This window comes from Gossypium hirsutum, chromosome A05, assembly GCF_007990345.1.
Source record: "Gossypium hirsutum isolate 1008001.06 chromosome A05, Gossypium_hirsutum_v2.1, whole genome shotgun sequence".
Taxonomy (NCBI): Eukaryota; Viridiplantae; Streptophyta; class Magnoliopsida; order Malvales; family Malvaceae; genus Gossypium; species Gossypium hirsutum.
The window spans coordinates 100858602-100910229 of NC_053428.1; the positions used below are offsets into that span (position 1 = coordinate 100858602).

General features: G+C 34.1%; 2 protein-coding genes and 1 pseudogene across 2 annotated transcripts; 2 read left to right on the forward strand and 1 right to left on the reverse strand.

The window, feature by feature from the left end:
* The first annotated feature begins 8275 nt into the window (after positions 1 to 8275).
* LOC107960967 (polyvinylalcohol dehydrogenase-like) lies at positions 8276 to 11042 on the forward strand (annotated as a pseudogene).
* A 16809-nt stretch (positions 11043 to 27851) lies between these two features.
* On the forward strand, positions 27852 to 31131 carry LOC107960968 (polyvinylalcohol dehydrogenase). Its single transcript, XM_016897214.2, has 3 exons — positions 27852 to 28083; positions 28232 to 28689; positions 29318 to 31131. The coding sequence occupies exons 1-3, from the start codon at positions 28021 to 28023 to the stop codon at positions 29955 to 29957; spliced, it is 1161 nt and encodes a 386-aa protein (XP_016752703.2). The 5' UTR covers positions 27852 to 28020; the 3' UTR covers positions 29958 to 31131.
* Positions 31132 to 31943: 812 nt separating this feature from the next.
* On the reverse strand, positions 31944 to 32714 carry LOC121229588 (uncharacterized). The gene is made up of 2 exons (XM_041114281.1): positions 32455 to 32714; positions 31944 to 32379 (listed from the first exon to the last, which is right to left on the reverse strand). The coding sequence occupies exons 1-2, from the start codon at positions 32545 to 32547 to the stop codon at positions 32077 to 32079; spliced, it is 396 nt and encodes a 131-aa protein (XP_040970215.1). The 5' UTR covers positions 32548 to 32714; the 3' UTR covers positions 31944 to 32076.
* Positions 32715 to 51628: the final 18914 nt, after the last annotated feature.

The following is a 51628-nucleotide window of genomic DNA, read 5'->3' on the forward strand; positions in this document are numbered from 1 at the left end:
CACCCATACGGTCAGGCACACGGCCGTGTGGCGTTGACAGAATTATTTTTTGACTTTCACCAAAGCTCGATTTTCTACGCTTTGGTTACACATCTGGAACCGTTTTGATGCGAAATCACTCCCGATCCAACCAACACCTAAAATCAACACAGTAAAACTTCCAAAATCAGTCTAAACTCATAGATAAACTGAACTAATGAAACCAAAAACGGTGAAAACTTGAGTGCTCAACGCTTACCCAATATCCTGAACGACTCTAACTATGATTCCTCGAGAGGAGAGTCCCGTTCTTCACTATTCGCTACTGCCAAAAATAAAATTTCACTACCAACTAAAAAAACATTATTCTAAATAGATTTAAAGGAAAAACTCTCTAACCCGGGCAAAGCATTCTATCACCACTTACCAAACACGCAAGGAGACCAAAAAGTCGAAATATCGAGATTAAATAATTAAATTGACAGAAATTAGAGAGCAAGGAAAAAGAATTTCCAATTTCCAGAAAAATGCAAAGAAAGGAAAACCAACGTCAGAATTTTTTAGGGAGACAGAGAGCCGAATTTTTTTAAAACAAAATAAAAATAAAATAATGGTTTAATTACCATTTATTAAACATATTAATGGTGCCCATAATTGTCCACTACTTAAATTAATGGTTTAATTACCATTTAAAGCCACTCATGATTAAATTTCATAGCAATTTAACACCTTTTTCTAATAGAACTTATGTTTTACAGTTTACGCGATTTAGTCCTTTTTATCAAATTAAGCATGCAAACGATAAAATTTCTTCACGAAATTTTTCTACGATGCTACTATCATGTTGTAAACCTTAAAATAATAATATAATAAATTTTTTGACATCGAATTTTTGGTCTCAAAACTACTATTCCGATTTCACTAAAAATGGGTTGTTACATAGACTATAGCCATGTGGAAATTACAAAATTAACTCACAGGAGGGACACGACTGTGTGGCAGGTCGTGTGGAAGGTTCTTAGGTGTGTAAGATTCAAAATAGTCTAGGGTTTGCAAGGCACATAGTCGTGTAGGGGGTTGTGTGGTCCACCCGTGTAGGTGACTACATGATCCTAATCTTAAACACGATTTGCCTCGATTCACTTGTAAAAGACCACACACCTTTCACTGCATTAACTATCGATGATCCTCACGATCAAATCTGATCTAATTCACCTAAATTAGATCATTCAAATGAAATTTACACATGAATTAACGGTTGATTTCAAGATTTGTGAATGTTATCAAAAATTTTGCCAAAAATCGTAAAAGATTGAGTAATTGAATTGAAAGATTATCACCAGATAGACATACTATGAAAATTTGGAATCTAAACTTCAAGAACGAGATGTTTTTACCGATTCTTAGCAAGAAAATAGATGTTATTGATGACAATTACAAAATCGATAGAAAGAACAATTGAATGAAGGATTATTTGATTTGGGAAAACAAAATAATTATCAACAATTAGGATGAAAATATGGTTTAAAGAAAAAGCAAAAAAATAAAAATAAAAAGGAGAATAAATAGAAAGATAGATAGCAAATTCTATTAGGATTTGAATAGGGGAAATATGAAAATCTAATTAGGAAAAGAAGAGAAAAAGATGGTGAAATTCTAATTCTATTGGAATTTTGAGGAAGAGCAAGATATGAACTCTAATTAGGAAAGAATTGGATCAATTTTTAGGCTTTGTAAACGCTAGGAGCATCACTTGAGATTTACCTGAAGTGGCCTGAATTTTAAAAGAAAATGGAAGGGAAGAGAGTAATTCGAACCTAGGAACACAAGGGAAGAAGCTTAGCTTATAGTCATTGGGATATTACCCATTTCTTGTCTAGTTTTTAATCCCAACAATATATATTTTGTGTTTGTCGAAATCCCTTAACAGTATTTATTTTAGTTTAGATTTTATCCTAGGTTGTTGAAAATAAAATGAAGAGAAATGGGAGAAATGAAGTTCAAATCTAGGACTTTTAAGAAAGATCCTAACATCTAACCATTCAGCCTTATATATTTTCTTGGTTAATTATTTTAGTTAGCCCTTTATTTTTCGAGGTGTGACAATTCTCCCTTCCTTAAACTTGAAATTTTCCTATTGATACATTAATTGCTTAATCCAAAATTTTGTTATTCCTCTTTTCAAAACAACTGCCACACTTTCACTGCGCAACTATAATTCCTATGCAGTTCCATACAATACTTCTCTTTAAACGTCCTATGGCCTTACCACGATAATATCGGTAGTGATTCTCTCTATTCTGCCATCTAACTTATCAGACGTATTATGAACAACTTATGGATGGGTGGGTCCTATGTCTATTAAGGTAAAATACCTATGATGGCATCATATGGATCTCTATTATCACAACCTCTAACAACATAAACATGGGTGGGCTATCTAGCCTCAGTTTAGTTCGCATCAGTTGCTACGGTATTTGTGACCCTATTTTGACCTTGACCTATTGGAAGTAACTAACTTGATTTTTGGTTTTGGTCTTGATTTTGTGTTGGAGGTTGCGTTTTCTCAACCCAATGAGGGCAATCTTTAAACCTATGCTCCATCAACCTACATTTTAGACAAGCACCCAATTTCTTCTAACACTCGCCCCAATGGTGCTTTTTGTAGTACAAACAAGGGGAAATCCAACCCTTAGAGTTAGTTATAGTAAACCTCTTGTTATGGTCTACCTTCTTTGGTTCATTTCGAGGGACAAGAATTTGACCCATTAGAACTGGAGTCTTTTTTAGTAGGGACCTTACCTATCTCCCATTTTTCTTATTCCACCTATTTAATGCCTTCAACGATTTTGGTTTTCTCCACTAGGGTCTCAAACACTCATTCATGGTGTAAAGCAACCTATATTTTGATATTGTAATGCAGCCCATTTTCAAACCTCAGACACTTATCCTACTCTGTGGCAACCATTTCTTAGGCATAACAGCTAAGCCTAAAAATTCAACCTCGTATTCTGACACAATCTTATCTCTCTACTTTAATTTGATAAACTAAAGTCTGCCACCAATGATAAGTGTGTGAGGTCATATGTTCAGCCTGGATACCCCTTACAATAGATTGCCACCAACGCTAGGCCTTTTCTCTTAACAAGGATATAGTGTCATTCAATTATTGTTCTGGAGTACAATTTAGATCCTTTATAATCCTCTTCTTTAACTCCAACTAGTATTCGGCCACACTAGGCGTTATTCTAGCAACATCTTTAAATATTTTCACCTCATTCAAATGGAACCTCTTCGTAACAAACCCACGACTCATTGATCTAGTTTGGGCTCCAACAGCCCTTTGCAAAACCTTAAGCATCACTTACTTCACTACATTGTCTCCATTCTCATAGCGTCTGCCACTAGTGGTAGTAGAATTTTCTACATACTCCTCCTAAGGGATTGGGTTTTCTACCTAAATAGTGGATGCTCTATAGGTGCAGCCCTACACGGCCTACCCTTACCATGTCTGCCTCGAGTGTTCATAGTGTACTTTCAAAAATCTAAGATCTAAAGTGTATCTACAGTTTTGAAATAAAAAGTTCAAGTATTAGCTATTTCTTGAATATTTATAGTCTAACGATCATGGTTTATAGTTTATCTAAAATTTTGAGAGTTAGAGTAACTAAAGTAGGACCGACATCGAAGTCTCGAATTTTAGTAGGATTTGAAAATGGGAAATATGAAAATCTAATTAGGAAGAGAAGAGAAAAAGATGATGGAATTTTAATTCTATTGGAGTTTGAGGAAGGGCAATATATGAATTCTAATTGGGAAAGAATTGAATCATTTCTTAGGGTTTGTAAACCTTAAGGGCATCACTTGCAATTTCTCCAAAGCTAACTGAATTTCGAAAGAAAATGGAAGGGAAGTGTGTGATTTGAACCTAGGAACATAATGAAGGAAGGTTAACTCTTAACTATTAGGCTATTGTCCATTTCTTATTTAGTTTTTAATCTCAACCGTATATATATTGTGTTGGTTGAAATCTTAAAATTAAAAGAGCATAAGGGACTTGAACAAAAGAACTCCAAAAAGGGTTCTAGCATGCTAACCATTAGACCTAAGCTTATTTCTTGTTCAATGTTTACCCTTAACAATATTTATTTTAGTGTAGTTTTTATCCTAGGTTGCTGAAAATAAAATGAAGAGAAATGGGAGAAATGAGTTCAAACTTAGGACTTTTAAGAAAGATCCTAGACATCTAATTATTCAGCCTTATGTATTTCTTGGTTAATTATTTTAGCTAACCCTCTATTTTCCGAGGCATGACAAATTCTTGTAGAACATCCAAGTCGCACTATAAAAGGGGACCATCTCCAAGCTATTCAACACATTTTACAAGTTCAAGAAGTCCAAAAATTCTCTACAAAAATCTTTGAAGAAACTGAAGAACTTGAAGAAAATTTGTCAAATACCAAATTAGTTTTGAAGAAAAGTTGTCTTCCGGTCTAGTTTAATGAGATCTATAAAAGAGGAAGTTAAAAGTCATCTTTAGATCCGATTCAACAAAAGAAAAGAGATCTAAACTCATTTTCAAAATCAAGTCTTGATGACCTTTGAAGCGGGCATTATTGATTTAAGATCAAGTCTAGGCGACCCTTGAGTCCAAATCAAATCAAATTCTTAAGCAAGTATCCTTCCAAACTTATTTCAAGAGCAAGTCATCGCAACACTTGAAGCAAACCGCATCCTTCTAAAATCAAATCTAGATGACCCTTTCTTTTTAAAATATATTTAATGGTTTGGCGAAGGATTGGACTACTCGAGTTACTAACTTGGAAGAAAAAATAGTTTAGATATCACTTTTGACAAAAAAAATTAGATGCCAAAAAAAAATTGCGTATAATTCAAGCGCCAATTTGTTAGTTAATATTAATTTCTTTACCAATTCAAAGAAAAAGAAAAGGTTAATTATCCATTTATCTTTAATTGTTGCTATTTATAACCATTTATACCAAACAAACCTCACTTAAAAGCCTCAAAATCATAGGGGTAAATTATAAAAATTGTGACTCAATTATTAGCGTGTTACTATTTTGGTTACTAATGTTTAAATTTTTTTATTTTAGTCACTAATTTTATTGAATTTTGATATTTTGATCACTCTCCTATTAAATTGCTAACACTAGCTTTTTTATTGACATAATAACAAATTTAATCATTTAACGTTTATAGATTCTATCAACTTAGTCCTAACTCTAAAAAATTTAAAAATTTAGCCATCAACTTTATACATTTTGTCAATTTAATTTTACTTCTTAAAAATAAAAAAAATATTTAAAAATTCATTTTTTGATAAAATGCATAAGATTTTATGAAAATATATGCAAAATTATAAATAAGTTAATACTCAATTTTCTTTTTTTTCTGACATGGAATTTATTTATTAAAGTAATACTTTTATAAATAAAATATATTCTTAAACCCCCACCCCTCAAACAAGACTTAAATCAGAGTGAGTTTGGATAGGTAGTGCGTTTAGCAGCGGTTAGTATAAAAACAATAATGACAGTGAGATTAAATATTATAGCGTGAGAAAAAAAAGTAAGCTAAACGTATCACACCGTACCCCACCGCCCATCCAAACTCTCCCTCAAACTTTTCATTTTTTTATTTAATAATTAATAAAATTTATTATATGTCTAGCTTTGCTCCTTAGTCCTCATTAAATTTGCAAATCATTGGGCCCACCAAGACCTCATCCCCACCTATATATTCCTAATTATGTCCGCCCTCAAGGAAACCTCAAACACGACAAACCCGCTCTAAGCAACAATCTAAAGACATCGATTCTCACCCTTTTTGGCATTAGGTTGTAGTTTTTGACCCAACCTGAACATGATGGTTGTTAATGTTAAAAAAATGCAAAAATTGAATCTACATAAGTCTTATTCATGATTTTTCCCCCTTAAATTGTTTTATTTATAAGATTATTGTTTTATTTATAAAAATATTATTTTAATAATTAAATTTCATGTTAAAAATGATAATAATGTACATACATTTATTTATAAATAATTTTATAATTTTGTATGTATATATTTTTTAAAGTCTTATGTATTTTTATTGAAAAATAAACTTTTAAATAATTTTTGAATCTTTTAATTTTTTTTAAATTTTTAATAATCAAGACTAAATTGATAGAATGTGTAAAGTTGAGCGCCAAGTTTATTGAATTTTTAAGATTTAGGACTAAGCTGATGAAATCTATATTCTAGGACTAAATTTGTTATATTGCTGATAAAAAAAAGCCATTGCTAGTAATTTAACAGATGAGTGATCAAAATATTAAATTTCGATAACGTTAGTGACTAAAATAAAGAATAAAAATAAATCTAAGTAGCGGTGAGCGTTCGATCGAATCGGATGAAAAATTTTCAAATTAATCAAATTCTCGAATCAATTCAAGTGAAATGGAATTTGAATCGAATATATTTGTTCCAGTTAAATTTAAAGAGATGACTTTGGATCCTTGTAACCACTGTCACCCACCGTAATCAAATTTGCTATTAACTTTTATCTCCTTATAATTTATTTATTAATATTTTATATACGAGTTAGCTTCTTTGTTTGCTTAGTTGCTTCAATTATATTCTGATTTTTGCTACTATGTATTTTGAAATTAAAAAATATTAAATATAAAAAAAGTGATTTTTTAATAAAAATTATCTTAAAGATAAAATGTGAAATTGATACCAACATACAATTTTAACACAAATATTTTATGGCATCATCAATAAATCAAGTTTAACAAAAATTTATAAATATTTAATATGATTAAACAATTCAATAATATAAATAGTACAAAATGTGAAATTTAATTTAATAATATAAATAGTAGATAAAAATAAAATTATTACTATTTAGATTTAGAGATTTTTTTGGATGATTTTTTATTTGGGGGTAAATGGTGTAAAGAAAAAATTTAGGGGAAAAATAAAAAGTTTTGAGGATTGGAGGAGTAAATTTTTAGGGAGAAAGTAAATGGGGAGAAAATATTCAAAAAAAAAATTAGGGGAAAAATGGGTTTGAGGTAGATGGGATGGGTGGGGATTAAAAGAATTGGAGAAAAGTAAAAATGTTTGAGGGTTTGGGATAAAAAAGTAAAATATTATAGTTTGGTATTTAATTTATTCGAGTTATTTGAATTCGAAAATTAAACTCGATTCAAATTCGAAATTTAAAAAAATTGAGTTGACTCGAATAACTTAATTCATTTGACTCGAAATTCAAAATATTTTTCGATTTTTTGAGTTAAATCAAATTTTACTCACCCTTAAATCTAAGCGACTAAAACTGAAATACACTAATAGTTAAATAACTATTTTTACAATTATCCCAAATCACAGCCCACCATTTTGAATTAAAATATTAGAGAAAAACTTTCGTTGACTTGCGGAATTAAGCACGAGGCCAAATAATTAAATCTCCAATAAGATGGTCCACTTTTAATTAAATTGATTTAATTAATGTTCCTATTCAAATATCTAAAGTCAAAATTCAACATTTCCTTATGAATTATGTCGAGTAATTATTATTTTGTGACAGAAGTATTGACCATCCGGTAGTTAGTCGGATCTTTAAGTAATGGTCAGTGTTATTCTCGAGAGGTTTTATCTTTTGCTTTCATCGAGAATCAACATGCTGTGAGCAATTTGACTGACAGAGGGAGAACATTTTGAAGAATTGGGCCATACCTGGATGTTAGTGGGCGAGACACTCATGTACCCTTAGTGGGTGGCCTTATGTCCACGTATAACTTGATTTCTCAAGGTGCTGTCTTTATATTAACCAAATCACTCATGGTACATTGATTCATGATAATAAAATTTAAATTCAACCCGAAAGTAATATCAATCATTATTGGGGCCTAATTGACTACTCAAGAAACAATACTTTGAAAACTTCTTTAAAAGGAATACCAAATTCAACAAAATCTATAATTGTTTGCAAGGCCAGATAAATAAAGTTATATAAAGGTCCATGACAAAAATAACAGTTACATGATTTAGAGAAATTAACACAATAGTTCAACGTGAATGGAACTAGTTCTCTCCTTATGCCTTCTATCTCTACTGGCCTCCACTACTGGAGCTTCAAATGTAGGTCTCTTCCTCATTTTTGTATAAAACAAACAAGCTCATGTACATGTAAAGTATTTTTTACATTCTATGATGCATCCATTATTCGTTTTTATAAGAAAATCCGTATCTGATTCATTTTCATATACAAGTATATATAGATATACATGAAATATTTATGTCGGATACAATATTCCTATCTTATGTTAACACTTGAGTTCGACAAATATAAATAGTGAAATACTTATGTTAGAGGTAACAATGATGATGTTCAGGATTGGCTAAACCATGGTGGAAATCTGCAAAACAGGAGATTTGCAGACAAGGAAACCATGATAAGCCCTGAAACAGCTTCAAGACTACGATTGAAGTGGAAATTTAATGCAGGTCAAGATATTTCTGCAACACCTGCAATATTTGATGGAACCGTTTATTTCCCAAGCTGGGATGGATACATTTATGCTGTCAAAGCATCTAATGGAGGTCTTGTTTGGAAGAAAAAATTGCAACAGCTCACTGGCCTTAATTCAACAAGGGCTGTATCCAATATAGATCCGAATATAACAGTGTCAAGAACAACTCCAGTGATTGCACATGATTTGCTCATCTTTGGAATGAGTGGACCAGCTTATGTTGTTGCAGTTAAACGATCCAATGGGGAACTTGTCTGGTTAACCCAGCTCGATAAACACCCCAAAGCTATTATCACCATGTCAGGAACTTATTACAATGGGTCAGTCTTTTTCTGCTATATATCATCTTCTTATGCTCCTCAACTAACTGAAGGTTTCAACTTGATTCATTTTTAGTTTTTTTTTATTTTTTTGGGAAATTATTTTTTCATTAAAATTTCAGGGTCTGGTCAGGATTATACTCATTAAAATACTCAACTTTTTATTTTATAACTATTTTATATATTTTAATTAAAATATCTTAATTTTTATTGGATTTTATAATATGATTTTGCTTTTAATCTTGTAAAATTTCTAAGCGTAGAAAAATCATTTTTCTCGAGGTCAGATTGCGCTTTAAAAGTATTTAATAAAATCAAGTTGGAAGCTTATTCAAGCATACATACATAAAAATCAAGTTGAAGTCGAGACAAACCAAAAAAACCCTTGCGCTGCCCTATGACTGCAATCACTAGTTGAAAGCTATGGTAGATGTCAGATACATAGGTTTGGTTTTTGAAAGAAAATAGTTAGGCAACTAAAATAATAAAATTTATAGCAATTTAATAGAAACAAAATTAACCATTTGTCGTTTGAGCACTGTATAACTAGATTCTGTCATGTAATAGGCAATATGGCAGACTGATTGGTTTCAATTCAAATGACTCAGGCATTTCTATGTTGGCACATCTTCAAGCGAGGTGACTGTCAGCATTGAACAATGTTGTATCTTCCGAGGGAGCTTTGTCAAACTAAATGCCCGAACTGGAAAAATCTTGTGGCGAACCTATATGTTGCCTGACAATTCGGCCAGCGTGGGGAGTACGCTGGAGCATCTATTTGGGGAAGTAGCCCGTCAATCGATATCCGCCGGAACCATGTATATATTGGCACAGGGAACCTCTACTCTGCACCTAAAAATGTAAGAGACTGTCAGGAAAGACAAAACAATCGAACAGATAGGCCTTCAACTGATGAATGTGTGGAGCCTGAAAACCACTCAGTTTCGATTCTAGCTCTTGATTTGGACACCGGAAAGATCAAGTGGTTCAATCAGTTAGGGGGCTATGACGTTTGGTTTTTTGCATGCAACAATGTGCCCAACCCAAAGTGCCCTCCTGGTCCCAACCTCGATGCCGATTTTGTAGCAGCCCCAATGATGTTAACAACATATGTCAATGGAGTTAAGAGAGATCTTGTAGCTGCTGTTCAGAAAAGTGGAATTGCTTGGGCTTTGGACCGTGACAATGGCAACCTTATATGGTCCACTGTAAGATATCTTCAATTTTCATATTATGAAAACAATTAATTGATTATCTTTACATTGTAAAAACCGAATTTCGAGACGTCTCTCTCAAGATACCAAGATCGGAAGTATTGTTCCTCGAAGTATCAATCGGTTTAGTTAGATGAAAAAGCCTTGAAGGGGTATAGTATAGGTAGGGGGAGACGTCTTGAAACTTTTTTCTTACATAACATCATGCTTAACTGGTAATTTGGAATGTAGGAAGCTGGACCTGGTGGCCTCGCAGGAGGAGGAACATGGGGAGCTGCCACTGATGAAAAGAGGGTCTACACCAACATTGCAAACTCTGATCGCAAGAATTTCACCTTGCAGCCATCCTCAAAGGTCACCACTGCTGGCGGATGGGTGGCTATGGATTCTAAAAATGGCCGCATCCTTTGGTCAACAGCCGACCCTAATAATGGTACAGCCAGTGGTCCTGTGACCGTGGCTAACGGAGTCCTAATTGGTGGCTCGACATTTAGACAAGGACCAATATATGCCATGAATGCCAAAAGTGGAGAAATCTTGTGGTCTTATGAAACAGGGGCCACCATATATGGTGGCGCGTCAGTTAGCAATGGATGCATCTACATAGGCCATGGATACAAGGTTACTCTTGGACTCTTCAATCCAGAATACACTGCTGGGAACTCACTCTTTGCCTTTTGCGTTGCTTGATCCACCTCGGCAAGATAAATTGCAATAATATAAGGCATTTAATCTTCAATAAAGCTACTATTTCCTTATATATATATTTTTTAAATTTTCCGGTGAAATAATGGACATCTCTCTACTCCGTTCTCTTGATAAAATAATTAGAACGAGGATTCAATTTCATGGTAATTACCTTGTTAATTAATTCAAGCTCTACTCACAACAAGTATCCAACAAACTCGTATAAGTATTGCAATGACTCAAATATTTGTAATTTTTTTATAATATCCGAATATTAATTTGCAAAATTAATTTTCAAATTCACTATCATTTGCATATGAATATTCAAATCGATTAACATTATTTGATAGATATTCAAAAGGTTAAAATATGTTAGTGTTGGAATCTAATGCCTTTAAGTGTAATTCATTTGACATTTTTTCTTTTATTTTTTGATTATATTAATTTAATAAAATTTAATCATTTACATTAATATATCTTTCGTATTATGTTCTCAATAGTTTTTGCATGCAAAATAGAATAGAGGCAAATATTGACTCACTGGTTACTTAATTTAATATTTAACTAATATTAAGTTACATTATGTGGTTGGATCATAATGCGAGAAGGCAACTTATATTGGCAAGTAATCTTAAAAGTTCATAGTTTTGATGAATCAAAATTGAACAAATCAATTAAAGGACTAATATATCATTTATCAAGTCCAATAGGGGAGACATCTTCTCTTGGTTGGCGGAGTGGTTGATACCAGAAGATAGAGACATAGATGAGATTGTCTAAATTGACAATACATCATATAAGACCCAAGTTGAATTAATATTGGATTCGTTTATAAATTAATTTACTTGTAATGTTTATAATGTGACTTACCTTAATCCTGAGTAAATGACTAATTAAGCATCATGACTCATGTGCTTTGACATACTGAAAGTCTAAGTTCAAAACAATAATAGAGCTGAAAATTAATATGTTGGGTATAAGTTGAACTCAAGAGTTCCTTTATGGGTAATTTAAAGAATGTTCCAAGCATCCTAAACTAAGACACACCTAAAAGTCTCTTTGAATTCATTTGAATCTATTCCATTGAAGATGACATACAATGCTTTTGAATTAAAGTTAATTTTCGGCCTTGTTTTTTCAGCATTCCAATCAGTTTTTGGTTTTTGGAGTTTGTGTGCCATTTACTTTAGCAGGGGCTATCATCTAATCAACATAACTTTTCAAGCTTTTTAATCTATCAATTTAATAGTTCTCATTCAAACTTTTCAACCGATATAATTGGATCCATCTAAGACTGGTAGACGTATAATCAAACTGTCTTCTTTCTTAGGCTCTATTGTTAATTACCAACTTGAAAAATACACCAATTACATTAGGTGGTTAGTTCTTATACCAATTATAAGTATGTACGGTTGTAAGTTGTGATACTGAGCTATGTTAACCTATATGAGAACATGCCATGGTACAATAATACGAAGAAAAGAATAAACACGAGAAACAAAAACACAATCAAATTGGTATTGTGGTTCAATGCACCACCTACCACTACAGTTTTTGTTCAAAAAAGAAATTCACTATTAAACTCACAATACAAATAATGATTTAAGCTTAATGTACTCTTATCTCTTGAATAATTATAGCACACAATAATACATAAAACATACACAACATAATTCCTTATAGCAGATATAAAAAGTCTCTCAAATCTCTCCATTCCCACAAAATACAGCACCCATTATATAGATTTTAGAGCAGCGTAGGATAAGTTGTTTATCTAATCTATTTTAGTTAGAATGTTTTATCCACCGTCAAGCTTCATTTTTTAAGTAAATATATATTTGATCTTAGACTCTTCTAAGTAATTTTGAAGTGTTTCAAGTGATGTTGGACTGTTTAAAATATATCGCATCAAATAAATAAATATCCAACACATTTATCATGTTTTTGTTGCTTATAAACATGAGAATAAATACAAAGAAAAAAAACTGGTAACAAATACTACTGATATATATACAAATAGTTTGTGCTTTATCATGTGAGCACAACTCATATTAGAAATTACTATGTGCTAACAAGTTCAACAAACCAAACCAATTGAAATCAACGTTACTATTTTTAAAACTTCTAATCGTTTTAACATTTTTTTGGATTTGGTTCTACTAATAGAATTAGAGGTGCTCCTGTCGAGAAGGGCCTAATTAAAATTTTAGATCCGTTTACTAGGTTTGATTCGACCTGAAAAATGAGCTTAAAATTTATCTAAGTCCGATTCATATAAAAATATTAAAATCCGGGCCCATCCTGGCCTTGCCAGTATTATTTTTTTTACATTATTATTTTTATATAAAATTTCTTTTAAAAATATAAAACATCAAAAATACTAAAAATATTAAAATAAATATTTCTTAACAAATTAAAAATAAATTTTAAAAAAATATACTTATACTTAAATAACACTAAGATAGGTGCAACTTAACAAGCAAATGCCTTTAAAATAATAAAAAAATTATCAATAAAACAAGAGTTATACAATAACAACGAAATAATATCAACATAATAGTAAAATGGTAGCAAAATAAGAAAAAAACAATAAAAAAATAGCAAAAAAAAAGAAAAAAGAAAACTGAACTTTTTTTTACATATTCGGGCTGGGCTTGGACCGAAAAAGCCTTACTCGAGGTCCGATTCGTTTTCTAAACAGGTCTTATTTTTTTTCTCAAATACATTTTTTAGACATATATTTTTATCCAAACTCTCTCACTTTTTGAACGGCCCAGCTCAACCTATGAATATGTCTAAATAGAATCTACTCTATTACGTTTTCATATAAATGATAAAAATAATAACGGATTGAAGTGAAGCCCCAAATCACATAGGGTTTTGGAATACCACCAGTTGTAGGGAGAGGATAGAGGTAGTACATAGCCCATCATTTTGAATGCAAGTTTTAAAGGTAAATTTTGGTTGACTTGTAGATTTAGGAATTATACCAAATAATTAAATCTCATTGAAAGTGAAATTAATTTTAATTAAATTAATGTTCCTAACAAAATTCCAAAGTCATTATTTAACATTTTCTTTTTAGTTAGTTGATATTTAACTTTTTTTTTATTTCACTGATAATTGAATTTGAAAATTGCTAATTAAATTTGTAGCTTTTTAGGTATCTTGCTAAAGCTGTTATTTTTTTATGCTGACAGTTAATAGAATATTTACATGTGTCCTAAATAAAAAATAATTTTAAAAACTTTAAAAATGTTACAAATTAATTTTTTTTAATTTTTTTTATTTCACATGCATAAGGAATTTGAACAACTTTTTGTATAAGTTAATTTTAAAAATGTATTTTTAATAATTATATATATTTAAAATTTTAAAAAATATATATATGAATTTTTTTTAGAAATTACGACTAATTTACCTAAAAAGGCCAATTTCAAAGCATATTTACAGAAATAAGTCGATTACACAATTATTTACTGGAAATGGCCACTTTTTGCAAAATGCGCCTACGTGGTTACATTTAAGGTGGAAAATGCCAGCAAAACGCGCCTCTGGGTAGCCTTTTTTGCCACGTCAACAAAATGCTTCCACGTAAGTACATTTGCTGACATGGCAAGAAAAACTCCCCCAGGGGTGCACTTTGCTAGCATTTAACAGCTAATTTTTTTGACCGTTGGGGGGTCCAACGGTAAAAAAAAGTATAAAAATTCCCCTCCTATTATTTTACATATAATTTTTTCATAGTTTAGTAAAAATTCTCTACAATTTTTCCCTAAAACTCTCAAATTCCTCATTAAATTTCTCAAAACCCTTTATAATTAGTTATTTACTTTAATTCTTTTCTAACTTAGTAATATTTTTTTATAATTTTAAAAATATTTGATCGTGTTAGCAATGGCCGGGGAATTAATTCGTCTCGATCATAAACATATTTCCGTCAAACAAATGAAAATGGTAACAATTTATTTTAAATTTTGAATATTATTTAGTTTTTTTCATTTATGTATTTTTAATTAATTTTAATTTTTGAATATTATTTAATTTTTTTTTCATTTATGTAATTTTAATTAATTTGTATTTTATAATTTTTATAACAGTCTGTAGATTGGGTGTTACAATGTTATATTCATAATATGTCTAGTCCGCCATCACCATTGATAGAAAATTACTTGAAGGAAGCGGGTTTTTGGCACGCAGTCACTATAGGCCAGGGGTGCAAGTTAGACCCAAAACTCATTAGCGCGTTAATAGAGAGGTGGAGACTGAAGATGCACACATGTCATCTTCTATGTGGAGAGCGTACTATCACTTTGGAGGACGTCCAGTTACAATTAGGATTGCCGGTGGATGGGACCACACTCACCGAGTCTGTTCAATCTGCTGATTGGGGAGTCATATGCTACAATCTTTTAGGTGCGATTCCGAATAATATTTATGGAGGTCGGATCAAGATGGGCTGGTTACGAGACACATTCTCGGAGTTGGAGAATGATTTGACTGAAGTAGACAGAATACGATATGCTCGGGAATACATCATTGAGATGATTAGAGGTTATCTGATGTCGGACTTGTCACGAAACCCCGTACATCTGAGGTGGCTACTGAAACTCGTTGATTTTAGAGTAGCTGACGAACTTAGTTGGAGGTTTGCCGTGTTGGCAACATTGTACCGGAAGATGTACAGGGCAACGCCACCAAATAAAGACAAAATTGGAGGTTGCCTATCACTACTACAATCATGGGTTCGGTTTCACTTTCCATTTTTATGTCCTCGGTTGAACCACCCATATACATTCCCACTCATAACGACGTAAAAATTTTATTTGATTTTACAATTATTCCATAGATTTAAAATAAAATTGTATGCTGAAATTTTATTTAATTAGGTGGAACTATCCAGTAAGTTATGTTGGAATATCTACCGCTTTTAAAGATATATGGCATCTATTAGACCAACGATCGGAAGCGCAAGTAAGTATTAAATAAAATATATATACATAAAATAGTCGTTTCATATTTAGTATTTAGTATTAGTATTATGTATATAACTAATATTTTTATCTCATTCATATAATTTCAATGGACACCATACGAGGATCCAACAGTACGGGTTGTAATTCCTAAAGAATTCTTTCAAAATCCGAACATTTGGCATGTTAAAGTCCCATTGGTCAATTGTGTTATTGTCGAAATGCACCAGACAAATAAAGTGTTGCGACAATTTGGATTCCAACAATTGATTCTTGAGGAACCTGAGGTGCTTGATGACAAGCACAAAATCGACTTATGACAAACGAATACGAATTGGTTGATATTCTGGTTGAAATATATCGAAATTTGGGAAAACCAGTATGATCATATACCTGATCGCGAACCGATCATCATCCAAGAGTTAGCGTGCACCCCGGATTACATACCATGGTTTAGCGTGCACCCCGAATTATATGCCATGGTTTAGGATCTATAGCAAGCCATATTTGCTGTCAAAAGAGCAGAGGCATCGGCAAATTTGTGTGAAAAGGAAACGACAGGGCCCTTTAAATCCAAGGAGAAGGGATGATGACACGGGCCCATCAACAGTGCCCACATAATCACCGGGCCCAATGCCTCAATCGACGACACCCATATCACAGACCCTTCAATTTATGCCAGGTGCTATCCTAGCCCTTATATGTATCCTAACCCTTATATGTTTCTTTTTCTCAGTCCTATGCCTGGTTGGAATGCATGGCCTTGTGCATCTCCTTTCTCGATGACTCCTGCTCAACCGATGATATATAGGCCATCATCGCCGCAGGGATTGCACGAGAAACTATCGGCGAGCTCATATCATTACCATTCTCCATCGCCTTATGTGATTCAAGCACCTCTACCGTGGGTGATGGAAACACCTCCACATTCTTTATTCTACCAAGGTGGGTCATCCTTCCAACACCCACAATCAAAGCAATCAAGGAGGAATCCAGCACGTAATCGTCGTCTACCCCCATGTGGCACTAATTCTAACCGACATATACATTGATTTTTTAATATATTTGTAAAAGTTGTTTCTATATTGTTTCATTTAATAAAAAAGAAGTTGTGTTTAATAATTTAATAGTAAATTAATTTTATATTTTTAATAAAATATAAGTCCTTTTGAATAAGGTGGACAAGAAATAATGCAACATCGTTTCATAATAGCAATTATCAACTATTTCAGTTTGGATATGATCGAATTGTATAACCTGGGTTCCTACACCATCCACATAACTTTTTTTGGTTTGTTCTTTCCCGGATATCCATATTTTTACGTATTTTACTCGAGCAAGGTCAAGCTTTTGGTTTGTGACGCAATTCTCTATCCGGTAACAACTTAAATGGAGCAAGTAATACAAGCGACCACTTACGTTAATCTGGGACCGGTGGGAATACATGTTTCCATACATTATACATGTATTCTATTTTGTACACTTTGTCGACATATCTCATGGGATCCAAACAGAGATTCTAACAAGCTACAATTGTATGAGCGCATGGATAACGAAGTGCATCAAACGTCATCAGTCTTAAGTTCTATTTATCAGGTGTACACGATATTTCCCGTCAGAAATACATTGGCTCAGTCTGTCAAACTCCGTCACACGAAACCATAGGTTGTCACGATCGTGACACAGAATGTGTATCATGTTGGCCTGCGCCTTCGCCTTGTTAATTTATTGTAATACCTTCCGTAATCATACATGGCCTTTTGCATTTGGCCTTTATAACTCGCTGTTTACTTTGGAAATAGTGCCGCCAAACGAAAATATATCTCTCACACAATCGAGGTTATCAGTAAATAACACGTTCCTTGTAGAATAGAATTTATGCATTCAGCTAGGTTTGTGGTCATATGACCATATCGTAGGCCGCCGTCGTATGGTTGTGTCCACTGTTCAAAAGGTATGTTATAGAGGTAGTCTGCGCCTTGATCGTTAACTGAGCGCAAATTCCCTAACATCTCATAAAAACAGTCCTTATTGATCTCCTACCCTACCAATATAAGTTGATAGCAAAAATTACAGACTAATATTTCATTCATAATAAATTGAATATTACAATTGAAAGCATATTAATAGAGATTAAATACCCATGTTGGTCACTTGCTTTCATTCAATAGTAGATCGATATTGCCCGTAGTATTTGGAGTAACATGCCTTAGACAATACCAATAGTGTGCGATCCCATAGACAATACCGATATTCCACCCACTATGCATATTTTCTAACGCCTTTTACTTAGTTATCTAAGCCTTGCAGTAAGAGTGCTAGATCCGGAAATTGCTCCTACTAGAGGCAGATCACCGAGGCAACTAGGAGTAGGAGCAAGTAACAGAGGTACCTCTAGAGATTCGGCTGTGAGACCAGATGTTAGAGCCCCTGCAAGGACTTATGCTATTCGTGCACGCGAAGAGGCATCCTCCCCCGATGTGATTACGGGTACATTTTCTCTACATGATATTAATGTCATTGCTCTGATTGATCCGGGTTCGACTCATTCTTATGTTTGTATGAAATTGATGCCTAGTATAAGTATGCCTATAGAATCTACAAAATTTGTGATTAAAGTATCGAATCCATTAGGCAAGCATGTATTAGTAGATAAAGTATGTAGAAATTGTCCTTTAATGATTAGAGGCTACTGTTTTCCGGCCGATCTCATGCTATTGCCATTTGATGAGTTTGATGTGATTCTTGGTATGGATTGGTTGACTACCATGATGTGATAGTGAATTGTGGAAAGAAATTCATTGAGTTGAAGTGTGAAAATGGTGAAATTCTTTGGGTTAATTCAGAAGAGTCAGATAGTTCATTTCCCATAATTTCTGTTATGTCTGCTCAGAAATACTTGAGAAAAGGGTATGAAGCTTATCTTGCTTTTGTGTTGAACACTAAAGATCCAGAATTGAAAATTGAATCATTGCCTGTGGTATGTAAGTTTCCCGATGTGTTTCCGGAAGAACTACCAGGTTTGCCTCCTGTTAGAGAAGTTGATTCCAGGTACCACGCCCATTTCTATTGCTCCTTATAGAATGGCTCTATTGGAATTGAAAGAATTGAAAGCTCAGTTGCAGGAATTAACAGATAAAGGCTTTGTAAGACCCAGTAGTTCACCATGGGGTGCACCAGTGCTATTTGTGAAAAAAAAGACGGATCGATGAGATTGTGCATAGATTATCGGCAACTTAACAAGGTAACAGTAAAGAACAAGTATCCATTGCCTAGAATTGATGATTTGTTTGATCAATTGAAGGGAGCTACTGTGTTTTCCAAGATAGATTTGAGATCTGGATACTATCAGTTGCGAGTTAAAGAGTCAGATGTCCTAAAGACTGCTTTTCGGACTAGGTATGGTCATTATGAGTTCCTTGTGATGCCATTTGGCTTGACTATTGCTCCTGCCATTTTCATGGACTTAATGAACCGAATTTTTAGACCATACTTAGATAAGTTTGTAGTTGTGTTCATTGATGATATTTTGATTTATTCTCATGATGAGACTGAGCATGCAGAGCATTTGAGAACAGTTTTACAAATTCTGAGAGATAATCAGTTGTATACCAAGTTCAGCAAAAGTGAGTTCTGGTTACGAGAAGTTGGATTTCTTGGACATATTGTCTCAGGTGAAGGTATTAAGGTTGATACGAGTAAGATTTCAGCCATTGTTGATTGGAAGCCTTCTAGAAATGTATCAGAAGTTAGAAGTTTTCTTGGTCTTGCCGGATATTATAGACGATTTGTGGAGGGATTTTCCATGATAGCTACCCCGTTGACGAGACTGCTACGGAAGGATGTTAAGTTTGAATGGACTGAGAAGTGCCAACAAAGTTTTGACAAGTTAAAGGCATTGTTGACGGAAGCTCCTATCTTAGTACAGCCGGAACCGGGTAAAGAATTTATGATTTACAGTGATGCATCCTTGAATGGGCTTGGTTGTGTACTCATGCAGGAAGGAAAGGTAATTGCTTATGCCTCTAGACAATTGAAGCCACATGAGAAAAATTATCCGACACATGATTTAGAGCTAGCTGCTATTGTATTTGCATTGAAGATTTGGAGACATTATTTGTATGGTGAAAGGTGCCGGATATTTACCGATCATAAAAGCTTGAAATACTTGATGACTCAAAAAGACTTGAATTTGAGGCAAAAAGATGGTTGGAATTGCTTAAAGATTATAAGTTAGTGATTCATTATCACCCAGGTAAGGCAAATGTAGTTGCTGACGCTTTAAGCAGGAAACTTTTATTTACATTGCGAGCTTTGAATACCAATTTAGCCATGTCAGATGATGGTTCTATTTTAGCTGAATTTAGAGCTAAACCGATATTTCTTGAAGAGATTTGTGAAGCTCAGAAAGATGATAATGAGTTACAAGCTAAAAGAGTTCAATGTGAGTCAGGCATAGAATCAGATTTCTGGATTGGTTCTGATGGTTGTTTGATGTTTAGAGACAGAATTTGTGTACCAAAGAATGATGAGCTTATTCGAAAGATTTTACAGGAAGCACATAGCAGTTCTTTATCTATTCATCCAGGCAGTACAAAAATGTATAATGATTTGAAGAAATTGTATTGGTGGGTAGGAATGAAAAGAGATATTTCAGAGTTTGTTTTTAGATGCTTGATTTGTCAACAGGTAAAGGCCGAACATCAGGTACCCTCAGGATTATTGCAACCTGTACTAGTTCCGGAATGGAAATGGGACAGAGTTACTATGGATTTTGTGACAGGATTACCGTTAACACTGAAAAAGAAAGATGCAGTATGGGTTGTGATTGATAAGCTAACTAAGTCGGCTCATTTTATCCCAATCCGTATGGATTATTCACTTGACAAGTTGGCCGAGTTATACATTTCAGAGATAGTTAGACTACATGGAGTGCCATTATTGATCATTTCAGACAGAGATCCAAGATTTACTTCACGGTTCTGGAAGAAGTTACAAGAGGCTTTAGGTACGAAGTTGAGTTTTAGTACGGCTTTTCACCCTCAGACCGATGGTCAGTCAGAGAGAGTTATTCAGGTACTTGAAGATATGCTTAGATGTTGTGTATTAGAATTTCAAGGTAGTTGGGAAAAATACTTACCATTGGTAGAGTTTGCCTACAATAATAGTTATCAGTCAAGTTTGAAGATGGCACCTTATGAAGCTTTGTATGGACGTAAATGCCGCACACCTTTATATTGGACAGAGCTTAAAGAAAGCCAGATTTACGGGGTTGATCTAGTTAAAGGAACAGAAGAAAAAGTGAAAGTTATCAGAAATTGTTTAAAAGCAGCTTCAGACAGGCAGAAGTCGTATGCAGATTTAAAAAGAAAAGAGATCGAATATCAAGTTGGTGACAAAGTTTTTTTGAAAGTATCCCCGTGGAAGAAAGTTCTCAGATTTGGCAAGAAAGGCAAACTAAGTCCACGTTTTATTGGACCGTTTGTAGTGATTGAGAGAGTCGGACCATTAGCATATCGGTTAGCTTTGCCGATTGAGTTAGAGAAGATTCATAATGTATTTCATGTGTCTATGCTACATCGTTATCGTTCAGATCCATCACATGTGATTTCTCAGACAGAGGTTGAGATTCAGCCAGACATGACTTATGGTGAAGAACCGGTAAAGATTCTAGCTCGAGAGGTAAAGTAATTAAGGAACAAAAGTATTGTACTTGTGAAAGTACTATGGAATATACATGGGGTAGACGAGGCTACATGGGAACCCGAAGAGGCTATGCGAAAACAGTACCCATATCTCTTCACAGGTATGACTTTCGGGACGAAAATCCCTAAAGGGGGGGAGAAATGTAACATTCCGAAATAGGGCCTAAACGGAATAGTGGTTGTGAAACCACAAATCCGAGGAAGAAAAAAATTTATTTTATTATTATTTTGAGGTTCATGGTATGATTACATGATTGTGCGAAAATTTCGTGATAAAATTATATGCATAAAGTGCTTAAGTTGAGGTTAGGGACTAAATCGAATAATTTGCAAAACTTGCATTCTAGAAGTTTTTAGTATGAAATTATTTTGGAATATTAATTAGGAGATCTTAAATGGTAATTTGACCAATTTTAAGTTCATGGACAAAATTAGGACATGGAAGGAATTTTTGAAAGTTTAGTAAGGAGGGGTATTTTGGTCATTTGGTTATTAACATTAATAAAAGGTAAAAAGATGATAAAATTGTATCATCTTCTTCAAGTTACCAGCCGAACCTTACCTCTCTCCATAGCTGGGGTTTCTTCAACTTTCAAGCTTTATGGTAAGTGATTCCAAGCCCCGTTTTTAATGATCTTTACGTTTTTTAAGTCCCGGTAGCTCGATAAAGCTTATGCTAGCAATAATTTAAGTTAGGAATCAAATTTGGAAAAATACCCATAGGTGAAATTTGTGTATTTTGATGTTTTATGATGGAATATGAGGCTTTAAATTATGTTAGACAACTTGTGCTACTTGGTTTTAAGTGAAAACGAGTAAAAAGGCTTAATCGGTAAAAATACCTAATAGTCATAAGTACATGTTAGTGTGTGAATTTGATGTTGTCATAGAAGGGAAAAATGATCAGTATGTCATAAAACATAAGAAAATAGGATGAAGTTTAATTTACGAGCCTTGGGGCAAAAGTGCAAATATGTGAAAGTTTAGGGGCAAAAATGTGATTTTTCCAAAGTTTGAGTAAAGGGTTGTTTTGATAAATGTTGATATTAAATAAGCTAAATTTGCTATTATAGATCAAGAAGAGCGAAATTCGGGAGTAGATCGGGGAAAAGAAAAAGTAAAGGACTAAATTGTAAACTTTAGTCACATTTTGTATCGAGGTAAGTTTACAGTAAATAAATGCAATATTCTTTTATTTTACATTATTATTGTCAATTTCCAGCATTTATATATTTATGTTATGAAAATATTTAAAGTCGAATTTAAGGTGAAGTGATAGAGGAAAAGTGTTAGAAAGCCCCGGTTGAACCCTAGGAATGTTAGGATATTAGGGTTGACAGGACAGAACAGAAATGAGCCATGTAAGTCCATATTAGAAATATGGCTTTGGAGACAGGATTGGGCCATGTAAGTCCATATTATATATGGCATTGGAGATAGGAATAATTCATGTAAGTCCATGTCAAAGACATGGCATTGGCAGGGTATTGATAGATAGGAATGACCCTAGTATCCTTAGTATTCCGAGTGGTTCAACGGGTCAGAATACGAGTTAAATTACAGTGAATTAACAGCAAAGGAAAAGTAGATTATATTTATGAAAAAGGAAAGGTCAGGTAAGAAAGAAGGTAAGGGAATAAAGAAGAAGATAGAAATTGAGAAGTAAAGAAATTTATGATGTTAGATGATATTATGCATAATTATCCATTATGTTGAATGTTGTGATTTATTTGCTTGTAAGCTTACTAAGCCTAGTGCTTAATCTCTTTATTTTCTTCTTCTTATAGTACTTATCTAGCCACTCGGGGATCGAAGGAAACGTCGGAGGCCGATCACACTATCAAAGAAATAACTCGGTATAATTAGACGTTTTGTTTTGTGTATGGCATGTATAGAAACTTAGCTACTTTTGGTATAATATGAACAATGAATGATGTGTAAATACTTGCTAGTGATTAGCTAATAAAAATGGCCGATGATATGCATGTTTATTAATATGTATGATTGAATGGTGATTATCACATGAAAATTATGAAAAATGTGAAAGTAACCTAAAAACAGATTCAAGTAACAGAAATGACGTAACTTTGAAAAATCACTAAAAATTGTAGAAACATAGTTTGAAGATGAATAATATATTAAATTAAATCTTATTATGTCTATTTTCTTATGGAATAAGAAAAACTGGTAAAGGTATTATATTATATGATATATTTGAGTTTTAGTGAAACAGGGTCAGAGCGATACCTGGATCCCCTATTTCAACTTTGGAAATTCACCATAAATTGTAAAAAACTAATTAGAAGGTTTACTTTATATGGTTATAATCCTTGTTGAGTCTAGTTTTAAGAGAAACAAACGGCTTAGTGATATGAATTTTGTACAGGAAGAAACATGGTTTGTAGCAAGAAGAGGTTAGTGCAATCGAGTTTTGAAACAAGGGAAACTTTAACTAATAAACTGTACTAATTGGCCAAGTCAAAAATCTATGAAAAAAATTAGTGGATATATATATGAGTCTAGTTTCAGGAAAAATTTACGGATCTTAATTTTGAGTTTTGGAACTCAAGATATGAATTTTTAGGCGACTACGACGCAGAATGGCAGCACATTCCGAAAAGCTTAAATAAACAATTTAAAACTATTTAAGTGATAGATTAAGTTTAGTAATGCCTCGTACTCGATTCTGGCAACAGTCTCGGCTAAGGAGTGTTACATGGCCGATGGTCTCTGTAACTTGAAATGTTTCAAGACATCGTGAATATACTTCTACATTCATCAACCTTGCCATCCGACGGTTTGCAACCATTGCATCCCCGACATCTTCAACAAACACGTGTCCCGCTTCTATCTAGTTAACTTGTTGCTGACCCATTCTTGGCATCAAGGTAGCCAACCTGTAGAATGTTGTCGAGAAAACAAATGAAATCAGAAGATGTAGTGTTTTCAACAACACAAAGTTGATCCCCTCTACTAATTTTGTGGTCATATGACCATAACGAAAGTCTTCGTCAAAACTTTGAGCCCAGTGCCATGGCTTCATAGTACCCAACCATTTTCGAAAAGATGTGTTTGTTTGACCCTCTATGTCACTTTCAAGTCAAGTAATTCATTGGCAGAAAATATGTGGCTCTAGCTCGTGCACTGTATATGTATTAAGAAAAAATAAGTTACAGTATTGCCTTAAAACATTAAAACTTATATTGAAAAGATAAGGTTATCCTTTACCTATTCTCACAACTTGTCTCCGCCAATCTGCATTCTTATAATCTCAATGAAAGTTAGTTGTGATTTGTCAGATGCAGTAAATGGATCTCCATGTATTAAACATTCGTGTTCCCATCTTGAGCAACCACAAGAAGTAGGATCTGTATATATTTTTTGCATAGTCAGGTCCCATCTACTTCCACAAACGGCCGGGGAAATACACGCACACATGGATCAAACATCTAGAACATCCGATGAAAAATTCTTTTTCCCGGTTGTAGTTAGTCATCCAGGCCATAATAAAGCCGTGTTTGTAGCTCAATGGCAGTACCTGGTATACTCCTGCATAGCGGTTATCCATCCCTGTAGCTCATTGTATGACGCATTGAAATCCCCATACAATTACTCTATTTCTATTTGTTTAGCTATCCACGCCTTTTGATATGATACTCGATGCTGGAATCGTGCCTGCATTTCGACAATCAATACCAAAATTTTAATGGTTGGCATGTCCTTCACCATTGGCATGATATACGTACAGATAATTTTGGAATCAAGTTTTCGATGATCTTCTGTCATACGTGTTGGTGTGCATGTGTGAGGCGCAAGAAATTTCCGTATCTCTCATATCTGCGATTTTTGAATAAATGCACTCATACCCGCCAATTGCAGCCTTCCATTGACTTCCAATACTCGTCAATATATAATGTTAGTTTAGACACTACGACTTTGTAGTCCACTAATATATTCATGCTATACCACTTAATAGCAAATACGCACTCTTCCTTACTTTCGAATCTCTGGCCTACGAACAACTCCTTAGGATCGAAATCTATGGCCACCCGGTAAGCAGGTAGTATTTTAAGGTACTCCGGAGACTCGGCTACGTGTGTCATGTCAGCGTCTATGAGCAACATGTGTGGCTCAAGATTATTGTGTATCACAATACGTCGAATCTGGCTCTCAACTGAAGACGCGTTAATGTTTCCATCGTCATTCATGTCTTCATCGTCAATATCATCGAGGACCTCATCCACATCGGGATTACTATCACTATTGACCTCGTGATCACAAGGATTACTACTATCGTATCCATCATCACCAACCACATCAATATAAGGTGCAACATTAAGATCAATATCGATCTCGCGTATAGTCGATTCACTATCAATGTAGCCATCATACATGGTTCTTGAGCTTCATGTCCTTCACCTAATGCAATGAGATCTTCAGTTGGCTCCACACCAACTAACTCAGCAAATAACTTAATCGGTGCATTTTGGTCACTCTGATTCCTACAATAAATAACGATTATTATCTCCACGTCTTTATCATCTATAAGTTCCATTTCGGTGAATTTGATGGGATCTGACGAAATTAAAATCATGTAGAAAAGTTTCGAGATCCTTCTCCCACAACGTCTAGTAATTTTTGTGCTAATCATTTCCTTCATATCATCAAACGAGACATTTCTACTAAATCTAATTGGTATTTGTTGCCAACATTCAAATATACATCCAATGGTTGTTACCAAGATTATTATATCAAAATAAACACATACAAAAAGCTGATTATCCATCTTCAATACTCAATATATTAAAAAATAAACAAAAATTCTCAAAACAATTTCGAACAACATAAAAATACTTACATAAAAATTTTAATGAATAAAAATAGATCAAAATTATATCAATATGCAGTTTTTTTTCATTCATAAGCTCAAACTTTTTTCAATTCTCATTTTGTGCATGAACAACATTTATCTTTACATTTAACCACTTAAATTCAGTTCTACATTTTCTTCCATCTCCTATCCTGTATCTTCCTCTGGGAAATTCTCTATATTAAATTCTGAATTCTCTTCAAATTCATCTTCCACAATCCAATTTGGAAATTCCTTAGGATCTTCTTCCTCTTCAATCTTTATAACGGGTATTGAATTTAGAAATTCTCTTGGTAATTTCCTAACAACTAATTTATTCATCCATGGTATGTTAAGCACATTTTGCTTCCCAGTCAACTTTTGTGAACCTACACTTTGTCTCGCTATTTTCCTTGCTCCATAAGAGATTATAAACTTCACGAAGTATATAACTAGATTCCAATAGATTCGTGGTACCAATGTCTTCCAAAGTTGGTCTAAAATGATTTGATACTTCCGTTCTATTAATGTCCCTTTAAGGGTTAAGTATTACACTTTATTCTTTCTAATTAGTTCATGACCCTTCCATAACACTTCTTGCATCTTTTGATTTACAGTAATAAGGTGTTGAATGATGTCTTCTTCTGGTTTCATTCTGTAATCTTGCAATTCTCTCATCATCTTATCAACTTTCTCCCTTTGTGCTTAAGTTATTATCTCATCAGGCAATATCAATTTTATTGTCATTTCTAACAATATTTATGACAGTATTTATCTATTTTTTCTGTTGTTTTCACTAACTAACAATTACTTTATAATAGTTACTAACATAAAAACTTTCAAATATATTAAAAATTTTAAAACATAACATTTATAACCTAACAAATCACAATAAACCTTAAACAAATAATTAATTTAAACACAAAACTTACTAACAAATCACAATAAACAAAATAACTTTAAAACAAAACATAAAAATAACACTAAACAAACTATATAATACTAACAAAATGATTTTTTGTAATAATAATCTATTCTATTTGAAAATAACAATAAAAATAAAAATACCTTTTCTTTCTTTCTTTCTTCTTCCTCTCTTCTTCCTAATGTTCTCTATTTTTTTTAACAGATATTAATATTGAGTCGGATGGAGGGAGGGGGGGAAATGGTACTAGTGCCGCCTATCAGATATGGGTCACCAGTGCCGCCTATCAGATAGGGGTCACTGGTGCCGCCTATCAGATAGGCACGATACCCCTTTCATATAAAATTCGATTCTCTATACCATTCTGGACAAAATGGTGCCGCCTATCAATTAGGCACCACTATTAAAATATTATTTTTTCAATCAGATGTGTCAATATTTTAGGGTGGTGCCACCTATGCACCACCTCCACTTGTTTTAATGTACCATTTTGATACATAATCTATTTAAAATACCATTTAAGTTTTTTTTTATAATATATAAGTAAAAAACTCAACTAATAGAGTCTAAAAAAAACAAAACAGAGGTATTAATTTGGTTAACAGTATCCAAGTTAAGTAACAAATAGACTAAAAGAAAAAAAAAAAAAGATACCAACTACTGCAAGTTGCGAAACTCATGGGGTAAAATATACATTAACCCAATATGTAATAGTAAATAACCGATACAATTTTTTGTAGGACCATAGAAATGAGGTTGTATATATGGTCCCATGGCAAAAATAACAGTTCCATAATTTAGAGGAATTAACACAATAATTCTAGTTGCAATGGAGCTCGTTCGGTCTTTTTGCCTTCTTTCTCTACTGGCCTCCACTGCTGCTGCTTCAAATGTAAGTCTCTTCCTCGTTTTTGTATAAAACAAACAAGCACATGTACATATAAAGCATTTGTTACATTATTATCTTGCACTCACACTTGAGTTGGAGAAATATAAATAGTGAATTACTTATGTTAGAGGTAACAATCGATGATGTTCAGGACTGGCTAAACCATGGTGGAAATCTGCTAAACAGGAGATTTGCAGACAAGGAAACCAAGATAAGCCCTGGAACAGCATCAAGGCTACGATTGAAGTGGAAGTTTAATGCAGGTCGAGATATTTCTGCAACACCTGCAATATTTGATGGAACCCTTTATTTCCCGAGCTGGGATGGATACATTTATGCTGTCAAAGCATCCAATGGAGGTCTTCTTTGGAAGAAAAATTTGCAACACCTCACTGGCCTTAATTCAACAGGGGCTATATTCGATTTCGACCCTAATATAACAGTTTCGAGATCAACTCCTGTGATTGCACATGATATGCTTGTCTTTGGATTGGGTGGACCAGCTTATGTTGTTGCAGTTAAACGATCCAATGGGCGACTTGTCTGGTTAACCCAGCTCGATAAACACTCCAAAGCTCTTATCACCATGTCAGGAACTTATTACAAGGGGTCAGTCTTTTTCTGTTATATATCATCTTCTGCTCCGTCTACTGACTAAAAGCTTCCTCTACGTTGCAAGTTGGGCTGTATGATAACCCCAAATTGTGGGGTTTCAACCTGATCTTTTTTTCATTTTTTTTAATTTTGAAAATTGGGGTTCGGTATTTCTTTGAAATTTCTGGATTATATATTCATTAAAATACTTCCTTTTTTTATTTTATAACTATTTCTATATATTTTAATTTAAATATCTTAATTTTATTAGATTTTATAATATGGTTTTGGTTTACTCTTGTAAAATTTCGACACCTTATGAGTAGGAAAATATTTTTTTTTTAGGTTGGACTGCACGTTAAAAATATTAATAAAATCAAGTTGAAATCACGACAAACCAAAACCAAAAGCCTCCTGCCCTACCCATATGATTGCAATCACTAGTTGAAAGCCATGGTTGATGTTAGGTAGGTTTGGTTTCTGAAAGAAAAAAGGTTAGTTAGGCAACTGGAATCACAGCATTTATAGCAACTAAAAGAGAAACACGATTAATCATTTGTTGTTTGAGCACTGTATAATTAGATTCTGTCATGTAACTAGGCAAATATGGCAGACTGATCGGTTTCAATTCAAATTGACTCAGGCATGTCTATGTTGGCACATCTTCAAACGAGGAGACCGTCAGCATTGAACAATGCTGTATCTTCCGAGGAAGCTTTGTTAAACTAAATGCCCGAACTGGAAAAATCTTGTGGCGGATCTATATGTTGCCTGACAATTTTGGCCACCGTGGGGAGTATGCCGGCGCAGCCATTTGGGGAAGTAGTCCATCAATTGATATCTACCGGAACCATGTCTATATTGCCACTGGGAACCTCTACTCAGCACCTAAAAACGTAAGAGACTGTCAGGAGAGACAAAACAATCGAACAAATATGCCTACTACTGATGAATGTGTGGAGCCTGAAAATCACTCAGATTCGATTATAGCTCTTGATTTGGATACTGGAAAGATCAAGTGGTTCAATCAATTAGGGGGTTATGATGTTTGGTTTTTTGCATGCAATAATGTGTCCAACCCCAAGTGTCCTCCTGGTCCCAACCTCGGTGCTGATTTTGCGGCAGCACCTATGATGCTAACCACATATGTCGATGGAATTAAGCGAGATCTTGCTGTCGCTGTTCAGAAAAGTGGATTTGCTTGGGCTTTGGACCGTGACAATGGCAAACTTATATGGTCCACTGAAAGATATCTTCAATGCTTATCTTATGAAAATAGTTAATTCATTACCTTTACATTGTAACAACCAACTTTCAAGTCGTCTGTCTCAAAATACTAAGATTGAAAGTACGCTCTCCTACCCATAGGTCTTGTGTGCTTCTTTTGGCTCAAACCAAAGACCAACGCCCTAGGGGAGACCTCATGTAGCATTAGTATCGATTTAGTTGGATGATAAAACCTTGAAGGATATACATTATCATACTTTAACTGGTAATTTGGAACGTAGGAAGCTGGACCTGGCGGCCTCACAGGTGGAGGAACATGGGGAGCCGCCACAGATAAAAAGAGGGTCTACACCAACATTGCTAACTCCGATCGCAAGAACTTCACCTTACAGCCATCTATAAAGGTCACGACAGCCGGTGGGTGGGTGGCGATGGATTCCAAAAGTGGTCGCCTCCTTTGGTCAACAGCTGATCCTAGCAATGGTACAGCCAATGGCCCTGTGACCGTGGCTAACGGAGTCGTAATTGGTGGTTCAACATTTAGACAAGGACCAATGTATGCCATGAATGCTATGACTGGAGAAATCTTGTGGTCTTATAAAACAGGGGCCACCATATATGGTGGCGCGTCAGTTAGCAATGGATGCATTTATTTCGGCCATGGTTACAAAGTTAGCGTTGGACTTTCCGATCCAGGCTTCACTGCTGGGAACTCACTCTTTGCCTTTTGTGTCGCTTGATCTACCTCGACAAGATAAATTGTAATACACTAAAGCATTTAATCTTCAACAAAGCTGCCATTTCTTTATAATTATTTCATTTTTGTTGATGAAATAATGGACATCTCTCTACTCTTTTTTCTCGATAAAATACTGTTGAGCGTAGACCACATGGGTCTACTACGTGGGAGGCCCAACGCCTTGGTATGTGTGTGCCCGATGTACTTGTATATGTTTTGGGGCACAGAAAGTTAGTTTCAGTTTTTTTTATTTTAATGTTACTGCCGCAAGTCAAAAAGAAAAAACACAGCTCTGTTCACCTAGTGAAATTTTGATCAACTCGTCAATCGGGATTTATTTAATATTCGTTTAAGTTGATTTTTGAGAAATATTTAGTAGATTCATGGTACTTTGCTTCATTATAATGGAGCAGGGTTGTAACGAAGTAGAGATGTAATTGAATAGAGCTGTAATAAAATAAAATTATAATCAGTAATTTAATTGTTTGGTTAAATAAAATGAAATAAATCTGTAATAGAATTTTTATATTTGGATGAATGGAATAGATATTGTAATAGTATAAGAAAAAATACTTAAATGACCAAAGTACCATTAGCAGAAATTTTTTTTAGATAGATGATTATTATTATTGTTATTAAATTTTAATAAAATTATTGTTAAATATATTTTATTAAAAAATAATAAATAATTTAACCATATTTTAACATAATTATTATTAAATATAATTTAATAACATTCTTAATATAATTATTATTATATGAATTAAAAAATCATAATATATAATACCATAAAAATAATATATAATCTACTTTATTATTTTTAAATTGCAATCCATATTTAATGTGCTAAAATATCATTAGAGAAACAAATAATTTAATTATTCTACAATAAAAAAATAAAATATTAGAAGTAATAAATAACTTGAGAATTATATTTCACATCCAAGCATAATATTCATATATTAACAAAAAAGTTACATGATTTCATTAGTTTATATGTCATAATCCATACGTTTTAAAATTTTACAACATCAAAAAGTTACAACATTGTAACGACATTCTATCATGTCATTATACCATCCAAATATTACAAACACAAAAAGTTACCAAAATATCATCAACACAACCATGATTTTTAATGGTCAGCAAGAAATCTTCTGACCCATTCCAATCCCATAGAAGGAGGTAAAATAAAGAAAATGAGCATTTGCGTTGGATGATCTGGAATTTTGCTCAATGCGCGATAGCACTCATCCTCAGTTAAACCTTCTACTTCATATAATGTTGGATATAATTTTAGAGCACTTTCTTGAATGGTCATTTCTGACTTTTGTTGAATTAACACTTCGGAGGCAATACTCTTACTGATTTTAAGGTCAACGGTCCGTATGTTTTCCGCCAATAAAGTGGCAGCATCATTAAATGAAGTAGAAGAATCATTTGCTCCAGAAATCTTTTTTTCTTCTTTGAAAATTGGAATCACCTTGGTTTCTAGCTGGTTGTGGCTGTGTAGCTGAAAGATCTATGTCATCCAAAGAAACATCAGGTTCGCATCCATGGAAATTGTTTCTTTCTTCATGAGTATTTGTAGTAGCTACATCCTCAACATCTATTTCTTCAATAATATCATCGGCTATTTGAGCATCTTTCCCAGTGGCTCGATCTTTTGCGTAGATGGCAGTAAGTTTGCCATAATAAGGGAAACTATGATGTTTGAATTGAACGGCTTCTTTATGACTCTATAAAAATGAGGAATTCATATTAGATATAAGTTTGGTCAAAATAAGATAATAAAGACTTAAAATAATTCTTACATTTATATATGAGTTCCACACCGCATCTTCAGCAACAACAAGCTGCCTATGCTCATCCCAACCAAAGTCGCTATTGTTTTTTCCACTAAGCATGTCATAAACGATTGACCAATCCCTTTTCAATGTCCTAATCTTTTATTCAAGATTAGGTTTAGCCTTCAACATGGCATGGGGTCAAACTTTTTCTACATTTTTTCCAACTCATTTAAATAACCGGCTTTGAATCTCATATCTATATTAAAGGTTCCAACATTGTGCAAGTCGACCATACAAGCAACCAACATAGCATCTTCTTCTAGAACCCATTTCCTTTTGGTTCCTAGAGAATTTTGGGAAGAAACACTTGATTGTGAAAAACCTGACATAACTATCTTAAGAAAAAATGCAAATTAAAATTAAGTTCAATATTATGCATCAAAAGGTCAACACTTTATAAAATTATAACACATGATAAATCAAAAGAAAATAAATTATAATTCAACAAGTCTAGTACAATACAAAAAAACAATTCAAACACCACCAAAGTTTCATAAACTAGATACATGAAATAACATAAACAACTTAACATTTACTATTTTTTACCCTAAACCTAACTAATTTCTAGATGCTTACCATTCATCAAACATTTGGTTGGCTAGTTCCATCCTCCAAGTAGCCCATGCATCCGATGGATGAATATTTATGATATTCGATTCATCGTCATCTATCACATTACTAGGTAATCCTTCTCCCAACTCCTCTTCAATAGGAGAAAGACTCATATAAGTTCGAATAAAATTTCGGTTCATCGTCATCTATCACAGTACTAGGTAATCCTTCTCCCAACTCCGCTTCAATAGGAGAAAGACTCATATAAGTTCGAATAAAATTATGGAGCAAACAACATGCAATAATGATTCTATTGTGCGCCCTCACAGGATATAATGATGGACTCCTAAGTATTCCCCAAGTTTTAATAACCCAAAACTTCTTTCAATAACATTACGCGCTGAAGCATGTTTCATATTGAGAAATTCTTCTGGAGTACTTGGCTAGTAACACTAGCACCACTTATTCAAATGATACCTTTGTCCTCTAAAAGGCGCAAGAAATCCCTCACAATTTGTGTATCTAGCATCAACTAGATAATAACAACCTATAAAAAAATTATTTATCATGGTTAATTTCCCAAAAAAAGTATGATCTTAAAAATTAATTCAAATTCCTCTAATTTTTCACTTTACCATGAGGAACTTGTAGTCCATATCTCCTACTAATGGCATCTTGAAGAACTCATCCATCAGCAACAAAACCTTTCCAACCAGGAAGAACATAAACAAAATGCATATCAGGTGTACAAACACCTAACATATTTGTTGCTATGTCATATTTTCGCATTCGATATCTAGGTTTATCAACTGTTGGAACCCTAATCTTGATGTGGATTCCATCTAAAGCACCTAAGTAAATCTACATCACATGCATAAAACCTCGGGTTAGGATACTATATTTAAATCTAAATGAACTAAATTATGTACGAGCTATATATAGAACTTACTCCAATACCTTGAACCATTTCTACCTTGAGTCTGTAGAATTAGTTGTAATTGGCTCTGCCTTTTTAAATAACACATATTGTAAGCGTATGACAGCATTTAAAACATTTTGAATTGATCTGCTAATGGTTTCCTCGGACCTATTAAAGTGATGCTTGATAAGTCGATTTTTAAGGTGATGAGAAATGATATGTAAAAACATTGCCACTTGCTCATCAACAAATATGTTCCTTGACGGCTTCAATCCCCCTAAAGTTTATAACATTTCACATAGTTTAAAAAAGGTAATTCAAATCATCCTAAGTTGTTCAATACAGGTCTCGTCACTAGCATATACAAGTCTTTTCACATGATCTCATTTTGCATAAAAATCTAAAATATAGGATCTAACCCTTGTTCTATAAGTATGTAGGCTATGAATGACACCCAATGTAACTAAGAACCAACTCGCAACTGTACACATTTGCAACCATATTGTCGTAACAAGACCAATTCTTTTACGCCTCCCACTTTGTACTATTAAAGGCAAATGAGCTATTACTTCAATATATTAAAGTGTTACATATCTTCAAATCATAGTAAAAGGGTCACATTTCTCCAATACTAATTTCAATAATAGTAAAACAAAATCAAAGAATTTAATTGCCAAAGAACTTACAGTGATTCAGTGAATACAAGATGCTCAACTTTGGGTGGAGGAAGCAATCAAACAAGCCAAATAAGAAGAGGAAGCAATAACAAACTGTCAAAGAAAAATGAACAATACATAGTAAGAATCTTTACAAAGCACAAAATAGAAATTACAACTAAATATAAGGGTCTATTTAGAATATTTAAAAAAATACATATTAAGAAAAATGAACAATACATATTAAGAATCTTTTTAAAATATACCAAATAAATTCACTACTTTATCCTACAATGAATTTCTTTTATGTTTTTATCCGTTTTTTGTGTTGTTTATATTTCAATTATTTTCCCTGCCCTCCCTCAACTCTTTTTATAATTACTATTTACTAGTCTTTTTACATTATTGTTTTTTATACCATTTCTATTATTACTATTTAATCATCCATCTTTAAATAAAAAATACATCTAAATGTATTCGAATCAATATTTTTATTATTATAACAATAATATCAACTAAATTAAAACTTCTTTATTAATTATTGTTATCAAATAGATACCGTTATTGTTATTGAAAAGAGAAAACAAAGTCAATAGATAAACAAACTGATGAAGTTAGATAATATGGAGCTCTCAATGCTGACATTCAATTGCCTCTACACATAAATTACAACTATTTAAATAAGAATAAAATTAAAATTATAAAATTTATATCGAAATAAATCTCAAATAAAACCACATGCTAATTCTACTGTTATGATTAGAAGAAATCATAATTTTAAATTTATTAAACAAAACATATCATTTATTGGAAACCGTTGGTTTCATAATAAATTGGTAAAGAAGTATTGGAACAGTTTTTAATAACCAGCCAATCAACATCTTAAGAAAAGAACCACAAATAGAAATTACAACTCAAACAAAGTGACTCAAAAACATGAGGTAAAATAAGAGACTGTAACATATAGACACTAAGAAAAGAACCACAGATAAATAAAGGAAAAATAAGAGAAAGTGTAACATGAGGTAAAAGCAGCTGTTAGATTAGCCAAGGTGACTCAAAAATAGCTTCTTGAACAAAGATGTAGAATGAAAAGGAAAATTAGGAAGATAAATCTAACTTAAGAAATGGAATTGAAAAGCAAATAATTTGTCACAGTAAATATTTATTTTTCAAAAGGTTCCTCTTTAGCAATTCTTTTGATTCCATGATACCATAAAACAAGACCTCCTCTAATCTATCAACCTCCTCTAATCCATCAATTATTAGTTCGTATTGTTCATAGACAAAGAATGCAGTGAAGGTGAAAACCATAGTTGCAGTATAGATTATTTCCAAAATGAATACCAAGATAAACCGAAAGAACTACTCATTTACTGGAAAAAGTAAATTGTTACTCACCAATGCCAACAAACACAGCCAATGAATAAGATAGAGCCCACTTGGTGAAATAAAGAAAAACCGTAACCTGAATAAGTTAAATGCATTTCTCAAAGTTCAATGAATATGGAAGAAAAGTTTGCATATGTAAAGCCATAGAACTTAATATTATGCTCATAATTGTGCATCATATGGACATTGACTGGCATGGTTATAATCAATCAAAAAAGTTTTGGACATGCATAATTTGCATTTTTTCGAAATAAATCCACATTGAGTTTTGGGCGAAGTTTATGAATGCTAGGATGATAAAAGAATCAAACCTCTCTATTAAAGGTCCAACCAAAACCAAACTTTTAAAGCAAACTAGAGGAAAAAGTATGGTTCAAAAACTTTTAACTATATTCTTTATCTCATGTTGCAAGAAATTCAAGAATTTCTAGGGGCACTAACACAAGCAAAAATGGTTGAAAAGTCTACTATTTGAAATAGAGTAAAACGACCTGAAATCCCAGAAGCTAATCCAAAATCACCTACTCGATTGACAGGCATAGCTTTTATAGATGCTTTATCTACCTGAAGTCATGTAAACAAAAAATGAATTAACAAATAGGAAGCAAGACCTACTCCCTCCCATCCCAGGAATAATTGAAGAGAGTTATCTTCAGTCACCAACATTGGCATAAAAAAAGTAAGAATGGATAAATAACACATAAATCAAGGTTTATGCGGATCCTCAGACATCTATGAAATGGAATAAATATGGACCAAGCTACTTATGGTTCCATATTTAATTATTGAGTGAACCTCTACCACTAAGCGAGTACCGGACCCTTCCTGTCAACCCCTTTAGAAAAGCCTAATTTTGATTAAAAACCAAACAACTTACCACTACTTTTGAAAGTAAACATGGCTTATACAATTAAAAACTCGTCTACTATATGTTTTAATAGTGCTTAATTGATTCAACATTAGCATATTTGCGGCTATAATTATAGGTTCACCAAAATAACCAATGCTTACACAATCCAAAACAACATCTACTATATCAATAGTACTTCTTTAGTAACCCAAACATGCTTTTCAATATTTCCAAAATCGTACATACCCTAAGCAACAATACATTCCTCACTGGTGGTGCTGGCTTGGTTAGCTTGGCACTCGATACCTAAACAACAAAATTGAAGAAAACAATTAGAAACAGTAACCTTAAAAAAAAACCCCTAAATCAAATTAACAAAAACTTGAAAAAAATCAAGATAGAAATACGTCTGTTTATTATATATACGTGCATCCAACATAGGATTGATTCAATCATTCCAGGCCTAATTGTTACACAAAATATTTCATTTAGGCACAATTTGCTTTGCTAGTTTTACAATTTGCTTTGCTAGTTTATATCCAAATATGAAAGGGGAAAAGAAAAGTTGAAAGAATTGAAACAACTTTAACTAAAAAAATCAAATAAAAAAAAAAGAAATCAAAGGCATTTACTATAAATAAGGAGGTTCAACTAGAAGGAAAATAAAGATGAAGGGCGAATGGATGCTTGATTTGTCATCAATTAAGGAGCTAATTTCTAAGGTTCACTTCGGGGATAAATGTTGAGGAAGAAATATGGAGTGAAAACGATGAAGAAGAGAGGTAGGCTATTTTGGTCCAAAAAAGTAAAAAATGTTATTACGGGTGTGGCTTTGAATAGGCGTTCAGACCACCAACCCTTGAATTCCTATTACAAGAGTTGAGGGAATAAAGGTGCTATAGAATTCTATGTAATCACTTAAACAGTGAACCAACTAACTACATTACTGTAACGCACAAAATAGTGACAGAATAGAATAGCAATTCCATCGAACCAAACATGCTCTCAAGGATTTTAATTGTGGGATTTTTCATGTATGTACGGTAGCTTCGAGTTTTTGTTTTTCAAGTAAGCTCATTTTTTTGTTGTATTTTCAAGTTCACTTAAAATTACGTGTTGATAGCCTTTGTTGGAATTATATGCTCTTGTTGTAGCTTTGTTTTGTAATCTTATAGTAAGACTTTTTAACATAATGGAACTTTTAATGGACTTCCAAATCCTGTAACTTTTTCCTTTTACTTTAAAAGGGTTTTCCATATAAAAATTGTGTGTCTCACTTTATTATTTTCTGCTTATAGTATTATGGTTGGCTTGCCTTGATTGTTGACCAAACAAAATGAAAGATCTTATATTTGTAAAGGTTTTGTATCATCTTTTTTTTGCTACGCAAAAACCCAAGTTGAAAACTGGTGAGGAGTGAGAATTTGAGTATCAACATGTATGTTGTTTTATTCAACAATTTCTTGAAGAAAATGTCTACAACCACATTGATTAAGAGACAAATGTAGGTACATTGCGGATCAAGCTTGAAAACCTATACGCTTCGAAGTTCGCAATAACAAGTTGTCCATGCTTAGAAGAATAATGATGATGAGTTACAAAGAAGGGATTTCTATGGCCAACCACTTGAATGAGTTTCCAAATTTGTTGATTCAACTACTTGGTTTGGGAATTAAATCTAATAATGAGATTGTGAGGCTTTCATTGCTTGTTACTATATTAAACTCTTAGGTAATGTTTCGACTTTCACTCATTAATTCTACTTCGAAGGGTATTATAACCTTGGCAGTTACTAAGAATGGTGTGTTGAATGAAGAGGTGAGAAGAATGTCTCACAATTCATAATCACATTTTGAGGTTTTAATTACTGAAAATAAGGGGCGAAACAAAGGCAAATATAAAAAAGGTAGAGACAAAAGTCGAAGCAAGTCAAGATCAAGATACAAGAATCTTGAGTGTCATCAAGAAGGGTCATATCAAGAAGTATTACTACATGTAGAAAAAGAGGATAGAGGTGTGATGATAAACGAGAGAGAATGGGAAATGACAAAATCCAAACGTGCTACTACTGCTATTACTGATGATCTATTAGTCTTTTTTTATGAGAATTTGATCAACCTAGCATGCAATGAAACTAGTTAGGTGATAGATAGTGGTGTTTCACTTCATGTTGTTGGATAAATTCAATTTAGAAATCAGTTTTGTTGCACAATGAAAAATAAAAAAAATTCTAAAATTGAACAGACGTGTTATTTATAACAATAAGTCCTAATCAAATTAGTACATGCACTTTGAGTTAGGCAGTTTAATTAATTCCTAGCTTTCGACAAACACAATATTCTTTGCTATCCTTGAACTCCAGTTTGCTTAGAATATGGGCTCCAACTCCTCGAACCAGTTGCATAAAATGAAAAACTTTATTAATATTCAGTGGGAATATTAATATATTTCAACGGTTTGAAACTGAAAAGATGAACCATCTAAAAATGTAGAATTTATGTAGGGAAATAAATCTCACTAGATTTTAATAGAATATCAATGCTTTAATGGTTCGTGTTTGACCTAGCCAATGGTCCCTTTATAAAGAGAAAAAAACACAAGAGTTCTAGTTGAATAAAGGTTAAAAAACTAATAATTTTTTAATAAAGAAACACAATTATTCTCCTTTGGGAATACTTAGGAGCGATGACACTAGTCTCTCGGATTAGGGTTGCTATCCACTTCAGCCACTGGGCTAGATCTTTCATTTCACAATCCATACGATCTTAGGCGATTTCTTCATTTCAAATGCATCTAAGTTAGCTAACCCTCGCAAAGTGAGGATTCTCGCAAAATTCTTCTAAGGCACCAAAATATAGCGGAAGCAATCTCAAAGATAAAAGAAGCTTAAAAAATAGCCATAGAAAAACAATTCACACAAGGTGTTTTAGTAAATGTTCTCAATATATTCTTTAGCTCAAAGAATAGGATACAATAGATGATTACAAATGAGGGGAGGCCCTCTATTTATAGTTGAGCTCCCTCAAAATTGATGGTATAGATTGAACTACATCAACGGAAGACATTGAAGCCTATTTGTAACACCCCTACCTAACCTGTTCGTCGAATCCGGGTATGGGCGTCACAATTGAACCGACTATTGTACGTATTCATAATTCACTAAATTTAAGAATCAAAATATATTTCTTATTTATTTACAAACTGTATAGTAGTGCCTATAAAATTTAAAATAAAGATTTATCATCTCAACTCTGGTATCTGTAGAAGCTATCTGATTACAACATATTCGTCCTATTAACGAAGTCTCTAAAGGTATCTTCATCCTATGTGCATAACTCTATTCTAACGATGTTTTCCATTTTCTTGATGCGATTAGGAAGGGTGGACTTCTGACCTCCTAGAAAGTGAAAGATGGTCATTCTTACCAAGAAAGGCTGGCTGATTTTTCTATTTGATTCGGGTGTTCTTTCTTCATTTGGAGGGGTGGTGTGTGTCTGTTGTTTCTACCTTGAGTGTACTATTGTTTCTTTCTTCTCTTGATGGTTTTTCTGTTATCTTGTTGGGTGTGAAGTTGGTTATTAAGGGATTACTTCTCTTGGCTATTGGTGGATTAATTTGTTTTCTTGTGTTGGCAAAGGATAACAATAAATTACTTGCTAGTCTAACTTTCTCTAAAGATGAGTCAAAACGAGTGGTTAGTAAGACTAGATCAAACTCAGAAGCATAGAGTTATGAAGCGTGGGTTGTTGGAAAATTAATATCAGAAGGAAAAGCTAATAAAAATGCTATGTATCGGGTTCTAAAATCCCTCTGGTTCACTAAATAACCTGTGTATTTTGTGGCCATGATGGAGCCTATCTATGTTGTTAAGTTTGGAAATATTGAAGATAGGAGAAGAATTCTTAACTTGGCACCGTGGCTTTTCAATAATTGTCTCTTTGCTATGCTTCCTTATGTTCAAGGCGAGAAGATGGAGGACTATGTTTTTCATATTGTTCCATTTTGGATATGAGTATACTATATTCCTTTTGAACGAATGGATAGGCAAGTTCTTATTGGTGTGAGGGAGGTAGTAGAAGAGGTAGTAGCGATCGATTGGAGGGACAGAGATGGTTGTTGGATTGAGTACTTAAAAGTAAAAGTTAACATTGACATATCCAAATCTCTGCGTAAGGTTGATCACTAGGTTGGGAACGAGGGAACTAAAATTCTGTGTGGGATTAAGTACGAGAGACTTCCTCATTTCTGCTATAGTTGTGGTTGCATTGGGTATAGTACACAAAAGTGCCTTCAACAGAATGAGATACCAGATATGGATAAGTCAAACTTTCAATATAGTAAGTGGTTGAGGGTTTAGCTTAGCATGCAAAATTAGGTTAGAGGTAACTGGCGCAATGGTGTTGAAATTATGGCATGTGGAAATAAATTTTTAGAGGCTGATACTAGAAATAAAGACTTGGCAGAGATAGAGATGAGACCAACGTCACAAAGAGAAAAAGAGAAGATGAAATGTGGGAAGGAAGAATCAGAGTCTTGCTCACTCACGGATAGACAATCGACTAGGGTTATAAAGGATGAGAGAAAAATAAAAAAAATAAGAGAAAAAGAATAAGGGGAAGTAGTGGTGAAATTGCTAAAGAAAGCCCACTCAGGGTAGTTAGAAGGAAGCTCTCAGAGAATTTTTCACCTTTGAAGGTGATGGCTGGCAATCAACCCCACCTAGTATCATGAAAATTTTATGTTGGAATTGTCGTTGGATAGGGAACCTTGCGATAGTTCGTGAGTTGAAGCAACTGCTTGTTGTTAACAGCCCCGATATTGTGTTCTTATGTGAAACCAAAATTTATGTTGTCAAGCTTGAGAGTATTCTGGTTAAGTATCGGATGGTTGGTTGTTTAGGGATTGATCCAGAGGGCTATAGGGGTGGGTTCGCATGTGGAAAGATGGGATTGAGGTGACCATCCAAAACTACTCTAGTCAACATATTGATCCGTTGGTAAAGCTGGACAATTTTACAAGCCTTAGATTTACAAGGTCTATGGTTTTGCTAAGCTGAATCTTCATATCCGTTCTTGAGACCTTTTAAAAAGTATTGGGGAATCTGTTAAGGAAGATTGGATTGTGGGAGGAGATTTTAACGCTATCCTTAGTGATTCTGAGAAATCCGAAAGTAGAAGGAAGCCTAGGGTCAATATGGAAGACTTTCAAAGAACTATTGAGGAGTTGGCCCTCGTGGACATTAAAACTGATAAAGGAAACCTAGGGTCGTAAACCTATGGACGAAGTGAAAGACCCAAGACTTTTGTTTAAGTTTGAAGCTTGCTGGGCTTATGAGAAAGAGGCTAAAGATCTTATCAAAAGAGCTTGGGGTACCGATAATGATGTTATTAAGGGTATGGAAAGAGTATGTTTTATGCTTGGGGCGTGGCAATATTGTCATTTCAAAAGAATGAAAATTTGTATGCAATGATTGGTTGATCAGATTAATAGACTTATTGATGGGATTTATATGGAGTTTAATATCGACATATTGAAAGCGTCCCGATCCAAGTTGAATCGCCTTTACATGGAAGAACAAAGGTATTGGGCCCAAAGATCTCAGATTCAATAGCTAATAAAATGTGATAGGAATACTCTATTTTTTCATGTACGAGCTTTAGGGAGATTCAAAAAGAATAAGATTGAGGGTTTGATGGACTCAAAGGGCCGTTGCGTACAAGACACTAATGAGATCTGTGATATTGCATGGAATTATTTTAGTAAGTTGTTTAAATCGGATACTCATGGTAATGAAGAGGGTTTTTAAAATAGACCATCGTAAGGCGCCTGGGATGGATAGACTTTTGAATCTTTTCTTTAAAAAAAATTAGGAGGTTATGGGAAAAGATGTGCTTCAATTTTACCACGATATTTTTAATGGTAAGAAGGACATTTTTGTTATTAATGATACAATGGTGGTTCTTATCCCTAAGGTTAAATATTCGAAGGATATGATGCAATTCCAGCCTATTAGCCTCTGTCGGGTCATTTTTAAAATGATCTCTAAAGTTCTTCCTAATAGATTAAAGCTTGTCTTTCCAAATTGTATTAGTCAAAACCATAGTGCCTTTGTTCGTGGTTGTATGATCCATGATAATATTCTAATTGCTCATGAGTTGATGCACTATCTTCGGAGTTTGAAAAATAGGCCGAACAAAGGTTGTGTAATTAAGCTAGACATGAGTAAAGCATACAACCGTGTGGAAAATAATTCTATTGAGAATGTGATGATCCGTATGGGTTTTTCTATTGATTGGATTGAGAAAGTTATGAGGTGTGTTAGAACGTTTAGGTATGTGGTTAAATACAACTCAATACTTTTGGAGGTTATTATTCCCGAGAGAGGCTTCGTCGAGGGGATCCTTTGTTTCCTTATCTTTTCCTTTTTTGTATGGAAGCTTTTTCTCGAATGTTATTTCATGCCCAAGAGAATGGTAATATTCATGGGATTAGGGGCAGTTAAAATGGTCCATTTATTCTTTGTTAAGAATAAAATAAAGGAGGTTGATACTTTTTTGGATATTCTTAGGAGTTTCGAAAAAGTGTTTGGGCAGCAATTCAATCTTGCAAAATCAATGGTGCTTTTTAGTCCGAATACCCACAGTAATCAACGACAACTTTATGGTGATTTGTTAGGCATACATATTCGTAATTTACCAAACCTATCAAGACACCTTATTTATTTCTCCCTTTAGTCTCCAAATTTTATTAATGCATCTTCTCTTTTCTTTTTCTTTTTTTTTTTACTTTTTCAATTTTATTTATTTACTTTCACTTAGGAGTATATTGAACGTTTTTACGCCAAGAGAGATGACAACCCAAGCACCCTACCCCGGTTACTCAGCCCAGTACATTCCTAATTTTATTATTCCAAAGAACATATCGAACCTTTTTACGCGAAGAGAGATGACAGCCAAGCACCTCACCCCGGTTACTTAGCCCAACACATTCTTAGAAATTAATTCCAGTTAGCGGAGTTTTATCTAACACATCACACAACCTTTTGACACGAAACAGGATGACAACCTAAGCACCCTACCCCGGTTACTCAGCTAGTCACGTCTTAAGCTTCACTCATAACCACGGAAACATTATTATTTTTAAACGAAATTTTAATTTTGGAGGACTTAGAGAAAAAAATAATCAAGTGTCAAGAATAAGTTTTAGTAATTACCTCAATAGTCATGAACATATTTTGAGCATGCAATTGTATTAAGTGTCCTCTTATATTTAGACTTAATCAAATTTACCAAAATCAAGATAGGGTTAACTCCATGAATCATAATTATTTAAACTAAAAGAAATAAAACAGTGGAGATGAAATCTATCAATCAAAATCATAATTAACTCAGTAGATAAGAATCATGCATGTAGGTCAAACAGTGGCAAGTCGTGGTCAAATTCTTGGGCATGAAAAGAAGTAGAATATGCTAAAAAAAATAAATATGGGCATCATCAACAACAATAACAGTAGCAACAACGAAAATAGCAGATAAAATGACAGTAATTACAAGGAATACCTTTCTCCCCTACTTAAAACACGTTGTCCTCTATGTGGAAGAAAAGAGACAAATAGATGGAAAAAGTTAAGAGGAACTCCCCGTGTAATTATTGTTAGGCTGGAATAGGAGTTGTTTGGCTGCAGGTTTGCCTTTCCTCCTTTCTCCCTATCTTCGTTTCAGTTTACCTAAAAGAAGAGAATATTATTAATATCTAAAAATAATAAATAATAAAATAAAAATAAAAAGTGGGTTGCCTCCCAATAAGCGCTTGTTTAACATCGTTAGCTCGACGCCTTGAATGGTTCTATGGTGGCTCTAACTGAATTTTTTCTACCGTGTGGGCCTAAAAATTTTCGTAAAATGGCTTCAACCGTTTGAAATTGACTATGAACTGCTTTTTTTATTCTTCACTTTCTATTTCAATCTCGCCATGCGTAAATACTTCAGTCAAAATAAAAGGTCTTGCCACCGAGATCGAAGCTTACCTGGAAATAGCTTTAATACGGAATTGTAAAGTAAAACTTTTTATCCTACCGAAAAATGCTTTTGAGCTATTTTCTTATCATGAAACAACTTTGTTTTGTCTTTATAAATGCGAGCATTCTCGTAGGCATTATTACAAATTTCCTCTAATTCTTGAATATCCAATTTCCTGGCCTTCCCTGCGGGCTCTAACTCCATATTACATTATCGAATAGCCCAATAAGCTTTATGCTCCAATTCTACTGGGAGATGACACGCTTTTCCAAAAACAAGTCGATACGGGGTCATGCCAATCGGTCCCTTATACGCCGTCTGATAGGCCCAAAGCGCGTCATTGAGCCGAAGACTCCAATCCTTTCGGTTGGGTAGAACTGTTTTTTCCAAAATGGACTTGATCTTCCTGTTCGAAATCTCTACTAGGCCGTTCGTTTGGAGATGGTAGGCTGTTGCTATACGATGATGAACTCCATATTTTGATAATAGTGCCTTCATGACCTTGTTGCAAAAGTGGATACCATGATCACTGATCAAAGCTCGAGGTGTGCCAAACTTAGAAAAAATAGTTCATTTTAGAAACTCTACAACAGTTTTAGCATTATCATTGTGAGTAGGCTTTGCTTCTATCCACTTAGAAACATAGTCTACTGCAAGAAGTATTTATATGTTTCCAAATGAAGAAATAAAAAGGCCTATGAAATCGATACCCCATACATCAAAAATCTCACATACATGAATCAGAGATAGGGGCATTTGATTTCGTTTAGTGATATTACCTGTATATTGACACTTATCGCAAGACTTACAGATGTTATATGCATCGCGAAAAATTGTGGGCCAATATAGCCTGCACTCCAATACCTTGTGAGCTGTTCGTTTAGGGCCAAAGTGACCTCCACAAGCTTCCATATGACAAAAAGTAAGGATAGAGTTTACCTTGGTTTCTGGAACACATCATCTTATTATCTGATCTGAACAATGTTTCCACAAGTATGGATCGTCCCAAATGTAATACCAAGCTTTCCGTCTAAGCTTGTCCTTCACGGATCGTGCTAACTCAGTGGGTAACGATCTTGTGGTTAAGAGATTAACTATATCTGCATACCATGGATAGTGAGCCTCGGTTGAAAATAAGCTTTCATTAGTGAACTCATCCTTTATAGGAATATCATCAAATGGAGTTTTTATCCTACTCAAGTGGTCAGCCACCAGGTTTTCACATCCCCTTTTGTCACGAATTTCAATATCAAATTCTTGGAGCAGCAAAATCTATCTAATGAGTCTTGGTTTCACCTTTTTTTTTTGCAATCAAGTACCTAAGAGCTGCATGGTTCGAAAAAATAATCACTTTAGATCCCAATAAATGAGATAGAAATTTATCTAAAGCGAATACAATTGCTAAGAGTTCTTTTTCTGTAGTGGTGTAGTTGCTTTGTGCAGCATCTAGGGCTTTTGAGGCATAGCAAATGGCATGAGGCTCTTTGTCTATCTTTTGCCTCAACACGGCCCCCATGTTGCGTTCGCTTGCATCACATATAATTTCAAAGGGGTAGTTCCAATCTGGTGCTTGTACTATAGGAGCGGTCACCAACTTCTGCTTGAGTGTATCAAAAGCCTCATTACATTTTGGGCCAAACTCAAATTTCTTATCCTTTTGTAATAACTCGCACAGTGGTTCAGCTATTTTCTAGAGGTTCTTTATAAAACGCCTATAGAACCCTGCATGGCCAAGGAAAGAACGAATTTGCCTTACAGTAGAAGGATATGGCAAAGAATTAATAATGTAAATTTTAGCATTATCGACCTCAATTCCCTTGGCAGAGACTATATGACCTAGAATCAGACCTTTGTCTACAATAAAATTACACTTTTCATAGTTCAAGACAAGATTAAATTCTATGCACCTGTTTAGAATTATCGTGAGATTTTTAAGGCATTCATCAAAACAATTCCCATACACAGTAAAATCATCCATAAAAACTTCAATGATTTTTTCCACATATTTAGAAAATATACTCATCATGCATCTCTAGAAGGTGGCTGATGCGTTACAGAGTCTAAATGGCATTCTTCTGTACGCAAATGTGCCGAATGGGCACGTAAAAATGGTCTTTTCCTGGTCCTCTAGTGCAACTGGAATTTGGAAGAAACCTGAGTATCCTTCAAGACAACAAAAGTGAGTTTTACCTGATAAATGTTCAAGCATTTGATCTATAAAAGGAAGAGGGAAATGATCTTTTCTAGTGTAAGAGTTCAACTTCCTGTAATCAATGCAGACACGCCACTAATTTTTTACTCTGGTCGGTACCAAGTCATCTTCGGCATTTTTCTTTACTGTCACACCCGTTTTCTTGGGCACGACTTGTACCGGACTTACCTATCTGCTGTCAGAAATGGGGTAGACTATGTCAGCATCTAGCAGCTTGATTATCTCCTTTTTTACTACCTCCATCACTTTCGGGTTTAATCACCTTTGGGCCTCACGCCTCGGTTTTGTGTTTTACTCCAAGTAGATTCTGTGTGTGCAAGTCAAAGGGCTTATCCCTCTTAAATCGGCAGTGGTCCAGCTAATCACCTCCTTATGATTTTGTAGTACCTGGATTAAACTTTCTTCTTTGAGCTCAGAGAGTTTGTTAGAAACTATGATTGGTAAGGTATTACCTTTCCCCAAAAATGCATACTTAAGATGTTCGGGAAGCGGCTTCAATTCCAATTCTGGAGCCTGCACAACAGAAGGTAAAAGTTTAGTATTTGATGGAGACAATAACTCATTAACAAATTCATGGTCATCAGATATAAATTCAGATTTATCTTTATAAATTGACTCAAAAGTCTCGTCTACTAATGAGTAGATTATGTCGACACGATTTACGTTCAAAATTTTACTTGGATGACTAATGGCGTCGTAAACATTAAACTTCACGATCTCCCAATCAAATTTCATCGTAAGAGTTCAACTTCGAACGTCGATCTTAGTGCTAATGGTACTAAGGCAAAGTCGGCCCAACAAGAGGTCCGAAGATCCAGTAGTGTTATCCTCCTCAATCTTTATCACATAAAAATCTCCAGGGAAAATAAGTTCATTAACTTTCACTAGTACGTCCTCGAGGACTCCTTCGGGGTGCACAACAGACCTGTCTGCCAATTGAATTATAAAACCTATTTTCGTCAAGAAAACCCGCGTTAAGTGATTCATAAATAGAATAAGGCATAACATTTATGGAGGCCTCTAAATCACACATGCCCTTCTTAATCCCCAAATGGCCTATTTTGCATGGTATAACGAACATACCCTTATCTTTGCATTTTGCCTGCATTTTTTGCTATAGCAGTGCGGATACATTCTCACCAACACTTACGTTTTCATTACCTGTTAATTTCATTTGTTGGTGCAAAGCTCTTCAAGGAACTTGGCATACCGCGAAATCTGTCTGATGGCATCCAATAGTGGTAGATTGATCTTGACATTTCTGAATGTTTCGAGGATCTCCTTGTCTTCCTTACTTCTTCGACACTGATTTAATCATCCTGGGAATAGAGGCTGTACTTTCAGTAATGGAGGTTTTGCTCGGACCTATTTGTCGTTTTTAGGATTTTTCTAGGCGATTTCTTGGCCAAGATTCCTTCCAGGAACTAGTTCCAGTACCTTTCCACTTCGCAGTGTCACTACATTAGTGTTTTGCCTCAGGTTTGGTTCTGTTTGTGACTGCAGCTTCCCTTGAGAACTCATCTTCTCAATTGATGTGGTCAATTCTCTTACAAACGCTTCAGTTTTTTGTTAGAAATCAAGCATGTTAGCCGCTAATTTATTGACCAAAGTTTCTAGAGAATTACTTGAATCTCGTGGCTATTGTAGAACTCGATTCTGGAATGGCTGATTATATCGTGGGTTGGCCCCATAACTTAAGTTAGGGTGATCGCTCCATCCTGGGTTGTAGGTATTAGCGTAGAGGTCATATAGCCTTTGTGGTGGTTCAGGGAAGTTTCCCACAGCATCCAAATGAGCCATAGTATCATCATTCAAACTGAGGCATGCATCTGTTGTATGTTTAGGGGTAGCACATATTCCGCATAACCGGGCTATTTTTGCTTTTTCTGTAATAAGAGAATTCATCATATTAGTAAGTCTATCAACTTTATCCTCTAAGGTTGAATTACTTAGCTGGTGAACCCTTCTAGGAGGTTCAAGATTGGCTCGAAACTGCTGAGAATTTGTAGCCATTGTGGAGATTAAGTCTCTTGCTTTTTGTGAAGTCATGTTGACCAATGCTCCTCCACTGGCGGCGTCTACCATATTCATCTCCATGAGTTTCAAGCCTTCATAAAAGTACTGAAGCAAAGATTGTTCCGTTATACTGTGCTGTGGGCAACTTGCACACAATTTTTTAAATCGCTCCTAGTAGTCGTACAAAGACTCTACGTCTCTTTTTCTTATTCCCACAATTTCTCTTCTTAACTCAGCTGAACGCGGTGCTGGAAAAAACCTGTTAAGAACCAAACGAGAAAGATTATCCCAAATTGTTACAGATCTAGGAGGTAAATAAAATAACCATTCCCCAACAGAATCTGCTAAAGAAAAAGGAAAAGCGTGCAATTTAATTTGATCCTCAGTTAGCCCCTGAGGTTTCATACTAAGGTAAACCATATGGAATTCTTTCAAATGCTTGTAGGAATTTTCGTTCTGCAACCTCTGAAAATTTGGCAGTAGTTGGATTAAGCATGAATTTAATTCAAAATCAGTATTCATAGTAGGATACGCGATACATAGTGGCGGTTGTTCTGCCAGAGCCTCGGTCAGTTGTTGAATTGTTTGAGCCATAGGTTGTGGTGCTAGATTACGGTTTTCATTAAGCCTAGTGTTAAAGATTTCTTTTGGGGAATCGACTTCTACTTTTTCGCTTTCAAGAGTTTAAGTAGGGTTTTCATTAACCCTAGACTCTGTTTCATCGTCGATTCTGATTTCTACGGTGGATTACTTTGAGTCCCAACCACCGCTTGTTGCTTTTTCCTTAGCTTTGTTTCCTTGCGATTAGCTCTCATAGTCTTTTCAATCTCCTAATCAAACGCAAAAGTTCTTGGAGCAGATCTGGTTATAAGAAACAAAAAAAAAGATTAGCACGTTACTGATCCCCGACAACGGCGCCAAAAATTGATGCCGTCATTGAGAGCACCAAAGATATCCTATTCCCTGCAAAATAGTAAAAATAACAGTAAAGAGGAAGTAGGGTCGAATCGTCAAGGATCGAATTGTACGAATGCTTGTTTCTTGAGATCTTGGACAATTTCTTGGCCAAGAAAACCTGCGTTCCTGAAAAATAAAAAAATAGAATTAAAGTGAATTGAAATTGCGAAATTACATAAATTACGAAAATTTAAATGAAGAATATAAAAATAAACAAAGTGTGGGGGAAGAGAAAGTTTCTTATGTGGCAAGATTCCAGCCTTCGGTTGTCTCATTCCGCCTTGGGTTCAATCATTGGCTTTTAAGTAACCATTTTCGAGTAGGATAAGCCAATTATAGTGGAAGAGGATGCCTATGATCACCAGCCACAAAGATTTAGATTTAAAATTTGGCGGAGATTGACTCTAGCCAATAATCGCTTTTGTGGAACTATCTTCTGCTAGATCATCACTTCCCAACAGCGAATACCATGCCATTTTGTCTCTTGGATTCGCCAACCTTTGACGCAGAAAGCCAACGAACCGACTGTGCAACCTTCCCAAAACATATAAAGCGGTTGTTCCTTGCACAAGTTGAAAAGATCACCGATTAAAGGACATGGACTGGAGCGTCAGCCCTATAATGTGGAGAAACGATGAATACCTTGTTGAGAAGGCTAAGTGTGGGTTCTAAGCCTCATGAACCATTTTTTGGGAATTTTAACAACCTTCGGCTAGATAGGTTTAGTGACTACTCATGATTTTTAGGGAAGAAATAAATATAATGAAAATAGGATTTTTATTGAAGAAAATATAGAGAGAACAAAACACAGAGTTTTTAGGACAGGGAGTGTTTACAGAAAAAAGAGATGTCAAATATGTGCCACTCCATCCCCTATTTATAGTACTAGAAAACCTAGTTTATTCCTAATTAAATTCTAAAAGATAATTACAAATAAATAAAGATAATTAAAGATAAATGAAAATAAATCCTAAAATTAAATCTAAATAAAAATATTTAATAATTATCCTAATATAATTGAAATTAAAATAGAGTATTGTGCTATAAAATCTCTTCTTTTGCATTTTAGTCCTTAGGTCTTCCATGTTTGCATTTTTGGCACCACTTCCCCCTTCCTTTGCATGTTGGCCCATTATATCTTCAAATCTGTATTTTTTGCCCTTAAATTTATTTTTGCCCTCAATTTAGTCCCTAAAAGATAAAAGACCACAAAATAATCCAAATTAGTAGGATCATACTCAAAATAATCATGCGATTAGCACATAAAATATGTCGTTCTAGAGTATTATCAACACAGGTTATGGATAAACTCGATTTCTACCTTGGTCTCCCACTTCCTATTGGCAAGAAGAAAATGAGTGCGTTTTAACAAGTCTTTGACTGATTCTTAAATAGGACTAAAAGTTAGTCCAAAAGACTTTTATCTTATGATGGTAAGAAGGTGTTCATAAAATCCATTTTACAATCCTTACCAACTTACTCGATGTTTGTTTTTCTTACTCCCAGGGGTATTATAAAATAGATGACTTCAAAAATTTAGAGAATATGATGGGTTAACAAGAATAA

What these genes read in the sequence shown, in the direction of transcription:
- LOC107960968 (XM_016897214.2), top strand. Translation starts at nt 28,021, where the DNA reads ATGGAGCTCGTTCGGTCTTTTTGCCTTCTTTCTCTACTGGCCTCCACT. An exon ending in CCACTGCTGCTGCTTCAAAT is followed by an intron (nt 28,084 to 28,231) that starts GTAAGTCTCTTC and finishes GATGATGTTCAG; the next exon opens with GACTGGCTAAACCATGGTGG. An exon ending in TCAGGAACTTATTACAAGGG is followed by an intron (nt 28,690 to 29,317) that starts GTCAGTCTTTTT and finishes AAATTGACTCAG; the next exon opens with GCATGTCTATGTTGGCACAT.
- LOC121229588 (XM_041114281.1), bottom strand. Translation starts at nt 32,547, where the DNA reads ATGCTTAGTGGAAAAAACAATAGCGACTTTGGTTGGGATGAGCATAGG. An exon ending in TGTGGAACTCATATATAAAT is followed by an intron (nt 32,380 to 32,454) that starts GTAAGAATTATT and finishes TCATTTTTATAG; the next exon opens with AGTCATAAAGAAGCCGTTCA.